The 69,404-nt window shown below is 45.6% G+C and overlaps 14 protein-coding genes across 14 annotated transcripts; 8 read left to right on the top strand and 6 right to left on the bottom strand.

The window, feature by feature from the left end:
* Window positions 1–4,731: 4,731 nt before the first annotated feature.
* On the top strand, window positions 4,732–5,830 carry F5891DRAFT_1282708 (cytochrome P450; the record flags this gene model as incomplete). The annotated part of the gene is made up of 7 exons (XM_041370550.1): window positions 4,732–4,948; window positions 5,002–5,031; window positions 5,171–5,195; window positions 5,244–5,366; window positions 5,413–5,438; window positions 5,495–5,627; window positions 5,677–5,830. Coding segments are annotated over 7 exons (708 nt in total), but the record flags the coding sequence as incomplete, so codon positions are not given.
* Window positions 5,831–6,471: 641 nt separating this feature from the next.
* F5891DRAFT_1198241 (cytochrome P450) lies at window positions 6,472–8,704 on the bottom strand (the record flags this gene model as incomplete). The annotated part of the gene is made up of 13 exons (XM_041368601.1): window positions 6,472–6,556; window positions 6,606–6,738; window positions 6,784–6,797; window positions 6,853–6,975; window positions 7,028–7,052; window positions 7,106–7,178; window positions 7,245–7,465; window positions 7,522–7,627; window positions 7,682–7,794; window positions 7,847–7,998; window positions 8,065–8,256; window positions 8,309–8,519; window positions 8,575–8,704. 13 exons carry the CDS (start codon window positions 8,702–8,704, stop codon window positions 6,472–6,474), a joined length of 1,578 nt encoding a protein of 525 aa, XP_041217698.1.
* A 703-nt stretch (window positions 8,705–9,407) lies between these two features.
* F5891DRAFT_126206 (uncharacterized protein) lies at window positions 9,408–10,788 on the top strand. The gene has a single exon (XM_041370113.1). The coding sequence runs from the start codon at window positions 9,669–9,671 to the stop codon at window positions 10,578–10,580; it is 912 nt and encodes a 303-aa protein (XP_041217697.1). The 5' UTR covers window positions 9,408–9,668; the 3' UTR covers window positions 10,581–10,788.
* On the bottom strand, window positions 10,700–11,638 carry F5891DRAFT_1072325 (uncharacterized protein). Its single transcript, XM_041363312.1, has 3 exons — window positions 11,055–11,638; window positions 10,967–10,997; window positions 10,700–10,909 (listed from the first exon to the last, which is right to left on the bottom strand). Exons 1-3 carry the CDS (start codon window positions 11,409–11,411, stop codon window positions 10,860–10,862), a joined length of 438 nt encoding a protein of 145 aa, XP_041217696.1. The 5' UTR covers window positions 11,412–11,638; the 3' UTR covers window positions 10,700–10,859.
* A 245-nt stretch (window positions 11,639–11,883) lies between these two features.
* F5891DRAFT_1072313 (uncharacterized protein) lies at window positions 11,884–13,314 on the top strand. The gene is made up of 6 exons (XM_041363311.1): window positions 11,884–12,106; window positions 12,159–12,176; window positions 12,230–12,357; window positions 12,411–12,525; window positions 12,581–12,877; window positions 12,939–13,314. The coding sequence occupies exons 1-6, from the start codon at window positions 11,948–11,950 to the stop codon at window positions 13,233–13,235; spliced, it is 1,014 nt and encodes a 337-aa protein (XP_041217695.1). The 5' UTR covers window positions 11,884–11,947; the 3' UTR covers window positions 13,236–13,314.
* Window positions 13,315–16,001: 2,687 nt separating this feature from the next.
* F5891DRAFT_1198237 (uncharacterized protein) lies at window positions 16,002–16,914 on the bottom strand (the record flags this gene model as incomplete). The annotated part of the gene is made up of 3 exons (XM_041368600.1): window positions 16,002–16,627; window positions 16,675–16,709; window positions 16,772–16,914. The coding sequence occupies 3 exons, from the start codon at window positions 16,912–16,914 to the stop codon at window positions 16,002–16,004; spliced, it is 804 nt and encodes a 267-aa protein (XP_041217694.1).
* A 12,427-nt stretch (window positions 16,915–29,341) lies between these two features.
* Window positions 29,342–31,779, top strand: F5891DRAFT_1198234 (uncharacterized protein; the record flags this gene model as incomplete). Its single annotated transcript, XM_041368599.1, has 13 exons — window positions 29,342–29,407; window positions 29,461–29,535; window positions 29,571–29,666; window positions 29,713–29,992; window positions 30,045–30,143; window positions 30,195–30,257; window positions 30,311–30,901; window positions 30,952–30,971; window positions 31,020–31,076; window positions 31,130–31,223; window positions 31,328–31,404; window positions 31,455–31,636; window positions 31,683–31,779. The coding sequence occupies 13 exons, from the start codon at window positions 29,342–29,344 to the stop codon at window positions 31,777–31,779; spliced, it is 1,797 nt and encodes a 598-aa protein (XP_041217693.1).
* A 918-nt stretch (window positions 31,780–32,697) lies between these two features.
* Window positions 32,698–33,713, top strand: F5891DRAFT_1198233 (uncharacterized protein; the record flags this gene model as incomplete). The annotated part of the gene is made up of 3 exons (XM_041368598.1): window positions 32,698–32,716; window positions 32,771–33,139; window positions 33,190–33,713. The coding sequence occupies 3 exons, from the start codon at window positions 32,698–32,700 to the stop codon at window positions 33,711–33,713; spliced, it is 912 nt and encodes a 303-aa protein (XP_041217692.1).
* A 7,514-nt stretch (window positions 33,714–41,227) lies between these two features.
* Window positions 41,228–42,365, top strand: F5891DRAFT_987120 (uncharacterized protein; the record flags this gene model as incomplete). The annotated part of the gene is made up of 7 exons (XM_041377862.1): window positions 41,228–41,251; window positions 41,300–41,386; window positions 41,433–41,495; window positions 41,553–41,627; window positions 41,685–41,759; window positions 41,817–41,891; window positions 42,282–42,365. 7 exons carry the CDS (start codon window positions 41,228–41,230, stop codon window positions 42,363–42,365), a joined length of 483 nt encoding a protein of 160 aa, XP_041217691.1.
* A 1,535-nt stretch (window positions 42,366–43,900) lies between these two features.
* On the top strand, window positions 43,901–44,227 carry F5891DRAFT_1198229 (uncharacterized protein; the record flags this gene model as incomplete). The annotated part of the gene is made up of 1 exon (XM_041368597.1): window positions 43,901–44,227. One exon carries the CDS (start codon window positions 43,901–43,903, stop codon window positions 44,225–44,227), a length of 327 nt encoding a protein of 108 aa, XP_041217690.1.
* Window positions 44,228–59,231: 15,004 nt separating this feature from the next.
* On the bottom strand, window positions 59,232–59,865 carry F5891DRAFT_965010 (uncharacterized protein; the record flags this gene model as incomplete). Its single annotated transcript, XM_041376131.1, has 3 exons — window positions 59,232–59,380; window positions 59,492–59,601; window positions 59,654–59,865. Coding segments are annotated over 3 exons (471 nt in total), but the record flags the coding sequence as incomplete, so codon positions are not given.
* A 264-nt stretch (window positions 59,866–60,129) lies between these two features.
* F5891DRAFT_965005 (uncharacterized protein) lies at window positions 60,130–61,643 on the bottom strand (the record flags this gene model as incomplete). Its single annotated transcript, XM_041376130.1, has 2 exons — window positions 60,130–61,186; window positions 61,264–61,643. The coding sequence occupies 2 exons, from the start codon at window positions 61,641–61,643 to the stop codon at window positions 60,130–60,132; spliced, it is 1,437 nt and encodes a 478-aa protein (XP_041217688.1).
* A 2,194-nt stretch (window positions 61,644–63,837) lies between these two features.
* On the top strand, window positions 63,838–64,487 carry F5891DRAFT_964987 (uncharacterized protein; the record flags this gene model as incomplete). The annotated part of the gene is made up of 3 exons (XM_041376129.1): window positions 63,838–63,969; window positions 64,022–64,235; window positions 64,297–64,487. The coding sequence occupies 3 exons, from the start codon at window positions 63,838–63,840 to the stop codon at window positions 64,485–64,487; spliced, it is 537 nt and encodes a 178-aa protein (XP_041217687.1).
* Window positions 64,488–67,155: 2,668 nt separating this feature from the next.
* On the bottom strand, window positions 67,156–67,923 carry F5891DRAFT_1198223 (uncharacterized protein; the record flags this gene model as incomplete). The annotated part of the gene is made up of 2 exons (XM_041368596.1): window positions 67,156–67,434; window positions 67,720–67,923. The coding sequence occupies 2 exons, from the start codon at window positions 67,921–67,923 to the stop codon at window positions 67,156–67,158; spliced, it is 483 nt and encodes a 160-aa protein (XP_041217686.1).
* Window positions 67,924–69,404: the final 1,481 nt, after the last annotated feature.

The raw sequence follows: 69,404 nt of genomic DNA, 5'->3' as shown, positions 1-69,404 counted from the left end.
ACAGCAAGGTACGAGCAAAAAGGTGAGGACCTCGTAAGTTCACCGCTCAGCTGCAAGCATGGACCTTACATAATAAGTCCATCAATATTTTCGCTCTTTTCTTGTAAATGAGATGCAATGCATTATAGCTAGTATGTACTCCCTCTGATATTGGTAGCACATATATAGTTCTACAGGGAGGAGCAGATGGACTTGGGTTGACCAGAAGATGTTAACATTGTGAAACTACCAAATCGGGATATTTTTTGGGCGGTAGTGGCCGCTTCGGGCAACTTCAAATAAAATTATGTAACACGTTCATCCCGCAATTGAAATCATTGTTCAGAACTATAGTAGAGCTACTTGGAGGATATGCGAGTTGAGTATCTTCCAGAGGTGATCTTATTTTCAGAGCTGATGAAGTTCCCAAGGTCTTTTTAATATTACACTAGTCTGGTACCTTGTTTTCGCCACGGCTTAGCTCCGGGAGTCCGGGTCACCACACTCCTCAAGTTGCTACTATTCGGTTGCTTATTCTCATTAGCATAGCATCTAGCTGCATTCGTTCCTTGTTCTCCCCCCACTGCTTTTGTTGGTGTGACGGCTATCTTGACATGTCTATCATTAACGGTTCTCAAAGTCGAACGTAGAAAAAAATTCACAGCAAGATTTTGCGTTGCCGGTACGGCATGTTCAAACTCCACCCTGCCCTGTCACTCGACATCGTCATTACTGGCGTCGATGGTGCCAAAGATTCAATCTGATCACCAATCATTGTCGTAATAAACGCCCTGAATCATGTCACGCTCTGGACAGAGAGGTCGAGGTGGTGGAGTTCGAGCTGGTGTGTCCGCCAGTACGGACACTGGGAAGAAATGCACTATTCATTGGGAGGGGGTTCGTAGCGCTCGTACGGAACGTCTCCTTGCCTGGTGCAAGGAAAACGAAGACGCACGGATCAAGCTGTTCTCCGATTCCGCAAAGGATGCGAAGGAGCAAGGTCGGAAGAAGAAACAGAGCGGAACTTTGAGAGATACCTTTTATTCACAGGTCGCACAAGCCGTATTTTCGAATGATGAGGATCCGGAGGTCCAACGACTTTTCAAGGAGGACCCAAAGGCATTTATCAAACCAGTTTCAACTCGTTTCGGCATGTATGTATCCCGTTCCTGCATTGTTTCTCCTCCCACTAGAATCACTGATCAGATGTTTTAGGCTCAAGAAAAAATATAACGAGTTCAACAAGGAGCTCAAGCAGTCAGGAGCCGGAAAGACATATGCAGAGCTGCAAGAGGATCCAACGATGAAGTCGTTGATTGGTAAGTTTTAGCTGCTGTTGAACTGCACATGTCTTAATCGTATCTCTGTTAGATACAAAGCTCGAAAAATTTCCCTGGTGGCCTGAGCTTCATGGCTGGTGGCACACAAACCCAGCTTTCAATTACGCCTTCTCTATGGCAGATACAGGGCAAGATTTTGCGTCCGCTGCATTAGAACATTTCGCTATCTCAAAGCAACCACAAGCACCGGCCGCAGGCGACGATGACACTCACACAGATGAGGATGCCGAGGACGGAGAAATAGTTGAGATCAGCGCTCATACTACAGGTGATGCTGGCATTATAGATGCGCCAGATGATATGATGGTTGACCAGCCCCCCTCCATGGAGTCATTCGAATCACCATTGTCAGCACCATCCCCGCTGTTATTTTCGGACCATGGTCCTAGTGACATGCCCAACTCATTCTCACTCGCTCCATTACCACACTGGTACCAATGACCCCAACCTCCTCCCATCACAACTTCCAACACACACGGCGTGATATCGCTGAACTCTCCTGAGCGCTCACCGGTACCCAATCAAAGCACCACCCACAATTCACCTTTCTTTTCTGATTTCAAGGAGTCATCAGCTAGCCCTCAATCCACACCCATTGACTCGGAAGATTCGGACATTGGTGCTAGCCGAGCGCTGCAGTCTCTTCGCGTCAGCTCACTCAAAGGAAGTCGCGCAAGTTCGCCCTCTCTTTCTACAAAGCAGTCTCGTGCACGTGCACCTACTCAGAGTGCTTCGCCTCAATCTAGTCGCCCCCCCTCTTCATCACGCAAACGCCCTGGTGGCAGCACTCTTGATCAGACCTCTGCCGCTGCAGATAGGATGTCTCAGATGGCAGATTCCATAATGACGCACCTTAACAGCAAACGTGAGGATCGTGTGGAGCACGAACGCTATAAACGCATGAAACTTGAGACCGAAATTTGGGCTCGTGATCTCAAGGCCCGCAGTGCTCGTGATGAGCGGGAGCATGCGATGCGTCTATCTGACCAAGATCATCAGCACCAGCAGGAGAGGATGACTCAACAGATGGAATTTGCAAGAATTGAGATTGAGCTATCTCGTGCACGTCGGGAGGAGGAGGCTCGAATTCATCGTATTGCTTTGGAGCGCGGTCTTGATCAAAACTAAGTAGGTTTGCACTATGTTGTCACGTAACAGGTTTTCAGGAAATGCATTCCATGTTGTACTTGATGGTGCCAACTCAGAGAGCTCACTAAAACACTCCTTTCTCGAGCAAATCTCAAGCGCAACTGACCCCTCCTAGAGCTCGCCAAAACGCTCCTTTCTCGAGCAAATCTCAAGCACAACTGACCCCTCCTAGAGCTCGCCAAAACGCTCCTTTCTCGAGAAAATCTCAAGCACAACTGACCCCTCCTAGATCTCGCCAAAACGCTCCTTTCTTGAGAAAATCTCAAGCGCTACTGACCCCTCCTAGAGCTCACTAAAACGCTCCTTTCTTGAGAAAATCTCAAGCGCTACTGACCCCTCCTAGAGCTTGCTAAAACGCTCCTTTCTCGAGAAAATCTCAAGCGTGACCTTGCGAGCCAAAAGGAATATGTATAGGTACAAGTACATTTAATATAATACTAACTACCTTCGCTCCAACGACAAAAGCAACCGTGTCTTTAACGTGTTACGAAAATCCTGCCCCACAGTTCCAATGTAAGTCTGATCACCTACTGCGCCACCCTGTTGCTGATCATCCTCTCCTCCGTCACCGTCAGCTCGCCTCAATCTCCGAGTTTGCTGATAGAAGCATATGTTTGAGTCTTCACGGTTTTCTGTTTCCTCAATTTCAACAATTAAGTTGTGCAGAATGAAGCACGAACGGATCCACATGTTCGCGTAGTCAAGGTCCTTCTGGCTTTGGATTGGGATGTGAAGCTCCCGCAGTGATTGGAACCGGCCCTTGATAGAGCCGAAGAAGTGCTCTGAACGAACGCGGACCTAGACACTGGGTGAGGACGACGAAAGTATATTAGTACTGATGCTCACTGTTGACAGGTTATAATTGAATGTCCTTTGCTCGGCCGTCAAAGACCCTCCCGCTGGCCGTTTGTACGGTGGCACACACCAAATTCGCGCAGCATATGCCGAGTCCGCCCACAACCACTCTCCTGCACCAAAAAACGACTTGGGATGCTGGGAGACCCTCGTTCATGCAAATATGTTCGAGTCGTGAAGACTCCCGGGTACGCCAATGACGTAGTCAATGATACGCAGATTATGAGGGAATATGACGACCTTTTGGATTGTAAGTCGCTGCACTGCACACTGAGCCGATAGTGGATACTTACCTGGGCTGTTAGAGAGTAGTCAGAGTTCTTGTCAAAGAACCCTTTGCCGTGCCAACCGGGCTTCTCATGTAGAGGGGACGGAGTCCCATCTACACAAAGGAAACCGCCGCACCACTCACGACATGTCTTCTGCTCCACGTACGCTTTTGCCCGCTCTCGCTCAATCTGGTCCTCACGATCGAGCAGATCAAAATGTATGGCGCGATCATGCAGTTGCAAGATCGCGATCATGACTCGCTTGTAGCAGTTGTAGATGGTCCCTACGGACACTCCAGCCCAATCGGATATGTCTTCGGTAGTCGCAGCATTGCCATAATGGCCGACACCATTGAGAAAGATCGCGAGCTGGACGGCGACAGGAAGTTGTGGATTATTCGAGTTATTATGGAAAATGGGGTGGGCTTGGATTAACGTTGTGAGTTTGTTGAATACCTCTGCATCAACGCGAAGCTTGCGGCGAAACTTTTCAGGTGAGAGCAGCGCCCATTCTTGCAGCAGGTGTAACTGCAGTGCGCGAGTCAGAGATGGACGCACGTCAAGTACCCGACACTTCTCCACTTCATCATGCAGTGCCCCGATCGCATCAATAAAGTGCGTAAACACTTGATCGCACATGTCCGGGATATCGAGTGATAGGACATCAGAATATGCTGTTGAAAGCGAGGTTACTAGAGAGCTGATGGACAACGTGGATATGACGGATGACGTCGGGGACTCCGGCCATGTTGGCGATGCGGTCCGTATGCTGACATCTGACCCACTATCACCATCCGATCCCTTATCAGAGCTATTGTCAGAGCCCTCCTCGAGGAGCTGATCCACCATAAATTCAATCAACTCCATGTATCGCGCAATTGTAAGGTCATTTGTCGTTTGCTTCAGACTACGAAGTAGTTTTTTGCGATCCGATTCTCGAGGCATCTTCTGATGTCGTTGCAGAACGTTATCAATATGATGGTCACGGTAAGGTACGATGATGATGGGCGGTGGTAAGATATGAGCTTGATTTGTCATCGTCGGAGTTCTAATTATCGGCAAGTCGCAAATTTCTTACCTCTTGAAATTTCTACGATTTTAACTTTGAGGACCGCTATTTATGTAATATCATTTTCACAATGCGTCACAATAAGATCGCTGTTCGTTTGCCAGCCCACACGGCAGCTCAATCCTTCAACGTCCAGCCCGAGCTAACGCTAGGACACAGCCAACATCACGATGCCTTCGCACTCGACCTTCTCGCCTTTACAGCAACAGAGAAATTCCTGCTGGCCATGGTGTTCTATCCTGACGTCCAAAGCAGGGCCCGTGCAGAAATTGACCAAGTTGTGAAGCGTGATAAAATGCCGTCCCGTCACTGCTCTACCTTGATGCCATTCTCCGCGAAGTCCTGAGATGGCATCCTCACGTCCCCCTAGGTAAGTCTGCAGTAATATAACTGTGTTTCAGTCGTCGACCCCTTGCACAGGAATTCCACATGTGGCCTCAAATGATGATATTTACGACGGGTACTTTATGCCCAAAGGGCTGTCGTCAACTTATCTGTAGTTTGATCAGGTGCGGGAGTGATGGTTTATCAGTGGTATGTCACATTGGAGTGTGACGGCTGCTTGAGCTGAACATGATCCAGGGCATTGTCCCGGGATGAAGACATGTTTCCCGACGCATCACGCTTCAAACCTAGTCGCCATCTAACAGTTGATGGGAAGCTGAAGGTCCCTTTTTTTAATCATATGGCCTTTGGTCATGGCAGGTGGATATTTCACACTTGCTATCATTTTCAATCATTTACTGACCAGGCTTGCTGCAAGGCGTATCTGTCCTGGTAGGTTGATTCATGGTTGATCTGGCAGTGTTGATGAAGATAAATGTTCTTGGCAGGTCGTTGGTTTGCAGAGGGCACTCTGTGGACTGCAGCTGCTACCATACGCACTGTCTTACGCGTCGATCATGCCAAAGACTCAAACGGAGACAGGATTGAGGTGAAGCTGGAGTTCACCACCGGCTTGGCGAGGTAAGTGACCTAGTATGTATTCGAGAGCGTGTGGCTGACTCCACAGAAGTCACCCTGAACCATTTCATTGCTCGTTTGAAAGCGTGAACACAGCGAGAGCAACACAGCGAGAGCAACACACCTCCGAGCAACGATGGATTCGAAGTAGTCTTGGTTTGTGCTGCCGTGTGATGAATATATATATGACATCAACCCCGTGGCCGAAAGCTCAAATGAGTGCTCATAGAAGAGTGAAAAAGTTACAGACGTGCTTCCACTTATGATCCGTTGTTTAGGATCAAAAGTTCTATCAAGCGCGACAGAGCGCCTTGCCCCGGTCTTCAATCTGCCAGTTGTACTTCCGATTTGGGGTTGTGCTTCTAGTGAAATTCAGCATATTCTGTACTACAGCATTGTTTATTGTGATCTCCCTCAATGCTCATTAATAGTCGCTTGGGCTGCCATAGTCATTCTTGCGATACGGCTCACTGGGTGCCCACATTAGCACCCTGAATAACTCAGACCATACATCTGAACCGGTCATCGTGGATCAGGTGATTGCATCTTACATCTAATAGTAACGTTCTATAGCACTTACAACTGCATTACCTAATCTCAAACGAGAGCATGGGTCGACCGATATTCAGGTAGGCCAATGTCGCCCGGGGAGGGACCTGTGAACCAATCAACGGTGTTCAGCCTAGTTGCGTCGTGTTACAAGATTTTGGAAACGGTTTTGAAAACTCAACGAATTCGAAAGCAATTATCTCGTTGACCAGAGACAGAAGTCGCAAGACCGTGCCATCCAGTGCACTCTGCGCCGTGGTGCTATTACATGACACACACCCTCAAGTACAAACGAAGTCTAATTCGAATTCGTCATCGCTCGGAGGTGTCTTTCTCGCGCTCCGTTCACAATCTCAAACGAACACTGAAATGGTTCAGGGTGACTTCGATAGAGTTAGCTGCAGGTTCTCGAGTACATACCAGGCCACTTACATCGCCAAGCCGGTGGTGAACTCCGGCTTCACCTCAATCTTGTTTCCGTTTGAGTCTTTGGCATGATCGATGCGCAAGACGGCGAGTATGGCAGCAGTTGCGGTCCACAGACTATTTTCTGCGAACCAACGACCTGCCAAGGAAATTTATCATCCTCAGCATTACCAGATAATCCTACCAGGACAAATACACCTTGCAATAAGGGTCGGTGAATGATCGAAAATGATAGCAAGTGCGGAATATTCACCTGCCATGACCGAAGGCAAAATGGTTGACGAAAGGGTCCTTCAGCTTCCCGTCGACTGTCAGATGGCGACTTGGATCGAAGCGCGATGCATCGGTAAATACATCTTCATCCCGAGAGAGTGCCCTGAGCCACGCTCAGCTCAAGCCGCCGTTACATGCACTCCACCATGACATACCACTGATTCACCATTACCATCGCACCTGATTGAACTGTGGATTAGTCAACGACAACCTCGACATATACGACTTCGAACCTTTGGGTATGAAGTACCCGTCGTAAACATCATCATTTGGTGACGCATGTGGAACTCCTGTGCAAGGGGTCGACTATTGAAACAGAGTTATATTACTGCGGACTGACCTAGGGGGGGCGATAGGATACCATCTCAGGACCTCGCGGAGGATGGCATCAAGGTAGGGCATTGACGCCCTATCATCAAGGCACGGCATTTTATCATGTTTTACAACTTGGTCGATTTCTGTACGAGCCCGAGCTTGGACATCAGGACAGAGCACCATGGCCAGCAGAAATGTCTGCAATGCGGCTGCACTCTGCTGGACATCAAAGTAAGAATCAGGACTGCTTGAGTAGCGACTCACAGTGTCCATGCCAACTAAGATGCCGGATTCCCGTCAATGAATGGATGTGGTCCTCTCAAAAAACTCTTACCCATGTACCCCGTCAACGCAACAGCCTTCATGGTGTCTTCATCAGCCTCGTCGTGAGCTTGACTGAGAAAGTCAGCGACCAATGAGTGTGAGGCAATACCATTTGCCTTGACGCAATCAGATCAGGCAAAATTTACATCCACAGCTCTGCGCAAACGCACCATCTGTGCCTTCACTTCATTGAAGGGCTCGTTCAAAAGCTGTTGAACTAATTCTCTACAGCGTCCCATCAGGGCAAATGCTCCACCGAAGCACCAGAACGGTAACTTTTCGACTGCAACCTCGTTTTGAATGTTCAAATTTATGTCGTCGATAAAGGCACTCACGGAAAGGAAATGCTGTAAACATGGTAGCCTTCTCGGGAGAAACAATGCGCTGGCCAATATCAAAAAGTTCGCGCGCACGGGAAAGAAATGGGTCTTCATGTCCGTGAGCATGGTATCCATATGTCACAGCCATGATTAGGGACGCCGCGTATCTGTCACAAGGATTGATCGTCAACTGGACCATACATCACAATAACACCACTGGACTAGGTACATACGCTTCAGTGTGATGCTGTAGTAGGTCGCTAGTGCCACCTAAGAGATTGATGACGAGTTCATTTGCGTGGCGAGAGTACAACTCGCGGTATGAGATCGAGACTTCGGCCCTGAGGACTTGATGGAAGATCTTGCGATATTGTCGTAAGGTTTCTCCATACGGAAGGAATGCAGTATTGAAAGACCCTCCAATTCTGCATTGTCAGTTGATAAAGAACAAAATGAATGAAAACCGGCAATATATACAATTCGTTGGTGCGAATGACAGGGCGAGTAGAGTAATTCCCAGAACGTCTGTCCAACAACTCCCGCGCGATCGTTTCAGAGTTTATGATAATCAAGTCGATCCCAAATATGTCGGAGTGAATGATTTTTCCTATGATCAAAGATGAAATTAAATCTGAGAGCTTGGCAATGAGGCCATTGGTCTGCCACCAACCATATGTCTTTCCCGAATCTCCATGCGGAGTATGTGAGCCAAGGTCGTTTAGTATGCAATTGCAGCGCATTACCGAAAAATGGTAACGGAGGAGGGCCAGGCGGTAAAGGTAAAGGGTAGACACGTCTGCGAGTCAGACGCGAAACGACAACCAAGGCAACAATGCACGATATCCCTGAAGCGAGAATATGAGTGGAGAGCATGACGAGGGATTATGGTCGAGCCCAAGACATGTTTGATGGCAGTTCGCCTCATAAAAGGCATATTTGACCCGCATAGCTTGAGTTGAAGACCGGTGTGATGGTACCTGTGACAAATGTCAAGTAGTAGTACTACTTACATAGGTAACCAGTACCACCATGCACAATCTGCAGAAGGCATCTGCTTTGTACTTTCTGCATGCATCCTCCCGGTTACATACTCGATTGCTCTTCCTCAAACAAAAAGCAAAGGTGCTATATTTAGACATCAAGCCGCAATGCATCTCGGCGAGATGGCGCATGCCGCAGTCAAAGCTTCCAACTTAATTAAGTACTTTCGGGCGATGTTCATAGTTTTATGTATTCCCGCAATGTTCGTTTATCGAAGAACTATAAGTAGGAGAGCTACTTGGAGGATATGCCAGTTGAGAGGTAATACTTACTAATTCTTGAGTCTTTACATTACGGTACCTTGCTTTCGCCACGGCTAGCGCTAAGTTGCTACTATTTGTTTGCTTATTCTCATTAACATACATAGCATCTACTTAGTTGCGTTCGTTCGTTCCCCTCTCCTACCGCTTTTGTTAGTGCGACGGCGTCTATTATTCAACATCATTTGCACATTAATGTGTCACACTAAAATCGCTGTTCGTTTGCCCGCCCACCGTCCAGCCCGAGCTAACTTTCGGACACAGCCCAACCTCATGACACCTTCGCACTTCTCGCCTTCCAAACAGCGACAGTCGAACTTGAAGTCGGCTCGTGATAACACGCCACTAGTAGAGTACAATGAACAAACGATGCACCCGAGTCCACAGCTGACCTTCCACACCGATCCACTCTGACACTGTGGACGATGGTCTAAGCCTTCTACCATACTCGGATATAAAGATGCACCTCATAGCGTACGTCGAGGCCACCACAAATCGTCCGCTCTTCCTTGACCCCAATCATACTCTGCATTATCATGGAAAAGATGTCCACCACCACAGCCATGACGTGCTGCAATAGCCCTACTTCGATGAGCATCACAAATGCTCAGGTCCTGTCCCCTAACAACATACTCACCCCCGCCGAACGAAAGGCCTTCGGTAGATCAGATCATAAAGCTGGCAAGGTCCTCGGCGTCACACTCACGCGTAACCACGTGGGACAGGATAAGAGACTTTCTTTGTGCCTATCACAAGATCAAGAGAATTTCCAAGGTGATAACGAGGAAGGTGCGGTTATAGGTACAAAGCGTTCATTCAGCCGCAATGCAAGCACCACCACCATCATTGGGCCACTCAAGGACAGGCTTGGCCGTATACTCGCTTCAGGTATGAAAATGGTAGAGAAGCAGAACAAGGGGCGCATGGCCGCTGGGGGATATCCGCCACGCATTGTCTTGGGCCTCTTACGGTCCAATGAATTACCTGGCAAGGAAGGTATGGAAGAACTACCGACTGGCGTTAGCGACGAACTTTGTGCCCATTCGCTTGCGGAGCTAGATGAGAATGAAAATACAGAGGCGCCTCTTGGAGCCGAGTTTCTAGAGCGAAATGAAGAGGAGCAAGACGATCTATTTGGCGGTTCCCCGATGGACCTTGTTCGGGACGTCGAAAACCCGTTGGCGAGTCCGGCCCTTGATCGACGTGTTTCACCGGTTGCATCTCCAATTCATTTCGAGGTATCATTCGAGGAAGAAAGTCTGGCACTCTCCTCTGACGACTCGTTTGACTACATGCTTCGTCCGGCGGAACGGGCTTACGTCGATTTTTTGATTGCACAGGACGAAGTCGAAGGGCAAACAGTGGAGAGGAGAGCATTGCGATCCAGGAACAAAGTGCTGGATGTGTTGGGAGTAGAGGCGCGACAAGCAGTCAATGAGCAATGCTAAACACTGCTAGTTGAAATCATATGCTTATGGGTCGTGTTAGTCAGACTCATAAGTGGCTTGGGCACAAGCTTTCGAAATCGCGGACGTTCCATTAGGCTTAGGTTCAACAACTATATGTCTTTGCCAAGCGCCTGTTTTAATGTGAATCTATATATGACGTAGTATCTACTCACAGTTGTACAATTATGTAAGAGCGATAATAAATTAGATCATATGATACGATCGAAGGGCCCTCCGAGTTCAAATGTACCGAACGACATCGATGCATGATGCAAAGCTCTATACTCTGAATCTCAGGTATGCCATTAGAAGCGCAGAACAACCGGTCACTGAACGCAAAACATCAGCGTCCCAGCCTAAAGCTAAGCATTTAAATCTGCACATACCGAATCCAACAAGATACTGCAGCGTCGTTGCCTAAACACCCAAGGGTTCAGTAATCCAAGCTTCGTCGAAAAAAATTAAGAAACACACCTTCGATTGCTGAATCGTCGTCCTCAAGTTCGCAATCTCCTGTTCGATTCTCGCATCCACCTCCTTGATCTTGAGCTCCTGCCCGCTGCTCTCATCCCGCATCCGTCCCTTCTCCAAATTAAGATCCAGTCGAACGCCAGCCTGCGTACGCGTGATCTCCTCACGCAGTCGCTGCTTCAGCTTCTCCATATCCGCAACCAAGCGGTCATTATCAGACTTCAAAGAAGCGAGGTCGTTCTTCTCAATAAGCTGCAGCTCGGATTTCAGCTGTGCGAAATCGACTTGTTGGGTGTATTGATGCTGGAATGGAAAGCGTATAATACGACGAATGAGAAATGCGCGGTCGAATTGCCCCATTTGTTGAGTCTCGCAGTACCGCGAAAGGCAGTGGTGCGCTCACCTTCTCCTGTTGAGCTTTCGTAACCATGTTGCTTGTCATGTTTCGAATGCTCTCGTCGATGACCTCTGCCATGGCACCCATTATGCCTTCTGCTTGCGCACGGTTGAGACCTTCGCGCTCGAGCCGCTGCACGAAGTGGTGGGTGTCGAAATGGAAGTCATGCACCGCGTGCGATGCATGGAAGGATCGGGCAAAGGCGGATGACCCGGAGCGAGAGAACCTGGACTTCGACGGACCAGATGCATTGATGTGAAAAAAGAGCGTAGATTTGTATGATGGAACCGAACGATTAGCAGGTCTGAATGTTCCTGCACGAAAAGAGTGGGCGAAGCGGATGGTGGTAGTGCTCATAGATATGTGGACCCGCGTGGGAAAACTAGCATTACAAGAGCCGAACCCAAACTTGTGCTCAAAGTTCAAATTGTTTGCCCTCTCCTGCTAGCATCCTAATTCGTGTTGCAACTGTTTGTTAAGAGAATTTGGAAAAGTGATCATGTCAACGAGCACAAGCCCCCATGCTCACCAACATCAGCATGCTCAAAGCACGAGTCATAATCCCTGGGGAAGCACAAGTGGCACAGGCACCCTCGGTACGTCTCTTACTGATACCTTCGGGCAGTCTAGGACGCATTACCAGCCAGGCTACATGATGGTACGCTTGTCCTACCTCCTACCACCTTAACTTCTCAATATGATTCATGCAGTCCGTGGCGCAACATAATGTAGGTCGCCGTTCACAGTGTTCAGCAACAGGACTGACGCATCAGGCGCATAGGTCATGTCCCCCAGCGCACAAAATACAGACGAAATTCCCGTCGTGCAGACCAAGGCAAAAATAAACAAGGGTCTGTCCCGTGGAGCCTCGCATTTTGGTGCCGAGTCGATGTTCGAGAGTTCGAGCACGTATGTTTACGTTTTATCCTTATTCTATTATTTTAAAGTCGATTTGTCGCAAGGCAAAGGCAAGCGTTCACGGACATGGACGCGCCACCGACCAGTTCAGTCAATGATATATTTCGTGAGGGATCTTCTTTTGGCGAGTCCCAACGGGCAGTTCTTCCCCCTTCGCGCGTACGCCCCGTCCTTATTTATGAGTCCCTTTAATTTATTGCTCTCGTATTCACAGCCCTTCTCCCTCTCAAACTCTTCCTCTATGTTGAACATCTCCCAGTCTAAAACACATACCCAATCAAGCACCCCAAACCAACCGACCTATATAATCGTTTTTGGCTATCCACCGGACAGATATTCCCTCACCGTAGAATATTTCCGCTCGCTTGGCGCAAGCACCGAACCAGAGCCCAATACGGAGATTGTGAACGCGTTCAGAATCGGATTCCGTGACCCTGGCGAAGCTATGCGTGCAGTCAGGAGAAATGGGGAGGTCTTGGGGGGAACTTGGATGGTTGGCGTTAAATGGGCTGTAAGATGTTTTTTTTCTTTCTCCATGTCGAGCGGCGTGCTGACTCTTACGATGCATGAAGGACTCTACTCAGGACCCCCGCGGACCTGATTTCTCGGCATCTACTTCCCCACCACGGGCGCAAATCCAGACTTCACAAGTACAAGCGCATACGGACGGAAATGCGATGGTGGTGGATAGCGCTGCTACTGTTGGGACGCCGATCAAGCTTGCGCCGTCTGTAGCTGCGTTCCGTAAAGCTCCTGCGCCGGCACCCCAAAAATCTGCGCACGCCATGCCTGTACCGGTTGTTAATGCGCAACAGAGTCCTGCGAAGGGCGTGCTTGGGCAGGTTGGGGATCTGTTATTTGGGTGGTAGTCATATTCTTACTCTGGTATGAGTGCCCTTTTGTTTTTGTGATGTCTGCAGATGCATATATATGGATGCGTCTTTGAATTTTGTGGATGTGTGATTAACTTGCGGGGTGTTCCACTGAGACACACTAACATAGGTGCTACTACTACTAAGTACAACCGAAATGTGCGCCCCACTATGCATGACCAGCGGCAGAAGGTGCAATCGGCATCAAGTTACATACACACTATTTACGATTCGCTTATTTGTATATAAAAGCTGCAAGCCTGCTGGACCCATCGTCCAACTGTGGGAAGATATGAGCAAAGGTCCAACACGCATGCGGCAAATCCGCATATTCCACAATCTCAGCGACTCCGCCCGCCTTCTGGATACCACGCACGACTCTCCGCCCGCACTAGGGTTCAGGGAATTTGGGGTGGGCTAATTTGCCTTGCTAATTTACCGTGAATGACAGGGTGAATTTCAGACCCTCGAAAACCGGGTGTCAATTTGGGTGAATTTGGGTCCAATGGTTCAGTTTGGCCGGTTCGGCTAGGAGGCCATACCGTAAGAATGATACATTAAATGCCTACAATTATAGATGAAATGGGATACAATAATTCCTCTACTATCCCTTCCACTGCAATCGGCACCCCACAGAGGTCGGCAGTCACGCTTTTTCGCAGGGTTTGGTGTGACGGAATGTGACTACTTGTAACAAAAGTGTAATGTTTTCCTGCCAAAATGTGTGACCTGCTGACTTCCCTGGGGTGCCGATTGCACCGGAAGGGATAGTAGTCCATAGATACCTATGATTGTAGGGCTGATATGTTGGAAATTCCTAATTTTGGTTGGCATATCTTAAAATAGCGTGCAAGGTCGCAATTTGTCAGTGGCATTGCGGTCCGGTTGCAAGGGATCCCGAAAATTATGGAAGCTGCTTGCAAGCGATACAGACATTCTTCCAAGACAGTCCCAAGACTATTCCAATGCAAGGTCATGATTTTGAAAACAACTGAAAACACCCCTCACTGGAAGGTCATTGCAAGTCACATGATATCATTCCAAGCATTTCGAGGACTTGTAAGGACGGTCTGATTCTTTTAAGGTAGTGATTTGAATTACAAATTGTACAAATTGCTAAATACCAATTTTCTGATATTTCGTACCTTCTACTGGGGCATTGCACCAGGTCAAAACCTTCAAAAGCGGCTCTAAATCCTGCAGAAGAATCACGTCAAGTACAATAAATATGAATAGATAGACAAGCTCACCTCTGATAGACCGACACGAGACACAGGGCATTCATGGCGAGAGTGATATGCACCGTTTCAGCGTCAAGTACATAAACAGAATCGATACCGGCTATTGATAGGACTCCCCAGTCATCCTGGTGCCATTTGTTCGAGGAAACAGGAGTGGCAGTGGTGGAGGATGCAGATGAGAGACATCTGACGATAAACAGTTGTTCCTTGCTTTGTCAATGGGTCAATTAGGCAAGCTATCAATATGCATAATGTCAGTACTAAGTTTGGCTGAAGAGTTCAACAATTCAAACACACCTCAATGTCAGGTTCAGACATTGTCATGCTGATTGTTGGGAGTTCAAAGAGCATTAGATTCACACTGGCCCGAGTGCTGCCACTGAGGAGTTCGAAGAGAAGGTTCAGCGTGTATGATAATTGATGGCCAGGGTGTCGCTACCACTGAGGAGTTTTATTAAATTGAAGAGAAGCTAGAGAGATTCTGAAGATGGAATTCTAAGACAAACGGGAGATGATTGTGGTTGAAGCGAAGTGTTGCAAGCCTAATGTTACAAGTAACATCGGCTACATGGCCCCCCTATCATTTTTCCCCTTCATCCTCGCCCTCATATGCCTCTGGCTCGCATTCCTCTACCGACTATCCGTTGACTGGATCCTCGGGACCGTTCCCGTCCCTCATCTCCCTCCTACCGCACCAACGTGCGCACGTGCCCTCGGGCTATGACTTGTTCTGACTCGTGCCACCAATGTGGCTTTCCTTATCTTGTCTTATCTTTCCTCTGACTCATGCGTGCTGCGCATTGTATCACTTACTGTTGGCTCGTTCTAACGTTTCTCGGTCTCATTCCGCATTCGACCTCACATCACTAATCAGGCTCTGCTTCCAGCGTACCTATACCCTTTCCGTTTCCCCTTTGCCCTTACCTACAGTACGGTAGCCTTGCCCTTAACCCTTTCCACTTAGTATAAGTAGTCGGTCACCCTGTACTAGATTCCCTAACTTGAATCTACTCAATCTTCCCTGGAACATACTTCCCTCTGAAGCCCCCTCAGCTTCAGTCTCTAGTATCTTTTCTTAGGTGCTCATCGTGCCTAAGTCTACCTCGATCAACTACTCATCATTTGGACAAGACTGTCCTTACCTTGAGAAACGTCAGTAACTTTGAAGACATCCGTCTTAGAAGTCACGTGACACGCGCGCCTCTGATATCTGCCAACTCGTCGTCGCCAGTCTCAGTCGCTATACCGGACCCTTCCGGTTATGTCACAAATGTTAGCGGACGACACCCCTCTTAGGGCTCCGCATAACAGATCTATTTGAGTGTGTAACACCTAAGCGAAGACAAACTTCAACATTTGTTTGGCCTTGTATTAATATATCCATTAATGGAAGCTCCTTTCATCATCAGACATGTCATTGAAATCACATTTGAAGTCCATACATAGTCGACAAAAGCATGTAGTTTGATAGAAAGTCTGTACAAATGCAAGCTAATTTCGATGATAGAGCAGTGAGGACACCTCATTTGCCCTTCCGGCCTGACTGCCTTACAACAACAGCTTCATCTTCACCCTCTGCAGTTGTCTTGCCTTTGCGCCATGCCTTTGGTTTTGTGCGTGCTTTAGTTGGAGCAGGAAGCTCAAATTCAGCAAGATCCTGATGCCTAAGATTGAGCTCTTCCACTGCAGTGGTGATAGATTCTGAACATCGAGCTATATTGATGACAGGAGGAGCTGTTACTGCAGGGGGAGCTGCAACAGGGGGAGCTGCAACAGCTTGAGGGGGAGCCGAAATTGAGGGAGCTGGAATTGCGGGAGCTGAAGTATGGTGAGACACAGGTAGTAGCTCATTGACTTGGACACTACCGCTATTAGTATTGTCATTAGTGTGCCGTAGTGGGATTGGTGGTGTGCCATCATCAACAACCGGTTCTTTTAGTTCATCTTCTATTGCGCGATCGAAGTCTTCTTCCCATGTGTGACCCAGTTCATCATCATTGAGAGAAGTAGAAGGGGGAACATAAGACAAAGTTCCTGAGAAAAGAGCATCATTGAAGAATGTGATGACCTGGTGCACCCAGGCACCTCCAGTCAGTAAACGCTGACGGTAGAAGTTGTGGTATTCGCGGTACAGTGGGACAGTGCACTCTGACCTATGAGCTGCACAAATGCCTCGTGTAGTGATGATGATGTACTGTACAGGTCTCTCCCAATGTTCTGCTCTTGCTTACTAAGTCTGACTCAGCTCTTCGCTACCCCTTGCCAACCCTTGCCAACCCTGGCCTGCCTCACCCCCTCCCTAGGGGGTGCCCCACTCCATGTGCCCTCCTTAAAAAAACCCCGGCGACGCCCTCGTCGCTCTGTGCTCTAGCTGTTTCATCTGCTCCCATCTCCAATCTCCTGCGTCGTATTCTCTTCTTCTGCATTTTCTTCATTATTTGACTCTTCTCTCCTCCTTTCTTCCTCTCATTGCTGCTCTAGCTGCTCCTGAAATTTTTTCTGGTCTTCTTCTAATCTGGTTCCTTCTCTCGGCATGAATGCCTGTAAAGGTCGTACATGGAACTCCCCCCCTAGTGCTTCTCCTCCCAATGTCTCTAGTTTGTACGAGTTCCTAATACGTGCGATGATACAGTGCGGAGGTGACCACTTTGGCAATAGCTTGCATTTGGCTTCGAACATTTGGTCCAGTTGGCTGCAATAAAATTGAATGAGTTGCCCTTGGGAGAAGACTACCTCACCTGGAGTGTGTTTCAAGACACGCTTGTCGAATGCTGCTTTCCACTTCATGGCATGTCAGACTGCTGCATCATATCCGTCGAGTTGTTGCTGTGCGACATATGCCACATGTACATTGATGTCCGCTGTTTGTATTGCAGATGCACTTTCACTTAGATCCATTTGAGGGGTGTTGATGACCTGTCCCAAGAGTAGTTCCTTTGGAGAAAATTTCAGTGCAGGAAGGATACGATGATTGAGGGCTACTATAGCGTTATCTATGTGGTCTGTCCAGTTGAGCGGTAATCTATCCCATCAGAGCACCTCATAGTCATCTTCGCCAAGATTCGGTGCACATAGTCATTTGAGGACATGTAGTAGAATCTTGTTGGTACCTTCGACTAAGCCATTGATCCAAGGTGAGTATGCAGCGACAACGTGTGTGTTACAGGTCCATTTAGCGCAAAAATTCTTGACATCTGCGTTGTTAAAGTGTCTTCCCCCGTCCGACATGAACGTTTCCACCACTGTGAAGTTCTGGAAGATCTGTGCTAAACTGTCAATTGTTGTCTTTGCGGTTCCCGAGGACTTGTACTTGAATGCCCATACATGCTGTGAGAAAGTGTCTAGGTATACACCTACAGTGGTGTATCCTTTAGCTTTGGGTAAGGTTAGATAATCTCCGACTAAGGATTCAAACAGATGACGACGTGTGACGGTTCCAGCAACGAGTGTAAGTGAGGCGTACTGAAATTTTTGCATCTGCTACAGTTGCTACTTGCGGTCATTATGGATGCGTCTAGTTTCAGACTGTAAATGCGATCTGTTAGTGCTATTTTGATGGCATCACTGTAGAAACAACAATACTGAGAGGAACAATTGAATGCTCCTGACTGTATCTATAAAATGTTGTAGGTCGTGCGTTGCCTAGTCTGCGTTACTTGAGGAGACAAGCGCGTTCGACCCTAAAGGGAAGCGAGTGCAGCAAAGATCTAGAGGTACGCGCTGAAGCGAGGCGCGAGAAAGCGCAGGTGCGGGAACGCGCGCGTATTAGCGCGAAGCGTGGGAAAGCGTGCGCACATGTGCGGAAATGAGAAAGAGTAAGCTTAAGTGAGGATATGATGTAAGACAAGTGAAGAGAGGTGCAAAGTGCAGACAAATAGATTTCTACTATGTTCAGCTAGGTAAATAGTGGGTGGTACTCAAGTCAAAAGTAAAGTTGGGTGAAAAGTAAGTGGAAAACTTCTCTTTCGTAGTATGTACTGCTGGCGCTTATATAGCGCGCCTAAGCGCGGTCATGCGGAGCCGAAGTGCTACCGAGTAGGTATGTAAGATATATATGGGTGAGAGTCCATGATAAAAATAAAGATGGAACAATATGCAGATGAGAGAAATAGAATATACGCACTAGAGAATATGGTGGACAGTGGATGGATGCATCTGGATGGCTGGCGCTATAGGGCGCTCAAGCACGGGAATGCGTGCGCGCGTATACATCGCGAAGCGCAGGAATGGTGCATGGGAAAGCTGCGCCTTGTATAGAGATAGCTGTGGGTAGTACACAGAGTGGTGCTGCGAGTTTGTGCTGTATACTCCCTAGTGGAAATTGCCATATCACGCCATGAGAGGCATGATTCTCTACATCGCGTCCCCAGTGGCCTCCTTCGCTGTGCTGTTTCATTGCGAGTTCCTTGGCTTCTTCCTGTGTCACACATTCAGTCTTACTTCGTGCCTGTACCGCTGTGCCTCCTCGGATTCTCCATAATTTTCCGTCCTGTATCAAGTACTGTGATGCCTGGTGTCATGCTTGCTTTCGATTCCAGATGTCCTTCCCTCGGTCCAACTGGAGTATGGCTTCAATCACTTCTGAGAATACTGGTTCATTTGTGAATCTTTGCAGGAGTTGGGCTGCTGTAGTTTCATCAATGTTAGTAGATATATGCAGCAGGTCATTAATCAAACCCGAATTTGATTCCCAATCTTCGCTAATGGTCCACTCACTTCCGTCCACTAGGTTCGTATTCCTCAGGTGACCTTCCCATTGTCGACTGAGGCCATCTGCGATGACATTAAGCTTCCCTGGTACATGTCTCACGTCTACAATGTTGTGCGCTAATATTCCATCTCTCCACCGAGCATGTGCCGTGTTCAATCGATTGCTGATTAGGATGTCTTTTAGGGCCTGACAGTCCGTCTCTCACATATTACAGTGACCTATCTCCATATAATACGAGGGAACGGACGTGCATAATATCACGTATGATACGGGCCAGCGGACCATGGGCCCATGATAAAAATATCCTCGACTATGACGGATGGGCTGGGAGGCAAATTATTCCCGATGGAGGCGGGTGGGCCCATGCAGGGGATATATAGAGTAGATGAGTGGGCTGATGTACATGAATATTAGGTAGACAGGTGGGCCGAGGTAGTTGGATATTATGCAGATGGGTGTATTAAGGTAGATGTGTATGAGATAGATGGGTAGGTACTTGTTATCACATTCACGGGTGGGCCCAGACACATATTAAATTAGACGGGTGGGCCGAGGGTATTATAAAATATTGTATTAGATGGGTGGGCTGAGGGTGTTGTATGGGATGTTGTATTAGACGGGTGGGCCGAGAGTGGTATAAAATATAGATGGGTGGGCCCATGTGTATCATAATTGTAGACATGATGGAGCTGAGGTAGTTGTACATCAACCAAATCAGAGGAGGTAATAAAATCAAAGTTACCAAGTTCCTGGAGCAGCAGGTGATCTCCTGACATGGCCTTTGATGGTGCACAGGATGTCTTGCAAAATTTGGAATCCAGGGTGCGAAGCTTGTGTTACCCTATGAGAAGCCAAGTTCTGATTACCAACCTTTGGGTCAACCGTACTCAGAGGGGGTAATAAATCAAAGTTCCCGAGTTCCTGGAGTAGCAGGTGATCTCCTGACATGGCCTTTGATGGTGCACAGGTTGTCTTGCAAAATTTGGAATCCGGGGTGTGAAGCTTGTGTTACCCTATGAGAAGCCAAGTTCCGATTACCAACCTTTGGGTCAATCGTACTCAGAGGAGGTAATAAATTAAAGTTCCCGAGTTCCCGGAGTAGCAGGTGATCTCCTGACATGGCCTTTGATGGTGCACAGGTTGTCTTGCAGAATTTGGAATCCAGGGTGTGAAGCTTGTGTTGCCCTATGAGACGCCAAGTTCCGACCACCCAAATTTGGGTCAACCGTACCAACTTCCGAGTTCCGGGACCCGGGAGTTGACAAATGAATATCTGATAACCAGCACACTTCCAATCAGGTAGTATTTCATTGAGCAATGAATTATCCAAGGGGTCTCTTATCAGACTCAGTAGTCAATATAGGCAAATGATAATGAAACATAAAAGTTGTTATTATGCTATTTTTCAAACCCGAGACCCTGAAACCCATTGTTCAACATGTCCATTTTTCACTCACTGCACAAATCACTGAGTTTCGAGTGCCAAAGTGTGAAACTTGAAACCCAGTGTGCAACATGTCCATTTTTCATGTACATTACACAATTCATTGAGTTATGAGTGCCAAGTGCGGAAACCCAAAGCCAGAGACCCGAAAATATGTATATAACATTTCCATTTTTCACTTGTTGCACAAATCACCGAGTTTTGAGTGCCAAAGCGTGAATCTTGAAACCCAGTGTGCAACATGTTGAGTTTTCATTTGTATCACACAAATCATCGAGTTACGAGTGCCGAGGGCTGAACCCCGAACCCCAAGACCCCAAAATATGTACACAACATGTCCATTTTTCACTCACTGCACAAATCACTGAGTTTCGAGTGCCAAAGCGTGAAACTGGAAACCCAGTGTGCGACATGTTGATTTTTCATTTATATCACACAAATAACCAAGTGCCAAGTGCCAAGTGCCGAAACTTGAAGCCCAAGACCCGAAAATATGTATGCAACATTTCCATTTTTCACTTGTTGCACAAATCACCGAGTTTCAAGTGCTGAAACCCAAAACTCAAAACCGGGTGTGCAACATGTCCATTGTTCAATTATATTACACAAGTCATTGAGTTCCGAGCTCTGAGGGCCGAACCCCGAACCCCGAGACCCGAAAATATGTACACGACATGTCCATTTTTCACTCATTGCACAAATCACCGAGTTTTGAGTGCCGAAACCCAAAACTTGAAACCCAGCGTGCAACATGTAAATTTTTCATGTACATTACACAAATCATTGAGTTATGAGTGCCAAGGTCCGAGACCCGAACCCCGAACCCCGAAAATATGTGCGCAACATGTCCATTTTTTACTTGTTGCACAAATCACTGAGTTTCAAGTGCCGAAACCCAAAACTCGAAACCCAGCATGCAACATGTCCATTGTTCAATTATATTACACAAGTCATTGAGTTCCGAGTTCCGAGTTCCGAGGGCCGAACCACGAACCCCGAAAATATGTACACAACATGTCCATTTTTTACTCATTGCACAAATCACCGAGTTTTGAGTGCCGAAACCCAAAACTCGAAACCTGGCATGCAACATGTTGATTTTTCATTTTCATTACACAAATCATCAAGTTCTGAGTGCCAAGGGCCAAGACCCGAAGCCCGAGACCCGAAAATATGTATGCAACATTTCCATTTTTCACTTGTTGCACAAATCACCGAGTTTCAAGTGCTGAAACCCCAAACTCAAAACCGGGTGTGCAACATGTCCATTGTTCAATTATATTACACAAGTCATCGAGTTCTGAGTTCCGAGGGCCGAACCCCGAAAATATGTGCACAACATGTCCATTTTTCACTCATTTCACAAATCACCAAGTGTCGAGTGTCAAAACCTGAAACCCGGTACTTCAAATGGACACAAATTGTATTTGTATGTATTATCCATTGGTGTAGGGCTCAACTAACCTGGGAATTGTATTTGTCAGTACTCAGCACTTGGGACTTGGGACTTGGTACTTGGCACTCAGTGATTGGTGGTCAGTGGTTGGTACTCGGAACTCGGGACTTGGGACTTGGGACTTGGGACTCGGTACTTGGTACTTGGTACTTGGCACTCGGCACTCGGTGATCGGTGATCAGTGGTCAGTGGTTGGTACTCGAGACTCGGTAGTTTTTCCCTGATACCCGTGGGTGTGGGTATATCATGGGGTATGGGTGGGGGTAGTGCTACTCATACCCCGGGGTTCACCCACACTATTCCCTATCGGTACTCGGTACTCGGCACTCGGTGATTGGTGGTCAGTGGTTGGTACTCGAGACTCGGTGGTCCATATAGGCAAATGATAATGAAAAATGACAGTTGTAGTCCACGTCAAGGTGAGTGACTTGGTAGTCTTTCCTTGTCATTCAGCAAAACATCAGCAATAATGAAAAAATGAAAGTTTTTATTATGCTTAACTTCCTTACCAAAGGTTGTAGTCCAAGTCCAGGTGAGTGTAGTGGTAGTCTTTTCTTGTCAATTGGTTATCTTGTTACTCATTACGCAGTACTCGGTACATGGTAATTGGTACTCAGTATTTGGTTTTGATACTTGGTATCTGGGATCAGTAGTCAGCTTAATCAAGGTTGTAGTCCGAGTCTAGGTGAGTTTATTTGTAGTCTTTTCCCGTCCATTTGTTACCATGTGACCAAGATATAAGCTAAAGAAATCCAAAACATCAATAATGACAAATGAAATACATGTGTGCAGTAAGTGAGTCTAAAGATAAAGAATGAATATTAATAGCGAGACTTGCACATTATGTCGAGATATCCAACATGACAAGCCTGTGATGTGATCAGAGACCTGGAATAACACCCATATACATCCATTATAATAGCTTAAAAGCTTAGAAATATTCATGAAGGATTGATGTAATGATAGGCAAAATGATGTGTGGAGAGTGACAGTAGACATCTTTTATACAAAGTCACATTTATATATGATTCAGGCCGAAAACATCATTACAAATATGTAGGATAGATTGTAAACTACCCAAGGAACCCATACTGCCTACTGCCCTGAGGGTAGGGGGTGGGTAGAAGGGATATAGTGAAAATATGAGTTGACCCAGCATTAAAGTCCTACCACTGCTCAACTAACCATTTTCGATGCTTTGGGTCTTTGAAGTTTCCCACACTCAATTTCTTACCCATTTCACTTCCTCAGTACTCAATTCTTGGTTGATTTGTCTGTAAATTTATGTCTATGATACTTGAGATATTTGAAATGTACCCCAGGTTTCTGATTATGAAGATTCAATGTTTTGAAGGCATGGGCCCCTTATCAGGTGAAATGGCAAGTATACACACTAGCTCACAAACTCCAGCATATTGTGAGCTGATCTTGGTCATAAGAAGCAAGAATATAAGCTATGCTCATTATATATTAAAAGATTGGATCATGGATGCAAGGGCAAGATACTGAAAATTGTGAAAAAATGTCACAAGTGCAATTGTCTATGCTTTGTTCCTGGAGAAGGATCCTGTGTGTCCTGGGCTGGTTATATGATATATCTACTCTGAATATGCTCAGGAATAGACTCCCTACAGTCCTTGAGGTCCAGCTTTACAGGGAAAAACCCCCAGCAGGTGAACCACCAGAAGAGGGGGAGGTACACTATACAATAAAGGATTACCCTATGATCCTGAGCTCCTGATACATTGTTTCTATTGTTGAATAGATGATTGAGATATAATTCCAAAGTCTATTCACCTAGAAATGAACACATAGGAACATATTTTGTATTTTTATGTATATATGCAATATCCATTTAAGCACCAAGTCTCAACTACCAATTACCAAGTCCCGACACTTGATAGTCAGTATTCGAGCTCCGAGTGCCAATATTGCCTACCAATATCTCAGTCAAATGATAACCAAACCAAGACCCAAGTTCCAAACCTGACTACTGAATACCAAGTATCAGTATTTGGGACTCGGGACTATTGGCTGGAGTACCCAACTATTGATTCCCAGGTGCTGAGAATTAGAACCAAGTACCAAGTACCTGACTACTGATTCTCGGGTATTGAGTATCAGAACCAAATACCGAGTACTGATTCCCTTGTACTGAGTACTGAGTAATGAGATAACCAATTGACAAGAAAAAACTACCAATACACTCACCTTGGCTCAGACTACAACTTTTGTTCAGGAACTTAAACATAATAATAACTTTCATTTTTCATTATCACCGATGTTTCAGATTTCTTTAGCTTATATCTTGGTTAAATGATAACTGATAGACAAGAAAAGACTACCAATACACTCCCCTAGACTCGGACTACAACCTTTGGTAAGGAAGTTAAGCATAATAACAACTTTCATTTTTTCATTATCATTTGCCTATATTGACTACCAACCACCAACTACCAACTACCGAGTACCGAGCATTGACAAATACAATTCCCAAGTTATTTCAACCCTACACCAATGGATAATACATACAAATATAGAGTCCATGTCCATTTGAAGTACCGGGTTTCGGGTTTCGGCACTTGACACTTGGTGATTTGTGCAATGAGTAGATGGGCATGTGGCATACATGTTTTTGGGCTTCGGGTTTTAGGATTTGGCCCTTGGCACTCAATGATATGTGTAATGTAAATGAACAATGAACATGTTGCACACCGGGTTTCGAGTTTCGGGTTTCGGCACTTGAAACTTGGTGATTTGTGCAACAAGTGAAAAATGAAAATGTTGCATACATATTTTCAGGTCTCGGGGTTCGGGTCTCAGCATTCGGCACTCGGAACTTAATGAATTGTGTAATGTACATGAAAAATGGACATGTTGCACACTGGGTTTCAAGTTTCACACTTTGGCACTTGAAACTCGGTGATTTGTGCAGTGAGTGAAAAATGGACATGTTGTGTACATATTTTCGGGTCTCGGGGTTCGGGGTTCAGCCCTCGGCACTCGGAACTCGATGATTTGTGTGATATAAATGAAAAATCAACATGTTGCACACTGGGTTTCAAGTTTCATGCTTTGGCACTCGAAACTCGGTGATTTGTGCAACAAGTGAAAAATGGAAATGTTGCATACATATTTTCGGGTCTTGGGCTTCGGGTTTCGGCACTTGGCACTTGGCACTTGGTTATTTGTGTGATATAAATGAAAAATCAACATGTCGCACACTGGGTTTCCAGTTTCACGCTTTGGCACTCGAAACTCAGTGATTTGTGCAGTGAGTGAAAAATGGACATGTTGTGTACATATTTTGGGGTCTTGGGGTTCGGGGTTCAGCCCTTGGCACTCGGAACTCAATGATTTGTGTGATACAAATGAAAAATCAACATGTTGCACACTGGGTTTCAAGTTTCACGCTTTGGCAGAACTCAAAGTTGTTGATTTAAATATCACCCAAAACCTGAACACCCGAATGTCAAATTTTCAGTGCCGAACCCCCAACCCTGACTGCCAGGTGCCGGGTGCCGAGTCCCGAAGCCCGGAACTCAGGATTTGACATTTGAGATGAACAAAAATTTTCAGACATGTTTGAATTAACCTACATATATCTATAAACATTTCACTAACCCCTGAACCCTGAAAGATATTTGTGTTGTCTTACATACCAAATTCCGAGTTCCGAGTTCTGGGACACCCGGACCCCTGAACCCCGAAACCTGGCAGTCCACAATTTCGGGGTTTGGGGGTTGGTAAAATGTGTATGGATAGATGAAGGGTTGGTTTAAACATTTTTAAAAGATGTCTCATATCAGATGTCAAGTCCCAAGTTTCGATTTCCGGGTTTCAAGAGTACTGAGTCCCGAAACCCAGAGTCCTGAAACCCGGAAATCAAAACTTGGGACTTGACATTTGATATGAGACATCTTTCAGAAATGTTTCAATCAACCTTTCATATATCCATACACATTTTACCAACCCCTGAACCCTGAAATTGTGGACTGCCGGGTCTCGGGTTTCGGGGTTCGGGGGTCCTGGAACTTGGAACTTGGGAAATTTGGGGAGATCAATAAAATTTGATTTACAATTAAGTTGATTGACAAACACATTGATTTACCTATGTTTAAAATATATTTTTGTTCTACATACTGAGTTCCGGACCCCCGAACCCCGAGACCCGGCAGTCTCAGGGTTTGGGGTTTGGGGGTCCTGGCACTCGGAACTTGGGGAGATTTGGAGAGATCAATAAAATTTGATTGACAAGTGAGTTGATTGACAAACACATTGACTTACCCATGTTTGAAATATATTTTTGTTTACACATACCGAGTTCTGAGTTCTGGACCTCCGAACCCCGAAACCCGAGACCCGGCAGTCCACAATTCCGGGGTTCAGGGGTTGGTAAAATGTGTATGAATATATGAAAGGTTGAATGAAACATTTTTGAAAGATGTCTCATATCAAATGTCAAGTCCCAAGTTTCAACTTCCAGGTTTCGGGAGTGCCTAGTCCTGAAACATGGAGTCCTGAAACCCGAAATTCGAAACTCAGGACTTAACATTTGATATGAGACATCTTTCAAAAATGTTTCATTCAAACCCGGCAGTCTCGGGTTTCGGGGTTCGGGGGTCCGGAACTCGGAACTCAGTATGTCTAAACAAAAATATATTGCAAACATAGGTAAGTCAATGTGTTTGTCAATCAACTTGATTGTAAATCAAATTGTTTTGATCTCCTCAAATTTTCCCAAGTTCCAAGTTCCGGACACCTGATACCTGAGACCCAGCAGTCTCGGGTTTTGGGGTTCGGAGGTCCGGAACTCGGAACTCGGTATGTCTAAACAAAAATATATTGCAAACATGGGTAAGTCAATGTGTTGTCAATCAACTCGATTGTAAATTAAATTGTATTGATCTCCCCAAATTTCCCCGAGTTCCGGGTTCTGGACACCCGATACCTGAGACCCGGCAGTCTCGAGGTTCGGGGGTTGGTACATCTCGGTTTGGGGTTTGGCACTGAAAATTTGACATATATATTTTTGTGAGTGTTGTGCTTCTGGTGTCCATGCTTAGAAATAGGATTTGTTGCCCACCAGGGTTCAGGTGTGGGGTTTTTCCACTTCAGTCCTGGATTATTGGTCAATGCCACACATGGTCGATTCATGTTTTTGTGCTTAGGGGTTTAGATTTGGTGGTCGATGGTAGGTATATGCACTCATAGTGTACATGTATACTATGTGTTTGATTTGCTGGTGACTACATCAGCTGTATGTCTTGATGGAACATATCTAGGCTCACCCATATATGTAATACACCCCTGTCGGCCCACCCATCTATGTATTATCCCCCACGTTGGCCCACCCGTCTATGTAATACATCCTATGTTGGCCCACCCGTCTATATAATACATCCTATGTTGGCCCACCCGTCTATATAATTATACCCCACCTCGGCCCACCTGTCTATGTAATAAATATTTTATAGCACCCTCGGCCCACCGGTCTATTTGATATCCCTTTCGTCGGCCCACCCATATATGTAATACATTCCATGTCGGCCCACCTGTATATGTAATACACCCTATGTCAGCCCACCCGTCTATGTAATATTCCCCTACCTCGGCCCACCCATATATGTAATACACCCACGTCAGCCCACCCATCTATATAACAATATTTGCCTTACATCTCTCTTCAGCCCAGCTGTCTATAATATCCTACTCTACATATTACCCAGATGGGCCCACCCATCTCCATGAATGATCATATTCCCCTGGCCCATCCATCAACATCAAGGATATATATATCATTGGCATACATGGGCCCACCCGTCTCCATCGGAAATAATATGTGTCCCGGCCCATCCGTCATCATCGAGAATATACACAACATGGGCCCATGATCAGCTGGCCCGTATAATACGGAATTTGTCACTGAAGGGGCTCCTCATATTTCAGATGTGCCAATCATTCACCTTTCACTTGTCAATCTCATTGGTGAGTTTTTGATATCTTTGATCTACAATGTCTCCTGACGCACATTGCACTTTACCCACTATAGCCCTCATCACTTTACACCACTTTCAAATCTCATCTCATGCATATATCTACGACATCGGTGAGTCGCATTTGCACTTCATTCATATAATGACATTCCATTCACACGTCAACAGAGGATATCATTTTCCTTCAACCACCCAGCTACACTACTCGACAATCTGTTAAGACTTTGCCAATTGGTGAGTGTATTTACTTTATTCATTTGCGACAAGCGCATAGACATGACTGTTTAGGATACCACTATCGTCCAACTGATTTGATCAATGTCACAAGTATTTGCACATGAATAGCCACCTCACACTTACTCGCCCATCTGTTCGCCAAACTGTACATATAACTTACCTTGTTACCATATTATAAAATCCTGATTTATTCTTAGGAAACAAGCACCCTTCGCATCTCTTGATGTTCATCTGCTAGTGGCTGGTGCTCAACAAGGTATATTTTACATGTTCCGCTGCACAATTAGCATCTGACTTGCTCTTAAGCAACCGACAGGGTTGGGTGTGCCTCTGACTGCTGACTGACCAGCAATTTGTCTTCTCAAAATATAAGTTCTCAAAACAGTTAGGTTTAGCCAATCAGTCAGATCCGTCCTGCTCATTTTTGTATTAGTCAGGGTCAGCTGAGTCTTTCATTGGCCAATCTTGCCATCAGGGTTGTATATCAGTGGGCCTTGACCTCTCCTGTCTTGGATGCAAATCTGGAATGAGATCCGAGTGTTGCTCTGTATGTGCTCACTACCACTGATCTGTCCGCTAACTTTCCTCGGCTGCCAGATACAGTTCTCATTGGCTCATCTCCCAGCCAGTGATACACTCGTTCCATTTTAGTCAGTCTCAGACTAAAGGATTGGGCACTGTATGTAGCCACCACCTCTGATCCACCATTAAATTCCAGTAGGGCCAAGGTCGATCTTTTTTCTATTATTTAGCGCTAACCAGGTTTAGCTTCAGTGATGTACCCTAGCATTTATGGCAACAACGTCCACACTTCAAACTATAAAGGTAATAAGTCTCTCAAGTCCGAGTGCGTCAAATTCCGCTTTCTCAATCCACTATTGTTTGCAGTTCACCATCTTCTACTATCCATACATTGTCTGACTTCATGTCGACTAGATATTGTTGAGCAAACTTTGAGTTCTCAACTTGTATTCCACATATCTCCGTGATCATAGGAACACTATCATTTCTCTTGAAAATGCCTACTGTTACTACCCGCTCAGGTCATTATGTCAAGCATCCCCCTCTGCCTGATGAACCCAAGGTATTCTTTTTATCTTCTTGACGTCTGTAGTAGCTGACTCCTGTCATGTCAAGACTTGCAGCAAGGCAGTGGACATTCATACTGAGTCTGATGCAGACACCATCCAGGCAAGTATTTTTTTTTTCAAAGTTTGTCAACCATGATTGATTTTTCATTACTTCAGTCCATCCAGCCTCGAAAACACCCCCACCCTCGTCGTCGCCCTGGGCCTAAGAGTGTTATGGTCGACAACAACAACAATGACAACAATCCACAAGAGGTAAGCTATATCTGTGAATATGATGGTGTCCCCACTTACTTCTTAGTCATCTATAACTCGTCGTCATCCCCCACCCAAGCCTTGTCCGCTTGCATGGTCCAAATGTTCTGGCCCCATGACCTCATCTGCTGAGGAGGGGATTTTTGAGGCCAGTTTCTCAAGGCACTCATCAGTGATTCCAAAGACCCCTGATGTTGCTACAGATCAACAATCCTGCCTGTCTCATGTTCAACTTGCTGATGGCACTTCATTGACATGTGCCGAATTCGCCTCCCTTGCAGATGAAGAAATATGCACCGACACCCAAGATGGCAATATAGAAACAAGTACAGTTTTTATTGTGGTGTGAATGCCCTGTATTGACTTGTTGCCTAGCAGCTCCTGCATTGGTTACTGAAGCACACAGCACTACTGTGAGCAAGGATCCAAATCCTGCCTCTGAAGTTCAATCAAATGACCCCAATGGTGGGACTTCAGGTGAGATAGTCACTCTTTCGTATTTCATAGCTTCACTAATTGTGAATACAGCTACTCCTACTGAGTCATACAACACAGGGCATGGAAGCAAGGATCATGGCAAGGATACTTCAGGTGAGCCATAGACATTCGTCTATATCCAATACCTTAACTAATCATGCATACAGCTGCCCATGCTGAGTCACACAGCGCAGAGGATGGTGGAAATAATTCTGCTATTCCTGCTACTGGCCGCCCATGTAGGTCATGTGGTGTCACATCATATGCACCTGATCGTAATGATGGTGAAGAGAGCTCTCCATCTGACAGTGACTGGGCTGCCGACCAAGAGCTGTGCAAGAAAGCACAACGAGCTGCTGTTGATGCTGCTGCGAACGATGGTGACAATGACGATGGTTCCCCTGCAAGCAACCCCCCATCTCCATCTCAGTTGACAGCCAGACAAAAGCAAAAGTCCAAGGTGATGGTGGACGTCAATGAACACAATGACAGCAAAGATGAGGATGATAAAGACTTTGTGAAGATCAAAGGGAGAATACCTCAAGCAGGTATCTCGAAGGCACAGGAGCTTGGAAAGAATATGATGGAAGCCGCCAGAGCAATCGGAAAAGAATATGGGAAAAGTGCAAGGACAATCCTCATCGAAGCTGGGTTGATGATGAAGGCAACCTGGAAGGAGTCTCCGTGGAACCAACATCAGATGTGGTTTGCAGTCACCTGCCCCCCGCCTAAAGGAGTATTGGGAGCTGTGTCGCCAGGTGTGTTGCAGTCTTTGTTATTGATTTCTTAATGCAAACGATTTTTGCAGCAGATCTTAAGGCTTGGAAGGTGAAGCAATGAGCTCATTACAAGGCCCACCCACATGGTGACCCTCAGCACTCATCAGTGTGGAAGGAGATCCTGGAGAACTGGGATCGTGCTGTCATGGTGAAGGTACAACAATTCAGATGGTGAGTCTGAACAATGTTGGGTCTTGCAGAACCTAGCTGCTATTCGACCCTAAAGGGTTTCTGGACCAGGCTCAAGGCTCAGAGGAGAGGAAATATCATGAAAACTTGCTGATCTCTCAGACTTATACTGGTAACTAGTGAAAAGATAACTTGCTTATGTAAGCTACAAAAATGCCAACATAAGGTAAGGTAAAAACAGTCTCTACCAGCCCAGCCAGAAATGAATCCCTACAGCGGGTTCAACCGAGGACCTTACATCACGATCTGCTGCAGGTCTGATGATGGCTGTTCGTGATGCTTTCACAAAATCGGTAAGTGTTGTATTCATGCAATCTTGATCCAGAGACTAACTATGATCAAGGCTGCATACTGGCATCGCACCCATGGCATTCACATTGCTGGTGTGGCAATATTCCCTGGTGACAAAGAGGCAGGCTGCCAAGCATCAGGACTGTTCGCCAGCTCTGACATGGTCAAGGCCCTCATCAACTCACACCAACTGGATATCAAGTGTTGGCTAGATGAGCTCACCACAATCCTTAAGTGCGTCTTGTATGATTTATAGGTGTCAGTGCTAAATTACTTCCAGGTACAAAGACTTGGAGGCCACTGTAGAGACTAATATCTCTGTGGCCTTGCAGCCATCTAAATTCCCATCATCCCAATCAATTCCTAATATAGCATGACTCATATCTCACCTAGCGCACTCAAGCGCTTCATTGGCCACTCACGCGCACTAGCACTTTGGTCACGCATTGGTCGCGTGTCGGCGTGTGCATCTTCGGTTCCGTCGCCCGTCCTCCGTCCATCTATTCCATGTTTGTTTGGTTCATTGGTGCGTATTCCGATTCTATTTTCATTGATTCTGACATATCTCCGGCGCTTATGGACATATTTCGTATATTTTCCATTATGGACCCTTTTATTACATATTATCTCATGTCTGCTTCACTTCTCAGTTCGCTTTAGTGCTTGACAGCACTTAACATTACTTAGTATATATACATGTGCCTAAATTGTATAATGGGATCTTTCTGCCCGCACGTCATTGGACTATAAGTCTAAGTTCTCCCTCTAAATCTAAAGTATCTAAGTACAATACAAGCACCGCCGCCGTACATTACTAGAGACTCTGCCAATTAGTTTTCTGACTCATTAAAAGTCACTGCACTCCACCACCCACATGCACGCACTGCTACTGCTTAGCGCACACCTCCGTTATAAGTCGCGCGCCGTCGCTTATCATTGGCCACTGTCGCTCATCAGCACTTCACGTCACCTTCACCCACTCGCACTTCACTCATCGTTGTGTGCCTTACCAGGCTTGACTAAGGCACCCGGTTCAGTGTTTCCGTCCATATTATACACTTAGAGGAACCTTCTCAGTAGCAATCCCCTTGGGCCAACATATATCTCACTCATCGAGGACTACTTGAGTTATCTCATACTACTCATATTACCCCCACTTCCCATTTCTCTTCTACACCACACATGCCAAAGGCAAGACTTTCAGTTTGCTTCCCCCTTCTTCCACCACTCCGAACAGTACCCTCTTGTGTAACAGCAAGCCAGCCAGGGATAGGAACAGAAAGGTGGCACCCATAATGATCAGTGAGAAATTTGGTACGTTCGTTTAATTGCAGTGTATTTCTACTGTACTGACTATATGTTGTATAGCTGAGGCCGGCCACCCTCTCAAAACCTTGAACAGTAGGTGGCTGACCATGTTGGACATCCTGTATGCCGAGAAGCTTTGCATACATGATTGGCCTGCCGGTGTTCCCCCGCCTGGCCCCGATTTTGATCTCAAGGCTCTATCTGCAAGTCAACTACATGCGTTGGTTGCTCCATATCTCAGGATTCATCTTGGAGCCATGTATGAGGCCAAGTTAGGCCTTGATGATGATGATGACAACAGCGAGGCAGAGGCAGCGAAGGTGAAGAAGCGCAAAGGCGAGTCCAAGAAGTCAGGTGACAAGGGAAGGAAGAAGGAGCCGATTGCAAAGGAGCCAAGCGTAGTATTGCATATCAGCAGATGGCCTGAAAGTACGTATTGGATACTGCAAATCATACACAAGCTGATATCACAACCACAGGTGATATTCTTGCTCTTGAGATGCAGGCCTCAAACGTGTGTCTCATCCCGCTCGTCATCGACACTGACGGTAGGGTCGTTCACACCCTCCAAGACTCGGAGAAGTTCATCAAGGACCTTCCACAAGACGACACTCCTAGACACTGCACCAATGAGGTAATCCAAAAACCCGCAATCTCTAATTCAGCAGCTTCGCGCTCAACTATTGGAGCTTCATGCTCAACTATGGGAGCTTCACACCCCAATCAGGAAGCTTTGTGCTCCAATCAGACAGCTTTGTGCTTCAACAATGCAGCTCCGAGCTCTCATCAATATACCAACCAATTTATCCATGAGGATCTCCTGCCTTCATCGCCACCCCAGGAAGCCCCACACTTGCGTCGACCTACTAACCGAGTCTTTGATGACCTCCTGCCTTCGTCACTGTCAATGCCATCTTCACAATTCTCATCTCCCCCTCCTATTTCACACTCATCAACTCCTGTGACAACCTCAGATTATTCGCATGTCCAGTCCCGCTCTTGATACAAGCCGTCCCACAATGGAGCACTGTGACATCAACATGCATATAACAATGTTATGCCAATGTACAATCCAGATATTCGAAAATGGACTCGGCCCCATTATGAATCTGTGTCACGAGTTCCAAATACAAACCATTATTCATTCCTAAATTCTAAGTCCTTTAAGCGCCCAGTCACAGCGCCTGTTCCTAAGAATGTGTTTACTGTTGAAGAAGTTCCTATTATTGCGTCTATTGTAGAATTACCAGAGTCACGTGATCTATCGGACAATGCCGAAGATGTTGACGTCATGCCTCGCGACACTCTTGGAATGTTCCAGAGTCTTACTGCGGCTGCGGCACATGTTATGACATCATAGTTATATATAGAATCGTACAATACCTTTAATTATTCTGATTGGTTAATTAGTTCATACTCAGTTTCGATCTCAGTTTCAATATGTGTATATAGGTAGCTCATCGTAGTCAGTAGTTCTTTAGTTCAAACCTCTTGTATCTCCAAGTGAGCAATACCAAGACGTACCTGCTGCCTATCTTCTCTTTGTGATTATTCTGTTGTTTGAGTCCTAGTCTCTGCCCAGCGTTAATTCGTTATTGGGTTGTGACATTAGGTTTGAACTATAGGAGACTCCGACTCTCGCGTTACACTCTCGCATCTCTTTCTCTTTCGCCTGGTCATGTTGGAAGTCATCTTCACACCATCAGCCAAAACAGAACCGTTATACTTTTGCCCGGCTTAACCGCCGCGACCTTTTTGATTTCATCCCTTTGCTCATTTGAGCGCATTTTCTCTACCTATCATCTTTTTTAGTTAGTAGTCCTATACCAGGCCCTGTCTTACCGCAGCCGCCAGTATATGGAGGTGTTCACGACATTAGGCGTGTCACTGCAACTTTGAGTGCTGGCCCAAAACCCTGCCTGCTCAATGTTACTATAGTTTCATTTTACCTATCCCTTTCTTCATACGCACGTAGGCATTCGTTTCAAGTCAATAGCGGAACTGTCTAGATGACAAACCGTGCTTTCGACCTACGAGGATTTAGAGACATACCCTAGTGAGACTTGCACTTGTAAGCTTCGGCTGGAAGAGTGATAACTTGTCCTAGGCTTGTACCCTCAGAATGGAGATTGCATTGTCCCTAGTTTTTCCCACTCGATCGAGTATAGTTACGTATTCTTTTTAGCATTAGGGAAGCATCGGTTGGGTTGATTAAAGAACCCTTTGATCCTGAAGTATGTGGTAGATCCGATCAGATATCGGGGACCGCTTCAGTTTTTCATTACATAACTTTCTCTTTTCACCATCATTCCCTTTCGGAAGAGCCCTTACGAGCAGCTCTTCAACAGACATCAGTGAATTGGGTTCCAGAACACAACTGGCACTATGTCTGAATTACCAAACACTCCTGCACCGGTGGTACTACCATCTACTCCACAAGAAATTGTCGAGTACATCCACATGTCACTTGCAAACCAAGCAGACAGCTTTAGGGTCAGGATTGCGGAACTAGAAGCCAAGAATGCGGCTCTAGAAGAAGCAAACAGACTTCTGGGCGTACGCCTAGAAATGCAAGAAAACGAGACTGTGAAAATACAGTCTCAACAACCATCATTCGGCTCTGCAGGAGCTAGCTTACTTTCATCGAACTCTTCCCCCTCCATCAAGTACTCCAAACCCCAGGACTTCACAGGAGAAAAAGACTCCATAGAACTCATGGTCTGGATATCCCAAGTAGCGCTATACACTGCGCAATGGCCCAACATCCAAGAAGGCCAAAGGATCGGGGTGATGCTTTCATTCATGAAAGGAACTGCAGCCAAATGGGCGCAACCCTACATCACTAAACTTGGAAAGACCAGAGATGAAAAGTTGACCGTGGAGAAATTCCTGGAAGACTTAGAAGCCATGTGGGGGCAAGAAGATCGTGAAGGAAAAGTGATCAGAGAACTGGAATCCCTTAGACAAGGATCTTCCTCAGTTCCAGAGTACGCAGCCGCTTTCAGACAAAAGGCTGCACACACTTCATTTTCCGACTATGACCAGCGACAGAAGTTCAGATTGGGACTTCAAGACCGTGTCAAAATACAGCTCGCTCATGTCCGTTACGAGGACAAAAACACCATGAAGAAACTGGTGGAACATGCGATCCAAATCGGACGCAACTTCGAAGAGCTAGACGCGGACAAGAAGAAGATGACCTGGTGGACCCCTAAACAAGGCCCCAGGACCCCTGAATACAAACCTGGTCCAAGCAGGGAAAGCGACGCCATGGACGTCGACGCCAACAAACAGCGAGGTGCTCCAAAACCTCAAGGAAGGACTGGATCCTTCAAATGTTACCGCTGTGGAGGCGAAGGCCATATGGCTAGAAACTGCAAAGACGCAGTTGCACCAAAAGTGCAGGTGAAGGCTACTACAGTGCCAAAAGAAGAAGACCCTATTCTGAGTTGGTTCAAAGCTTGGGTCAGCTCCAAAGAAGGCAAGGGTTTTTAGAAGGGTCGAAGTCAAAGTCTGTGAACTTAGACCCGAACAATCGTTTCTCCATCCTATCTACGTTCTCGGATGTATCAGAAGTATATATTAAATCCAAATCTGAACATTTTTACATTCCGATCATGTTGAAGGGAAAGAACCGACAAGCAGATGTGAAAGCACTGGTAGATTGCGGTGCATCGACATTATTTATTAGCGAGAAGTTTGTGAAAAAGAACGAAGTCCGGTGCCATAAATTATTAAGGCCCATTCCGGTTAAAAATATTGATGGCTCGTTAAATGCCGCTGGATCGATGACTCATTACGCTGAACTAGGTCTAAAGATCGGTGACCATGTTGAGGATCAAGCAGCCTTCATGGTTACGGACTTAGGAAGCGATGATGTTATTATTGGCATAGATTGGCTAAGATATCACAACCCGGAAATAGATTGGAACGCTGGACGTTTTGCACTTTCTCATTGCCCGGTTAAATGTATTACTAAAAAAGAACAAAGACAAAAAAAATAAAGAAAAAAGAAAAGAACAAAAAAAGATAGAAGAAGTGCCAGATCTGATTCCCACAGAAGAGGATGACGAAGAAGACATGGCGATGAAGAGGGCGACAGTTGAGGAAATAGAAGACGAAGAGTATCCTGGAGAATGGATCAAGTATAAAGCCTCGGTTGCCACGGAGCAGAAGGTTGCAGAAGAAGCAATGAAGGTGAAGAAATCAGTCGAAGAGATGGTTCCCGATTGGCTTCACGAGTACCTGGGAGTTTTCTCAGAAGAAGAATCTAAGCGCTTCCCTGAAAGAAAGGAATGGGATCATGCGATAGATCTTAAAGATGATGGCGATCTTCCGCCGAATGCGAAACCCTATCCTTTGTCACCCAAGGAGATGGACACTTTGAAAGATTGGTTAAAAGCCGAGACTGCACTGGGACGTATAAGAAATTCACAATCTCCAGTGGCAGCACCTTTCTTCTTTGTGGCCAAGAAAGATGGCAAGTTAAGACCGGTGATGGACTATAGAAAGCTCAATGAGAAGACGGTTAAAAATGCATATCCGCTACCGAGATCTCAAGATTTAATTGATGCTTTAACCGGTGCCACGATGTACTCCAAAATGGATGTAAGATGAGGGTACAATAATATTCGCATGAAAGAAGGAGATGAGTGGAAGGCGGCCTTCAAAATGCCGTTTGGTCACCATGAACCAACCGTAATGTACTTCGGCCTAACAAACTCCCCTGCCACGTTTCAAACTATGATGAACAAGATATTCAGAGATCTAATTGATGGAAAGACCGTAGTTGTCTATATCGATGATATCCTCATATTCACGAATGGCAATAGAGAACAACACTGAAAAGTTGTACAAGAGGTACTGAAACGACTAAAATAAAATGATCTGTATCTGAAGCCTGAAAAGTGTAACTTCGAACAGACAGAAGTCGAGTTCCTCGGGTTGATAGTGGAGAAGGGTGGTGTTCGAATGGACCCTGTGAAGGTAGAAGGAGTAATGAAATGGCCTGTACCCAAATGCGTTAAAGATATCCAAGCATTTATGGGCTTTGCCAACTTCTACAGAAGATTTATCTTCGGGTTTTCGGACATTGCTAGACCAATGAATGATTTATTATGAAAGGATGTCAAATGGGACTGGACGGAGAAACAGCAAGATGCTTTTGATGAACTGAAGTCAAGGTTTACATCAGCTCCGATCCTAGTAATGCCTGACGTTGAGAAAAAGATGAAAATAGAAACCGATGCTTCTGATTATGCAACTGGAGCGGTTCTATCTCAACTGATGGAAGATGACCTATGGCACCCCGTGGCGTATTACTCCAAGTCAATGAACGATGCAGAAAGAAATTATGACATCCATGACAAAGAGTTACTCGCAATCATTCGAGTGTTGGAGGAGTGGAGGCACTATGTGCAGGGAAAGCCTCACCATGTGGAGATCTGGACGGATCATAAAAATCTCGAGTACTTTATGACGAGCCAAAAGTTGACAAGAAGGCAAGCCAGATGGAGTCTGTTCCTGGCGGAGTATGAATTTACGCTCCAACATAAGCCTGGTGTAGTCAACGATAAGGCCGATAAGCTTTCTCAGAGAGAAGACCACAGAGGGGGGGTAGAAAACGACAATTCTGATCGTATTTTGTTAAAACCGGAGTTTTTTACTGTAAAAGCTGCTAAAAGAGGTCAAGTTCTAGTGCAAGGAGAAAAACAATTGCTGAGAAAGATAAGGCAATGCACAGAATGAGAGCCTGAAGTCGCTAAAGCGCTACAAATGCTAAAAGCAGCACCGGTACAATTACGTAGAGGAGTCGAAGAGTGGAATGTGGAGGATGGATTGGTGTTATTCCGAGGACTGGTTTACGTTCCAAATGATAAAGAGATCCGCCGAGAGATATTGGAGTTGTTTCACGACTCTCCACCGGCTGGACACCCTGGACATGCCAAAACCTTAGAATTGATTTCCAGAAATTATTGGTGGCCTTCAATGACGAAGTATGTCCACGATTACGTAGATGGCTGTGATAGATGCAGAGCAACGAAGATTCACCCAACGCAACCACATGGCCCGCTTAAACCAAATGAAATACCAGCGGGACCTTGGCAATCAATCACTTGTGATTTGATAGTAGATTTGCCTAAAAGCGAAGGGTTCGATTCTATTTTTGTTGTCGTTGATCGATATATGAAACAAACGCACATCATGCCTACGAAAAAGGAAGTTGACGCTCGAGGAATCGCGAAACTTTTCTTAGATAACGTATGGAAACACCATGGAACTCCGAAACAGGTGATATCGGACAGAGGAACACAATTTGTCTCCAAGTTTATGGGACAAGTGTCGAAACACCTAGGCATAAAATGGAACATGTCGATGGCTTATCATCCTCAGACAGACGGACAAACAGAGAGAATCAATCAAGAAGTAGAGCAATATCTGAGAATGTCCACGTCTTACCACCAAAATGATTGGGTAGACTGGCTTCCAATAGCAGAATTTGCTCACAATAACTCTGTCACTGTAACGGGTCATAGTCCATTCAAAGTACTCTACGGATACGATCCAGAGTTTACTTTTTCACCAATTTCCAATTCTAAAGTACCTGCAGCTGATGAACGAGTGGATGTAATGAAAGAGGCAAAGGAAGACGCAGAAAGTATGCTGCGAATGGCGAATGAGCGGATGAAAAGATTCTATGATAGAGGAGTAAAAGACGCACCACAATTCAAGAAAGGAGATCTGGTCTGGCTCAATGCCAAAAATATCTGTCAGAAAAGACCAAATAAGAAACTCTCCAATCGACGACTTGGTCCGTTTGAAGTGCTAGAGAAGATGGGTGATGTAAATTACCGCCTGAACCTTCCAGCAAAATATCAGATTCATCCGGTATTCCACGTAGAATTACTCACTCCGCATTTCCCCTCGACCTTAGTCCAAAGACTTCCACATCATCGTCCGCCGCCAGAGATCTTATCAGAAGGTGATTCCGAATGGATAGTACGAAAAGTCCTAGACTCGAGACTGCACAGATCAAAACTCCAATACCTAGTAGAGTGGGAAGGATATCCGATAGAAGAAGCGACATGGGAACCTGAGGAAAACCTTGAGAATGCACGGATGAAAGTTCAAGAATTTCACCGGCAAAATCCGAAGGCATTGAATCCCCGCAAAATTAACAAATCGGTGTTCGAAACCCAAGAGTTTTTGGAATGGCGCAAAAAGTTTATTCGTCCTAGTTTCATTCGCGATGACGCTCATCCTAGAGAGGGGGTAATGTCACGAGTTCCAAATACAAACCATTATTCATTCCTAAATTCTAAGTCCTTTAAGCGCCCAGTCACAGCGCCTGTTCCTAAGAATGTGTTTACTGTTGAAGAAGTTCCTATTATTGCGTCTATTGTAGAATTACCAGAGTCACGTGATCTATCGGACAATGCCGAAGATGTTGACGTCATGCCTCGCGACACTCTTGGAATGTTCCAGAGTCTTACTGCGGCTGCGGCACATGTTATGACATCATAGTTATATATAGAATCGTACAATACCTTTAATTATTCTGATTGGTTAATTAGTTCATACTCAGTTTCGATCTCAGTTTCAATATGTGTATATAGGTAGCTCATCGTAGTCAGTAGTTCTTTAGTTCAAACCTCTTGTATCTCCAAGTGAGCAATACCAAGACGTACCTGCTGCCTATCTTCTCTTTGTGATTATTCTGTTGTTTGAGTCCTAGTCTCTGCCCAGCGTTAATTCGTTATTGGGTTGTGACAATCTGCTCTGCAGACTGAAGACTTGGAGCATGAAATGGTAGAGGGGAGGCACCGTGTCAGGGTGCATGACAAGTGTGTTGCTATACCCTGACTTCTACATATGTTTGCTAACTGTCATATTATTGTATCAGTTCCCATATACATTCAGGGTGGGCCCAGTCACAAATTGTCAGCACCTCCCATTCTCATTTGCCATTGTGTTCCTCTGCTGTGCAGACCTCCCGTGCCAGTTCCTCTGTTGTACCAATCTCCCTTGCCAGTTCCTTGCAGCGCCGCCATCATCATCCAACTGTCAGATCTCCTGATCGCCGTCTAATCATCGAGGAAGATGAGTATTACTAACTTTGCAGCCCTTGTTACTGTCCACTTCTGGCAATGTCTACTCATTATGCTTATTCCTTTTGTATGTTTTTTCATATGTTTCCTTATGCCTATGTTTTCGTTATGTTTTTCTTATGCATTCTCATGTTTGTCTCATCACATATGCTTCGAGTTAGTTATGGTACACGTAGGCCTCATCTTATGTTCGAAATGTGTATTTTAACAATTGATGTTGTGCGAGGACCCAATAATTTTAATAAATGCTCAAAATTGCTCAGTCCTTGCACAATCTTACCGTGATCCAAATCTAGCTTTGTTTGCTTACCGACTTATGCTTTAGACTTCGATATCAACTTCCAGAATACATCCCATTTCGCTACCTTCAACAATTATCTTCATCTCTTGTCTACACTAACTATAAGAAATGATTGAAAGCGCAACATATGTGGTTCATACAATGTTATTGTGAATTTACATTTGACATCTTTCGCTGCAGGGAACGCAGAAGCCTGAAGAGAAATCAGTCGGGAGTATGGTCGTCATAACCAATTTCTTGTTCGATGTTGATGGAGACGTCATAATGGTATGTCCCACCTTTACTCTTGCAATCTCACTTAATATTGCTACAGGAAATCCATCAGCCAGATGACGAATTGGAGGCGCATATGGATGTTGATGCGGACTTTGTCACGGTGAGCATGTCTTACTATATTTCACTTCGTTTGATTGACAGATATTTTAATTCTTAGCTTGAAAGCATGGATATTGTGCATGCGGCTGGCGAATTGGAGTGGTGTATGGATGTTGACGCAGACATTGTTGTGGTGTGCATGTCTTACTATATTTTACTTCATTTGATTGACAAATATTTTAATTCTTAGCTTGAAAGCATGGATATTGCACAGGTGGCTGGTGAATTGGAGTGGTGTATGGATGTTGATGCAGACATTGTCGTGGTGAGCATGTCTTACTATATTCCACTTCGTTTGATTGATGAATATTTTAATTCTTAGCATGAAAGCATGGTTATTTCGCAGGTGGCTGATGAATTGGAGTGGTGTATGGATGTTGATGCGGACATTGTCATGGTGAGCACGTCATACTATACTTCACTTCCATTGATTGACCAATATTTCAATTTTTAGCACGACAGCATGGTCATTCCATAGGTGGCAGATCTATATACTTCTTCTCACGTCTAAGTGGATATCACACACCCCACTCTTGTAATGGCCCAGTAAGCTTCTGCTACAGAAATTTCACCCCTCCCCCCCATCATTATATCTTTGATATCAACATTTCATCGAGTCATGCTAATCCACACTTGTATACACCATATTATACCCCATACCATTGAGATCGTGTTATGACAATGTCACTGTAATTACATGCTGAATCAGACAAGTTCTCCACAATTCCACCATGTAATACACTTAAAATCATGCTGCATATAACATGCTGCCTTGCACTCCAATCAGCACACCACAGAAGTCGGCAGTGACACATATGTCATCATGAGTCACCTCGTAGATCTACCTAAGGACAAGGGTGACAATAATTGATTACAAAGATATCCCATCCCCTGTGTTCCTTCCTGTAATTGATTGTGGGCCTATCCCATCCCTCATGGTCCTTCTCATAATTGATTATGGGCCTTTCCCATCCACTGTGGTCCTGCCCTGAATTAATTGTGGGGCTATCCCATCCCTCATGGTCCTTCCCATAATTGATTATGAGCCTTTCCCATCCACTGTGGTCCTTCCTGAATTGATTACGGGCCTTTCTCATCCACTGTGGTCCATCCCATAATTGATTGCGGGGCTATCCCATCCTCCATGGTCCTTCCCTTAATTGAGTATGGGCCTTTCCCTTCCTCCATGGTCTGTCCCATAATTGATTATGGGCCTTTCCCATCCACTGTGGTCCTTCCCAAAAGTGATTACGGGCCTGTCCCATCCACTGTGGTCCATCCCATAATTGATTGCGGGGCTATCCCATCCTCCATGGTCCTTCCCTTAATTGATTACGGGCTTTTCCCTTCCTCCATGGTCTGTCCCATAATTGATTACAGACCTTTCCCATCTACTGTTGTCCTTCCCTCTCCCCGAGTGATGACTCTGTAGGCATAGGCAAGTAGCTGAGACCAGGCATCAGTAGGTCAATATCTGAATAGTGCAATCCCTGAGTGATGATTCTGTAGGTGTAGGTGATTTTATAGATATATTGATGTGAGGTAGATGTGTGATCATTTTCAGAGGGGAGAGATCCCGGGCTGAGGGGGGGCATGAATAAATCATCATTTTTAGAAGGGAGAGATCCTGGGCTGAGGGGGGGGGCAGTGAATGAATGATCATTTTGTGTTTTCTAATCCTATTTCATAGACATATCTAATAGTAATTACAGTCATTATGTGACCCATTAGCTTGCATATTAGGTGCCAAGAATGCACCCAAAACTTTCATTTTTTGGCACAGAAAATTGGGTGGTAAGAGGACCCCTAACACCCCTCCACCATGGGAAAATCCCATGTATGTATGGTCCAATGTTGGCTGGTGGTCTTTCCCACACAAAAATTATTTTGATCGTTGGACCATCCCCAACATATTTTATTTTAGACCCTATGCACTTGTGGAAAGACCAACAAACATCAGCCAGACCATCTAAAAGCACCCCTTAGGTGAAAACCCTTATAGGTATAATATAACCTAAGAGGTACTTGAAATGGGGCGACCAAAGTGATGATACTCTACCTGTGAAATATGGCACTTGGGTTAGGCTATTTTATGGAGGCTATCATTAATAAATGATTGGATGATATCATGTAATAAATATGTAGGAACGGACATGAGTTGGGCGTAAAGACAAGCAAAGGCACTATCATGATGTACCCCAGACTCCAAACCAATTGGCGGTATGTAGTGAGTCTTCATCCCAGTACTTAGTGCCAAATATGTACATACAAAACCTATTTCAAACACTGCAACTTTGAGGACGTTCCTGAAATGGCCAGTCTTGGTATAAGTCTATGTCTGGGCACAAGTCTTGGTACAAGTGGCGATGCTCTGACAGAGTTTGAAGATGCCAGCACCCCCCAAGCATGGCTGATATCACATACCTGCCTCTCCCACTAGTCACACCACACTTCACCCACTGCCACTGCCGCCAGGGGCAGCATACTAACACATGGGCCATGGACATCACGTCCCTCTTTGCTGCCATGCAGCAACATGATCAGCTTGCCACCATGTCATTTCTCAATCTTACCACCTTTCTCCGGTGTACCAGCCTTCTCAAGGATGATATTCTACAACCACAGCCACACACTGTCTCTGTCCTTGTTGCACCCAACATACTGCCACCATCTATCAATAAATTTCTGGCTGAAAGGGTTAATATCTCCGAGGATGCTGTTGATGTCCTATGAGATATTGTCAAGGATCTCATTTGGATGTTGCCCACAGCTGAGGAGGCTGCCACTGAGGAGGAGGAAGCATTCAGATCATATGGCCACAAGCAAGGGATCAGCAAGTATATCATTCATTCTATGTTAGCTTGACACATATTACAGTGACCTATTTCCGTATAATATGAGGGAACGGACGTGCATAATATCCCATATGATACGGGCCAGCGGACCATGGGCCCATGATAAAAATATCCTCGACTATGACGGATGGGCCGGGAGGCAAATTATTCCCGATGGAGGCGGGTGGGCCCATGCAGGAGATATATAGAGTAGATGAGTGGGCTGATGTACATGAATATTAGGTAGACAGGTGGGCCGAGGTAGCTGGATATTATGCAGATGGGTGTATTAAGGTAGATGTGTATGAGATAGATGGGTAGGTACTTTGTTATCACATTCACGGGTGGGCCCAGACACATATTAAATTAGACGGGTGGGCCGAGGGTATTATACAATATTGTATTATATGGGTGGGCCCAGACGGATATTAATTAGACCGGTGGGCCGAGGGTGTTGTATGGGATGTTGTATTAGACGGGTGGGCCAAGGGTGGTATAAAATATAGATGGGTGGGCCCATGTGTATCATAATTGTAAACACGATGGAGCTGAGGTAGTTGTACATCAACCAAATCAGAGGAGGTAATAAAATCAAAGTTACCAAGTTCCTGGAGCAGCAGGTGATCTCCTGACATGGCCTTTGATGGTGCACAGGTTGTCTTGCAAAATTTGGAATCCGGGGTGCGAAGCTTGTGTTACCCTATGAGAAGCCAAGTTCTGATTACCAACCTTTGGGTCAACCGTACTCAGAGGAGGTAATAAATCAAAGTTCCCGAGTTCCCGGAGCAGCAGGTGATCTCCTGACATGGCCTTTGATGGTGCACAGGTTGTCTTACAGAATTTGGAATCCAGGGTGTGAAGCTTGTGTTGCCCTATGAGATGCCAAGTTCCGACCACCCAAATTTGGGTCAACCATACCGACTTCCAAGTTCCAGGACCCGGGAGTCGACAAATGAATATCTGATAACCAGCACACTTCCAATCAGGTAGTATTTCATTGAGCAATGAATCATCCAAGGGGTCTCTTATCAGACTCGGTAGTCAATATAGGCAAATGATAATGAAAACATGAAAGTTGTTATTATGCTATTTTTCAAACCCGAGACCCTGAAACCCATTGTTCAACATGTCCATTTTTCACTCACGGCACAAATCACCAAGTTTCGAGTGCCAAAGCGTGAAACTTGAAACCCAGTGTGCAACATGTCCATTTTTCATGTACATTACACAATTCATTGAGTTCCGAGTGCCAAGTGCCGAAACCCGAACCCCGAGACCCGAAAATATGTATGCAACATTTCCATTTTTCACTTGTTGCACAAATCACCGAGTTTTGAGTGCCAAAGCGTGAAACTTGAAACCCAGTGTGCAACATGTTGATTTTTCATTTATATAACCCAAATCATAGAGTTACGAGGGCCGAACCCCGAGACCCGAAAATATGTACACAACATGTCCATTTTTTACTCACTGCACAAATCACTGAGTTTCGAGTGCCAAAGTGTGAAACTGGAAACCCAGTGTGCGACATGTTGATTTTTCATTTATATCACACAAATAACCAAGTGCCAAGTGCCAAGTGCCGAAACCCGAACCCCGAGACCTGAAAATATGTATGCAACATTTCCATTTTTCACTTGTTGCACAAATCACCGAGTTTCAAGTGCCGAAACCCGAAACTCGAAACCCGGTGTGCAACATGTTCATTGTTCAATTATATTACACAAGTCATTGAGTTCCGAGCTCCGAGGGCCGAAACCCGAACCCCGAGACCCGAAAATATGTACACAACATGTCCATTTTTCACTCATTGCACAAATCACCGAGTTTTGAGTGCTGAAACCCAAAACTTGAAACCTGGCGTGCAACATGTTGATTTTTCATTTACATCACACAAATCATTGAGTTCTGAGGTCCGAGGTCCAAGACCCGAACCCCGAACCCCAAAAATATGTGCACAACATGTCCATTTTTTACTTGTTGCACAAATCACCGAGTTTCAAGTGCCGAAACCCAAAACTCGAAACCCGGTGTAGAGACTCGTGCATCTCATAGTGTGATATGGCGCTTTACACTAGGGAGTATACAGCACCAACTCGCAGCATCACTCTGTGTACCATCCACAGTGATTCCTATATGACGCGCAGCTTTCCCGCGCAACGCGCGCCATGCGCGCACCATTCCCGCGCTTCACGATGTATATGCGCGCGCGCGTTCCCGCGCTTGCGCGCCCTATAGCGCCAGCCATCCAGATGCATCCATCCACTGTCCACCAAGCTCCCTAGTGCGTATATTTCCATTTCCTTTATTAGCATAGTTCCACCTTTATTTTTATCATAGTTTCTCACTCATATATATTTTTACATACCTACTCGGTAGCGCTTCGGCTCCGCATGAGTGCGCTTAGGCGCGCTATATAAGTGCCAGCAGTACATACTATTATTTACCTTACTTTTTCCCTTTAACTTACTAGTTATCACCCACTATTTACTTAGCAGTACATAGTAGAACTCCATTTTGTCTACACTTTGCATCTCTCTTTTCTTATATTGCATCATATTATCACTTAAGCTTAGTCTCTCTTATTACCGCTTATGCGCGCGCGCTTTCCCGCGCCTTCGTACCTTGCGCGCACCTGCGCTTTCTCGCGCTTCACGTTGCCGCGCATACCTCTAGATCTTTGCTGTACTCACCTCCCCTTTAGGGTCGAACGCACTTGTCTCCTCAAGCAACGCAGACTAGGCAACGCGCGACCTATCAACATTTATAGATACTGCCAGGAGCATCATTTGTTCCTAGTAGTATTGTTGTTTCTACACCGGCATGCAACATGTCCATTGTTCAATTATATTACACAAGTCATTGAGTTCCGAGCTCCGAGGGCCAAACCCCGAACCCCGAAAATATGTACACAACATGTCCATTTTTCACTCATTGCACAAATCACCGAGTTTTGAGTGCTGAAACCCGAAACTTGAAACCTGGCATGCAACATGTTAATTTTTCATTTACATTACACAAATCATCGAGTTCCAAGTGCCAAGGGCCGAGACCCGAAGCCCAAGACCCGAAAATATGTATGCAACATTTCCATTTTTCACTTGTTGCACAAATCACCGAGTTTCAAGTGCTGAAACCTGAAACTCAAAACCTGGTGTGCAACATGTCCATTGTTCAATTATATTACACAAGTCATTGAGTTCCGAGTTCCAAGGGCCGAAACCCGAACCCCGAGACCCGAAAATATGTGCACAACATGTCCATTTTTCACTCACTGTACAAATCACTGAGTTTTGAGTGCTGAAACCCGAAACTCGAAACCCGGCATGCAACATGTTGATTTTTCATTTACATTACTCAAATCATCGAGTTCCGAGTGCCGAGGGCCAAGACCCAAAGCCCGAAACCCAAAATCATGTACACAATATGTCCATTTTTCACTCATTTCACAAATCACCAAGTGTCGAGTGTCAAAACCTGAAACCCGGTACTTCAAATGGACACAAATTGTATTTGTATGTATTATCCATTGGTGTAGGGCTCAAATAACCTGGGAATTGTATTTGTCAGTACTCGGTACTTGGGACTTGGGACTTGGGACTTGGTACTTGGTACTTGGCACTCAGTGATCGGTGGTCAGTGGTTGGTACTTGGGACTCGGTACTCGGTACTTGGTACTTGGGACTCGAGACTTGAGACTCGGGACTCGGGACTCGGGACTCGGGACTCGGGACTCGGGACTCGGGACTCGGGACTCGGGACTCGGGACTCGGGACTCGGGACTCGGGACTCGGTACTTGGTACTCGGTCCTCGGCACTCAGTGATTGGTGGTCAGTGGTTGGTACTCAAGACTCAGTAGTTTCTCCCTGATACCCACCAAAAAACCCACACCCACAAGGTGGGTGTGGGTATATCATGGGGTATGGGTGGGGGTAGTGCTACTCATACCCCGGGGTTCACCCACACTATTCCCTATTGGTACTCGGTACTTGGCACTCGGTGATTGGTGGTCAGTGGTTGGTACTCGAGACTAGGTAGTCAATATAGGCAAATGATCATGAAAAATGACAGTTGTAGTCCATGTCAAGGTGAGTGATTTGGTAGTCTTTCCTTGTCATTCAGCAAAACATCAGCAATAATGAAAAAATGAAAGTTGTTATTATGCTTAACTTCCTTACCAAAGGTTGTAGTCCAAGTCCAGGTGAGTGTAGTGGTAGTCTTTTCTTGTCAATTGGTTATCTTGTTACTCATTACGCAGTACTTGGTACATGGTAATTGGTACTCAGTATTTGGTTTTGATACTCGGTATCTGGGAATCAGTAGTCAGCTTAATCAAGGTTGTAGTCCGAGTCTAGGTGAGTTTATTTGTAGTCTTTTCTCGTCCATTGGTGACCATGTGACCAAGATATAAGCTAAAGAAATCCAAAACATCAATAATGACAAATGAAATACATGTGTGCAGTAAGTGAGTCTAAAGATAAAGAATGAATATTAATAGCGAGATTTGCACATTATGTCGAGATATCCAACATGACAAGCCTGTGATGTGATCAGAGACCTGGAATAACACCCATATACATCCATTATAATAGCTTAAAAGCTTAGAAATATTCATGAAGGATTGATGTAATGATAGGCAAAATGATGTGTGGAGAGTGACAGTAGACATCTTTTATACAAAGTCACATTTATATATGATTCAGGCCGAAAACATCATTACAAATATGTAGGATAGATTGTAAACTACCCAAGGAACCCATACTGCCTACTGCCCTGAGGGTAGGGGGTGGGTAGAAGGGATATAGTGAAAATATGAGTTGACCCAGCATTAAAGTCCTACCACTGCTCAACTAACCATTTTCGATGCTTTGGGTCTTTGAAGTTTCCCACACTCAATTTCTTACCCATTTCACTTCCTCAGTACTCAATTCTTGGTTGATTTGTCTGTAAATTTATGTCTATGATACTTGAGATATTTGAAATGTACCCCAGGTTTCTGATTATGAAGATTCAATGTTTTGAAGGCATGGGCCCCTTATCAGGTGAAATGGCAAGTATACACACTAGCTCACAAACTCCAGCATATTGTGAGCTGATCTTGGTCATAAGAAGCAAGAATATAAGCTATGCTCATTATATATTAAAAGATTGGATCATGGATGCAAGGGCAAGATACTGAAAATTGTGAAAAAATGTCACAAGTGCAATTGTCTATGCTTTGTTCCTGGAGAAGGATCCTGTGTGTCCTGGGCTGGTTATATGATATATCTACTCCGAATATGCTCAGGAATAGACTCCCTACAGTCCTTGAGGTCCAGCTTTACAGGGAAAAACCCCCAGCGGGTGAACCACCAGAAGAGGGGGAGGTACACTATACAATAAAGGATTACCCTATGGTCCTGAGCTCCTGATACATTGTTTCTATTGTTGAATAGATGATTGAGATATAATTCCAAAGTCTGTTCACCTAGAAATGAACACATAGGAACATATTTTGTATTTTTATGTATATATGCAATATCCATTTAAGCACCAAGTCTCAACTACCGATTACCAAGTCCCGACACTTGATAGTTGATAGTCAGTATTTGAGCTCCGAGTGCCAATATTGCCTACCAATATCTCAGTCAAATGATAACCAAACCAAGACCCAAGTTCCAAACCTGACTACCGAATATCAAATATCAGTACTCGGGACTTGGGACTATTGGCTGGAGTACCCAACTATTGATTCCCAGGTACCGAGAATTAGAACCAAGTACCAAGTACCTGACTACTGATTCTCGGGTACCAAGTATCAGAACCAAGTACCAAGTACCCGACTACTGATTTGAAGTACCAGGTTTCGGGTTTCGGCACTCAACACTTGGTGATTTGTGCAATGAGTAGATGGGCATGTGGCATACATGTTTTTGGGCTTCGGGTTTTAGGATTCTGCCCTTGGCACTCAATGATCTGTGTAATGTAAATGAACAATGAACATGTTGCACACCAGGTTTCGAGTTTCGGGTTTCGGCACTTGAAACTCGGTGATTTGTGCAACAAGTGAAAAATGGAAATGTTGCATACATATTTTCAGGTCTCGGGGTTCGGGTTTCGGCCCTCGGCACTCGGAACTCAATGAATTGTGTAATGTACATGAAAAATGGACATGTTGCACACTGGGTTTCAAGTTTCACGCTTTGGCACTCGAAACTCGGTGATTTGTGCAGTGAGTGAAAAATGAACATGTTGTGTACATATTTTCAGGTCTCAGGCTTTGGGTCTCAGCCCTCGGCACTCGGAACTCGATGATTTGTGTGATATAAATGAAAAATCAACATGTTGCACACTGGGTTTCAAGTTTCATGCTTTGGCAGAACTCGAAGTTGTTGATTTAGATATCACCTGAAACCTGAACACCCGAATGTCAAATTTTCAGTGCCAAACCCCCAACCCTGACTGCCGGGTGCCGGGTGCCGAGTCCCGAAGTCCGGAACTCAGGATTTGACATTTGAGATGAACAAAATTTTTCAGACATGTTTGAATTAATCTACGTATATCTATAAACATTTCACTAACCCCTGAACCCTGAAAGATATTTTTGTTGTCTTACATACCAAATTCCGAGTTCCGAGTTCCGGGACCCCCGGACCCCCGAAACCTGGCAGTCCACAATTTCAGAGTTCGGGGGTTGGTAAAATGTGTATGGATATATGAAGGGTTGGTTTAAACATTTTAAAAGATGTCTCATATCAAATGTCAAGTCCCAAGTTTCGATTTCCGGGTTTCAAGAGTGCTGAGTCCCGAAGCCCGGAGTCCCGAAACCCGGAGTCCTGAAACCCGGAAATCAAAACTCGGGACTTGACATTTGATATGAGACATCTTTCAGAAATGTTTCAATCAACCTTTCATATATCCATACACATTTTACCAACCCCTGAACCCCAAAATTGTGGACTGCCAGGTCTCGGGGTTCAGGGGTCCCGGAACTCGGAACTCGGGAAATTTGGGGAGATTAATAAAATTTGATTTACCCATGTTTAAAATATATTTTTGTTCTACATACCGAGTTCTGAGTTCCGGACCCCCGAACCCCGAGACCCAGCAGTCTCGGGTTTCGGGGTTCGGGGGTCCCGGCACTCGGAACTTGGGGAGATTTGGGGAGATCAATAAAATTTGATTTACAATTGAGTTGATTGGCAAACACATTGACTTACCCATGTTTGAAATATATTTTTGTTTACACATACTGAGTTCCGAGTTCCGGGTTCCGGACCTCCGAACCCTGAAACCCGAGACCCGGCAGTCCACAATTCTGGGGTTGGTAAAATGTGTATGAATATATGAAAGTTTGAATGAAACATTTTTGAAAGATGTCTCATATCAAATGTCAAATCCCGAGTTTCAACTTCCGGATTTCGGGAGTGCCGAGTCCCGAAACCTGGAGTCTTGAAACCCGAAATTCGAAACTTGGGACTTAACATTTGATATGAGACATCTTTCAAAAATGTTTCATTCAACCTTTCATATATTCATACACATTTTACCAACCCCTGAACCCCAGAATTGTGGACTGCTGGGTCTCGGGTTTTGGGGTTGGGGGGTCCAGAACTCAGAACTCGGTATGTGTAAACAAAAATATATTTCAAACATGGGTAAGTCAATGTGTTTGTCAATCAACTCAATTGTGAATCAAATTGTATTGATCTCCCCAAATTTTCCCAAGTTCCGAGTTCCGGACACCCGACACCCGAAACCCGGCAGTCTCGGGTATTGGGTGTCCGGAACTCGGAACTCGGGGAAAATTTGGGGAGATCAATACAATTTAATTTACAATCGAGTTAATTGACAACACATTGACTTAATCATGTTTGCAATATATTTTTGTTTAGACATACCGAGTTCCGAGTTCCGGACACCCGAGACCCGAGACTGCCGGGTTTCGGGTGTCGGGTGTCCGGAACTCGGAACTTGGGAAAATTTGGGGAGATCAATACAATTTGATTCACAATCAAGTTGATTGACAAACACATTGACTTAACTATGTTTGCAATATATTTTTGTTTAGACATACCGAGTTCCGGACACCCGATACCCGAGATCCGGCAGTCTCGGGTTTCGGGGTTCGGGGGTCCGGAACTCGGAACTCAGTATGTCTAAACAAAAATATATTGCAAACATAGTTAAGTCAATGTGTTTGTCAATCAACTTGATTGTGAATCAAATTGTATTGATCTCCCCAAATTTTCCCAAGTTCCGAGTTCTGGACACCCGACACCCGAAACCTGGCAGTCTCGGGTTTCGGGGTTCGGGTGTCTGGAACTCGGAACTCGGTATGTCTAAACAAAAATATATTGCAAACATGGGTAAGTCAATGTGTTGTCAATCAACTCGATTGTAAATTAAATTGTATTGATCTCCCCAAATTCTCCCAAGTTCCGAGTTCCGGACACCCGATACCTGAGACCCGGCAGTCTTGGGTTTCGGGGTTCGGGGGTTGGTACATCTCGGTTTGGGGTTTGGCACTGAAAATTTGACATATATATTTTTGTGAGTGTTGTGCTTCTGGTGTCCATGCTTAGAAATAGGATTTGTTGCACACCAGGGTTCAGGTGTGGGGTTTTTCCACTTCAGTCCTGGATGATTGGTCAATGCCACACATGATCGATTCATGTTTTTGTGCTTAGGGGTTTAGATTTGGTGGTTGATGGTAGGTATATGCACTCATAGTGTACATGTATCCTATGTGTTTGATTCGCTGGTGGCTACATCAGCTGTATGTCTTGATGGAACATATCTAGGCTCACCCATATATGTAATACACCCCCGTTGGCCCGCCCGTCTATGTATTATCCCCCACGTCAGCCAACCCATCTATGTAATACATCCTATGTTGGCCCACCCGTCTATAGATTACATCCTACATTGGCCCACCCGTCTATATAATTATACCCCACCTCGGCCCACCTGTCTATGTAATAAATATTTTATAGCACCCTCGGCCCACCGGTCTATTTGATATCCCTTTCGTCGGCCCACCCGTATATGTAATACATTCCACGTCGGCCCACCTGTATATGTAATACACCCTACGTCAGCCCACCTGTCTATGTAATATTTCCCTACCTCGGCCCACCCATATATGTAATACACCCACGTCGGCCCGCCGGTCTATATAACAATATTTGCCTTACATCTCTCTTCAGCCCAGCTGTCTATAATATCCTACTCTACATATTACCCAGATGGGCCCACCCATCTCCATGAATGATCATATTCCCCTGGCCCATCCGTCAACATTAAGGATATATATATCATTGGCATACATGGGCCCACCCGTCTCCATCGGAAATAATATGTGTCCCGGCCCATCCATCATCATCGAGAATATACACAACATGGGCCCATGATCAGCTGGCCCATCTCATATGGGATATTATGGAGGTCGGGTGGCCCGTATAATATGGAATTTGTCACTGAAGGGGCTCTGTCAGCCTCAAGAATTTGGGCTACTGTAGGGGCAGGAAGATTTCCATGATGCTGTTGATAATCTCCCAGGCGATCTACAATTGATTGAACTTGCAGGATATTAGCAGAGATAAATAATCAACTGTTGCATACTTACTTTCAGCTTGATCATAAGATCCGATTGGCATGAACTCCTGAACCATGGCATGCAGCGCTTCATTGTTGAGTTCCGGCTCGGGCGATTGACGTTCGGGAGCTTCTGACATAGCTTAGAAGATAGCATGAGTAAAGCACATGAAATGATATGAATATACGTACAAGGTATGGGTGTCCCTGGTACACCCGGAGTGGCCGGATGAGGCTCCGGAGTTGATTCATTCACTGGGGAAATGCCATGAAAGGTGGCCATGGGATGGACAGAGTAATCTCACCAGCCATAGGAAAATCGGGTACAACCGGAGCATCATCAGACGAAATCAAGGTATCCTCCAGACCAAGATACAAGTCCGGGTCATCGTACAGGGCCAGTCCATCCGCCAGAGCCGGAGATGATGGATCTGGAAGTATGTGATGAATTTGCACATGTAAAATATGTACATTTGAATTGGAAAACATACTGGGAATCACATTCAACACATCCAAACCACCGGACGACCCAGAATCAGAGTCTAACTCATCATCCGGCCCAAGGTATATATCATCTAATGGATCTGAATCATGTCAGATCAATTGACTGAAATCAGAAAAATCAAAACATACCAAGGGACATCCGGGACTGGGAGGACTCATCCACATCCATTGAAGTAAATTCAGTGACCGGAGGGTCATGAAATCTGACCCCAGGTTGAGAGCTCATGATATCTGATGAGCTGATGCACTGATGAACTGATTGATAACTGATAACGTCGAAGTTCAACACATGGCCGGCGATTGCCGAAAGTTGAATGATGACCAAACAAACACAATCAATCAATGAATTTTCAACATTGTCCTTCAATTGTATTGTTTCTTTGAAACTTCATTCTATTGATAACAGATTTCACCCTGCTTTCAACATTCTCACATCTGTCAACTCCATCCAAATGTCTACTCAAGTTCAATCTTCATTGGCCAACCTCAAGGCATCCACTGCTCAACTTGTGGGCATCATTGCCAGCGCATGGCACATCCCGGCCAGCTCAGTGGACGTCCACCTTGTTCTAACAAAGCAGGTCACCACTCTTTTGGTATGTTGAACTTATTAAATTAGTGTAACATTAATGTTTGTAATGTCCGGGTAGGCTGACATCATCCGGGCCCATGAGAAAGGGGAGTACATCCCTGGAATTGTGGCGTCCTGCTCTAAGGAGCTGATGAAGGTGCGTTCCATGACTCCCCGGGCATTGCCCAACTGGCACAGCATTGGCTACGATGACCCCCGGGTGGCTAGACACGCCTGGCGCAAGCAAGTCCGTGCCTGGGAGGCGTTGGGTGACAATTCCTGTGATCTCCCTGTTGTCCCTAACATTTCCACTGGCCCACTCACTCTCAACCTTCCATCTCCACCTGTCCCTTCATCTGCACCTGTCCCTTCCCCCACCCCCGTCATTGCCTCACCTCCGGTTGTTGCCGGACCTTCCGGCAAGATGACCCCCGAGGTCCGGGACAAAGGAAAAGGTAAGGCCACCTCCGTCGACCTGGAGCCGGAAGTTGGGGGGAGCAACAAGAGGAAGTCTCCAATGATTTCTGGACACTCCTCCCAACCTCCAAAGTCAGCGCTGAAGGCTCGCAAGCGTGTCAAGTCAACTCAAATCCCCAAGTCGAAGCCATTTGTGGAGTCGGAAGATGATGAAGACCCAATTGTTCAGGTATGTGTTCTGGCTGATTTGTGACATGCTCTCAATTTGTTGCAGCCGATTTTGCGTGGAGTGCCGGAGGTCGTCCTTCCCCAGCGCACCATTGTGGTAAGGAAGCCCCAGTCGCCTCGGTCACCCGGTTCCCCCAAGAAGCAATCATTTGGGCCTGCTTTGGTAAGTTTGCATTTTTCGTTTGGACCTTAAATATATGCTCATGTGTCCACAGCTGACTGCCGGCAGTCGTCCGGAGGTTACGGTGAGTTGTTTGGACTTGTCCGGACCTCCCATGTATAGTTCCCACTCATTCCCATTACATTAGAAATCTCCCATCAGTCGTCCAGAGGCTCGGGTAAGTCTTAGAAGTTGTCCAGAAACTCATATGTGTATTAACAATCGGTCAGGCAACCTCCGGCAGTCGTCCGGAAGTTGAGGAGGAGTCCTCTGATGATACTTCCGGTGCTTCGGATGGTGACCCGCCGGCCAATACCACATTTGATATCACCATTCCTGGCCCAGTGAGTACTCAAATAAATTCCCCTTCATCCATCTACTAACGGATACCACAGAACAACCCCTGTCATTATTGTGTCAAGGAAAAATGGCCCTGTGCGACTCGATTGGACAAGAGGTCCAGCCTCCCCTGCTTGTCTTGCATCCGCTGCTCCACCAAGAAGATCAAATGCAACCCTGCATCTCTGGGATCGCTGCCCAAACGTACCCGAGGGAAGTCTACCACCGGCCGGACGCGTTCCAAGACACCTGCCCCTGCTCCATCCAATGCTCCGTCTCCCTCCCGGTCAAGGGCCCGAACTCGTAGTCAATCTCGTGGCCCTTCCCGAACTCCGGCCATCCCTGCTGCAACTACACCCCAGGTGCAGTCACGTGGTCGCAGCAAGACCATCACTACCAAGAAGACACCTGCACCTGCATCTGCAGCTGCAGCTGCACCTGTCCCTGCACCTGTCCCTGCACCTGCACCAGCTGGTAAGTCACCCATACTTTTGATGACCGGCTGACCTAATTTTTTACTTAGCAGTCAGGTCTTCCAGCGTCGCAGTGCCTCGTGCAGCACTCGATGTTCCCATGCCGGATCTTCATTCCATGGCAATCGTGATTCGGGATGGTGCAGCTCGCATCACTATTCTTGAGGCTCGGGTGCAGGAGCAGGACGCTAAGATTGATACCCTGCAATGCCTCCATGAGAGCCTCCAGCGCACAGTGGTCGACCAGCACCCTTCATTTTCACTTCCGGACACACCGGCCGATGGATCAATGTTGCTTGATCAAGGAGGTCCCCCCCGTCCATGTCACCCCTCCCCTCTGCACTTTCCAACCTCATTGATTTGGACTTTTCCGGCATGGAACCTACACCCTTGACGCCTGAGCATGGATCTGCTATGGTAGGTCCCATGGTTGAGCCCACCCAAGTTCAGCCTGAGGGTCCACAATCCTCCGGCAAAATTGTTCTCCCTGATGAACCAGGCAACCTCCTGCCAGAATTCCCCGGTGATATTGTGGTCCCTAATGAACCAGGTAACCTCTTGCCAGAATATGATTCTTCTGATGATGAGATGGATGTTGAGGGAAAGGTTGATCTTCCTGGTGAGAAGGTTGACATGGCTACATAATTGCTCAGTGATAGATGTACATAAATGTTTTTCCATGCATGTTACCTATGCCACAATTGAATCATTCAATGATCACTCCCGATATCCAGAACTCGAAACTGCAGATTGAGATAGATATCACCCGAAACCCGAACACCCGAATGTCAAATTATCAGTGCCGAACCCCGAGTCCCAGGTGCCGGGTACCAAGTCCTGACACCCAGAACTCAGGATTTGACATTTGAGACGAACGACATCTTCCAGACATGTTTAAATCAACCTATGTATATCTGTAAACATTTTACTAACCCCCAAACCCCAAACCAAGATGTACCAACCCCCGAAACCCCAAACCCAAGACTGCCGGGTCTTGGGTCTCGGGTGTCCGGAACTCGGCACTCAGGGAAATTTGGGGAGATCAATACAATTTAATTTACAATCGAGTTGACAACACATTGACTTACCCATGTTTGCAATATATTTTTGTTTAGACATACCGAGTTCTGAGTTCCGGACACCCGAAACCCGAAACCTGAGACTGCCGGGTTTCGGGGTTCGGGTGTCTGGAACTCGGAACTCAGTATGTCTAAACAAAAATATATTGCAAACATGGGTAAGTCAATGTGGGTTTTGGGGTTTGGGGGTTGGTACATCTCGGTTTGGGGCTTGGCACTGAAAACTTGACATATATATTTTTGTGAGTGTTGTGCTTCTGGTGTCCATGCTTAGAAATAGGATTTGTTGCACACCAGGGTTCAGGTGTGGGGTTTTTCCACTTCAGTCCTCGATTATTGGTCAATGCCACACATGGTCGATTCATGTTTTTGTGCTTAGGGGTTTAGATTTGGTGGTCGATGGTAGGTATATGCACTCATAGTGTACATGTATCCTACGTGTTTGATTCGCTGGTGGCTACATCAGCTGCATGTCTTGATGGAACATATCTAGGCTCACCCATATATGTAATACACCCCCATCGGCCCGCCTGTCTATGTATTATCCCCCACCTCGGCCCACCCGTCTATGTAATACATCCCATGTTGGCCCACCCGTCTATATAATTATACCCCACCTCGGCCCACCTGTCTATGTAATAAATATTTTATCGCACCCTCGGCCCACCGGTCTATTTGATATCCCTTTCGTCGGCCCACCCGTATATGTAATACATTCCATGTCGGCCCACCTTTATATGTAATACACCCTATGTCAGCCCACCCATCTATGTAATATTCCCCTACCTCGGCCCACCCGTCTATATAACAATATTTGCCTTACATCTCTCTTCAGCCCAGCTGTCTATAATATCCTACTCTACATATCACCCAGATGGGCCCACCCATCTCCATGAATGATCATATTCCCCTGGCCCATCCGTCAACATTAAGGATATATATATCATTGGCATACATGGGCCCACCTGTCTCCATCGGAAATAATATGTGTCCCGGCCCATCCGTCATCATCGAGAATATACACAACATGGGCCCATGATCAGCTGGCCCGTCTCATATGGGATATTATGGAGGTCAGGTGGCCCATATAATATGGAATTTGTCACTGAAGGGGCTCCCACCACCACCACCACTGCCATCAGTGCATCCACCACTTCCTGCGCCATTGGCAGTCCTTGGATCCTCGATAGTGATAAACCAGCCTCACCCTGCAGCTGGTAGCAGCACTAAGCAGCGAGCAGCATGGAAATGCAGAGCATGTGGGAGTAATCTTCACATAGGTACATGCTCTTGACACTACTTGCCAACCTTAATTGACACACCAATAGCTTCAAATAGACTCTGTCCGAAGTACATCCTGAAACCAAAATCATCTCGCACAAAGAACGCGAATGCAGAGAACAAGCCAGTGGCAGGACCTAGTACTGTAAGGTCAGTCAATAAAATCATCTGCATCTAGTTCAAATGTCCCTGCATCTTCTTCGCTGACTACCTTTTGCTCTTGTATTAAAGCCATACCCACAGCAATTTGATCTGGGATTGAATGTAGCACACTTCAGCCTTCCTTCTTGGTATGTGGATTCTTTTGTTTGATTCGCGCTGCCAATTTCTGAATTGTCTTCGTCATGTCAGGTGCAGCATGTTGGATTGTGCAATGCTGAAGATGGAATGCATTTTCCATCATTACATGGCAGTTTCGGTATACTTCAATGAGAGGCGATTCTTTGATGATGTGATCCAGTGTGCTGTTTGGACTGCCCCCATGAAATATGACCTGTCAATTATTACTTTTAGTTTCTTGACATCAACTGTTACATTCGCTAACCTTTGTATACAAATTGTTGCACTCGACAACCCAGTCAACTGCACAAAAAGCAAATGGCTTGCCGGTTAAGTTACATAGTAAGTTCATCCGCACTATATTACTGTGTCAAATATATTGATAACATCTATTTTCAGCAAGACAGAATTCCTCACCTCAAAGCCACTGGATAATTGAATTGAAGGTTCATCAGGAACCTTGACATCTGTGATGCATATTTATGCTTTCCAGTAGCTTTGAACATATGAATCCAAGGGAGAAACAATGCTTCAACACAACCAATATCTCCGGTGTTCATGGCTTGACAAAGGTCAATGTACAAAAGTTCATCATGATTATGCAGTGTCTGGTTCTCGAAACACTTGTCTCATTGTAGTGGCGGCTTTTCCCATGCTGTGTCCAGATCTTGGGTCATCACAATGAACTTTTTTATGATGACATGGGACATATTTATTATATCTTCCCAGACTGGCTTTGACGCGGCGAATATTTCTAACGTCGACCATTCAGTATTTCGGCTCTCTGCTTCAAGATGCCAGCAGTCGACCATTGATGCCCAGATGTCATGGTGAACAATATCATGGACACATCGAAATCCAGGTTTACTGACCATTTTCCCTGTTTCATCAGGTCAAAGGATCCCAATGTGCTGATAGAGGCTATTATCATCCTCGCACCCTTCCTTTGGATGAATGTATGTGCACCACAATGCATCTGCACATGCCATCTTATAGTGAAAGAGTCCTGGGAGGAACACAACATACTGGAGACGATTTTTCGGTGTGTGCTCAATTTTTTGGCTGTTCCGCACACTGTCAACCCACTCCTTTGTTAATAGGTCTCCATGAACCAGAATTACATGTTCTGTCATGTCAACATCGTGTTCTGCATCAAAGTTGACCTCACTTTTGTCCCTGATACCTCCCTGGTGAAACAAGTTGTCCAAGACTTCAATGTTTCGATCTGTGGTAGACTGCTTGATATTCATTGAGCAGCAGGGTATCTGATTGGTCTTGTGTATAGGTATCCTCTGGATGGTTTCAGGCTCGTCAAGTTTGTCTGCAAAGTGCTTGAAGTTTTGATTGTGTTGGATAAGGATGGCATAAATATGCCATGCAAAAGCCTCCTCTTGTCCACTCAGCTGTGTTGGATTCATTTGCTGATTGTAGGTGTCCTTTTTGTGAAGCATTAAAAAGCTTCTGCTTTCGTTCATCAGTGGGAATAATGACGGCGATGGATTCTTTGGATCAGAGGCCCACAACTTTGCCGAGCTCCGCAACACCTCCTCGTTACTTTCATCAACACCATACAGTGAAATCACAGTGGCGGATGTTGTGCTGACAAAGAAGGAGTGGTTTTCGAGTGTTGGCTGGGCAACATTGAAGGCAATATCAAAATTGTCATATGCAAATGCTGCACAGAGCGTGTGGACTTCCCTTTTGATGTCACGGCTGATCTCCTTCAAAATAGATGTCACCATGTTATATATGGTGGACAGGTTGACGGACAGCCCTGCGTGTGCCATGACCTTGATGACCTTCTCAGGGACACCTGTTGACTTCATGAAAAAGCCCATCCAGCCCTGTAAGCAGTTGCATCTTTTGTTTGTGTTTTGCATGCATATGCTGATTATCACTACCGTTTTCTGGTTACAGTTAGCGGCTGCACTTAGGTACCAAAGATCAAAACTTCACTCATGATGTGTTGTAGCACTACATTCCTTTCACCCACACAACACTGCCATTTCCTTGGTCATTTGTCAAACACCCCATCATCCTCTTCATCCCCATCATTATTGTCTTCAAAATATGGCTCATCTCCACCCAATTCACCCAAGTCCATCTCATTCTGTGAAGGGGTATCTTCAGGTGCTGGAATGTGGCCAGCAGGGTGCAGCATTTTTCGATGGCGGTATTCTCTGCTGTCAAGTAAAGCTGAGACAAGGTTCCAAAGGTTTGGAGCAACTCCTTGCATTGTTACGGCGAGCTGACTCATAAAAGTCATTTCCAGTTGCTCCACAGTCGCGGAGGTGGCCTTGAAGTGGAGGCTGTGGTGCTCGAGCAATAGCTCAGCAACCTCCTTACACAGCTCTCTGCGTAGTGTTCCCGCTGCCCAGGAAAAAAGCCAATGTATGTGAGTCCTCATTATTGGATAACTGCACACAAATGTGAGCTGCATTCATTTTCAGTGAGTCTTTGCTGGCAGCGTGAGTCGTATGTCTGCTGTCCAATATTGCACTGATGAATCCCGCTGCTAGGCATATGCATGGGTTTTGAAAACCTGTGTGGGTGGTGGGTGGGGGTACCCCTCGGGTGTGGGTGTGGGTCTGATCTTGCGCCACCTGTACCCTTACCCATACCCTTGGCTCGGGTTGACACAACCAAACAAAACATAAACTCCGTGAAGCACAACTGTACAGTCTGTCAAACTAAACCTTGACACACTACAACTACCACATGCATCTAAATATGTTCTCACAAACTGCCCGCCAAGTTTCCAGCCTGATGCAGATCAGATGGCACCCGGTCAATCAAAAAGGGTAAAACCTACCCGATTGAATGGCGCTGCCGAGGAGCCTCCATCCCCTGCCATACCGAAGCCTCTGTTGCAGGCACATTACACTGTTGTTCAAACCAAAGAAGCAGAAGTACATCAGAATGCAACCATGGTTGAGGACACAAGTGAAGACGAAGACAACATACCAGTGCGGGAATCAAGTCCAGATGTCGAGACTCCTGAAGACGTGCTAAGTAAGATGAATCATTAATTTAAATCATATTGTTAATGAAAGCATAGATCAACTAATGAAAGAATGGACCTCACCAGTATATGCCTTCTTTAACCCTACTCCTCGCATTGTTGAAATTAATGGGTGCCGCACACATGAATTTAAATGTGATGCAGATGGATGCAAAACAACCATTTGAAGGTTCCTCGATAAAAACGATGCACGGTCAACAGGCAACATGCGGAAGCATGTCAAGTCCTGCTGGGGGGATGCTGCACTGACTGCTGCTAACAATGCAAAGGATGCAAAGGAGGTCCAGACAAAAATCGTTACCGGTATCCTATGAGATGGGTCAATCACAGAGTCTTTTGAATGTAAGGGGAAGGGGAAGGTTACATACACTCACCATCAGCATACACGCACTGAGACAAGGTGTGTAATTGAGCTTGCAATAGAAACTGAGAGGGAACTGACAATGTTGCAGTGCTGAAATAGTCTGCTGGGTGTCAGAAAGCCTGCGGCCATTCGAGATCGTGAAAGACAGAGCTTTTCAGTTGTTGATGAAGACTGGAAGGCCAGAATATTACATACCTTCCCCCACAACTGTTGCACAAGATGTCAAACTCGTGTTTGCTCGTACACACCAACAAATTGCTAAAATGTTGCAGGTTAGTTTCTTCGCAATTGATCATACTAAGGCTAACCCAACTCACAAAGAATATGATGGTAAAATGAACTTTACCACTGATGGATGGACATCGATGAACCACCGTGCATTTGTGGCATTCTCAGTCCACCTGGAGCACCAAGGTGTCCCACTAAGCTTCCCATTAGATATTATCGAGGTCGCGACAGTACGGAAATGACTTACTCAGACTGTGCATATATTGACATGTTAATGCACACAGTCACATACTGGCGAGGAGCTCGCAACTGTTTTTGCAGGCATGCTAGAGGAATTTGGGGTGTCAGAAAAGGTATCAATCTAAAAATAACAAAAGGACTTACTAGCTAATGTCGCGAGCCATAGATCCTGAGTGTTACGTGCGACAATGCATCTAACAACAATGTAATGATCACAGATCTTGCCACATTGGTGCCCAAGTTTGCAGGGAGCGTGAGTCATACATGGTGCTTTCTGCACACCATCAATCTTGTAGCGAAGTCCCTCATTCATGAGTTTGACGTGGCAAAAAATGAAGCCAATGGAGGCTTGGATGGCAAGGATGCGGAGGTAGCAAATGAAATCGATGAGCTGAGGAATGATGATGAGAATGAATACAGAATTATTTCGCAAGACTCAGATGATGAATTGACAGACAACAATGATGGCTGGGTGGATGATGTTGGATTGTTGCCAGCAGACGAGCACAACAAACTGCAAAAAAAAGATACAACTGGTCAAATTGGTACTCCTGAAGGTAAGTATACAAAAACATATATGCGCACCTTTGAACTAAAGAATCCATCAAGCTGCACAAGCTTGGATATAAGCTTATAAATTCCACAACAATCCTGCTCCCAGCCTGGCATGAGATCCTTGGCGACTTGCGGATGACAAAGACTAATATGCCACAAGATGCGTCCACCCGGTGGAACTCGACTTTTGACATGCTCGAGTATTCTCTTGGACATCAGAAGGCTATCGACATGGTGACACAGCGCCGAAAGGTAGATTTGCGCAAGTTGGAGCTCACAGACTGTGACTGGGAGATATCTGAGCAACTGTGGGATGTACTGAAGGTGTGTCTTTGTCTTTGTTTGAGTTGATTTGCTAAGCAGGTACCACTGGCAGATTCTGAAAGACACAACTTTATTTTTCTCACGCTCGACCCCCAACCTTGCTACAGTCATTCCTGCCATGGACTTAATCAACGAACGACTTACAATGTATTCCCGCAGCAAGAAGTACCTACCATCCATTTGTGCAGCTGTACGACTAGCCAAGCTGACCCTCAATCGCTACTATCAAATGACGGACAAATCCGACGTATATTGTATTGCTATGGGTGAGTGGTGTTTTATTTTTCTCTTGTTTGAAACCACTGATCATTCTGTTTTTCTACATAGTGCTACACCTGCGTCACAAATTATCCTACTTCAAGATGGCTCATTGGGAGGAGGAGTGGATTGAGACAGCGGAAACCCTGGTGCGCACAGAATTCAACTGTTCCTATCTGGAGTTGGAGATCATCGACAACAACACATTGATGGATGCTGGACCAACTGTCGACAACTCACAGACGGTTCGTTCAGTTTAAGAATCTCTACCTTTCATTTGCTGACCTGATTCTAGAACATTTTCGATAATATTCCAGCACTTGCAGCACCCAAGACCAACTCAACTAATGAGCTGGACCGCTATCTCGGCACAGACATTGAACATGTTATCGACCCCATCACCTGGTGGTATGAGCACCGTGATACTTATCCATGTCTGTCACGGATGGCACTGGATTACCTTACAATTCCTGGTGAGTCCAATGTTTTTCTCATTGCCAATTGTTCAGAGCGTCTGACGTTGTTTTGTAGCTACCTCAGTCGATGTCGAGCAGTTGTTCAGTTGCGGTCACCTCTTACTATCTCACATTCGTTCTCGCCTCACTGCAGAGTCGACTCGCGCACTATTGTGCCTTAACTACTGGAGTCAGCTCAACCTCATCAAGACTGAAGACATTGTTAAAGTTAGCTCCTTACCTGATGCTGAAGGTGACGAGGAAGAGCTTGAGGCCAGGTGAGATAGAATTCAGTTGTCTTAAGTATTAGTTTGTAGTTTTTTTTGTACCCTGCCATATGTCATTGTACCCGCAGGTACACCCACGACGGGTTGTACCTGTGGTGCTTTTCCCTCTTACCCATGATAAAACCCATACCTGCGCTGAGGGTATGGGTATACCTTGGGGTATGGGTGTGGGTGAGGGGCGCCGCTACCCTGGGGTTTACCCGCTGCTGACAGGTTGTTTTGCTGCAGGCACCACAGGACACTTGTCAGTCGAAGTTCGAGGCTCATTCTTGTGTGGTGGACAGTGGAGTGGTACTGTATTCATTTTGTACTCCTCACCTCATGTTTTGCATGATTCTACTCCCATTCTCGTGCATTCATCATGCTCTACTGGTTATTTAGAAATATAATTATATAATATGAATATATATAATATAAATATTACCTTGTCACACCTGCCGTTGTACTAATAAGCTTCCCGGTGTACCTGATGGCTTGATCCATCATTCGGAAGGAATGCAAACAGTGGTAAACTTGACGCCACAACAAGTTGTGCCAGTTGGCTAGGTGTGTAGAGTCCAAAAGTTGCGGTGTTTGAATTAAGGTGCGGGGTTCAAAAAATGTATTGTATTCAGAATGTACTAACATGAGACTCTACACACCGCCGATGGTAGACTCGTGACCAGTCTGTCTATGAGGCAAGCTGTTGATAGACAGACTGGTAAATCTGGGTTTGAATTTGGATGTCGAGCGGATTTTCACAATAATGTGATGTCTGGCCAATGAGAAAACGAGTGCTTTTCGATGAATGTGAACTAAATGATATAATTATCTTGTTATTAACGCAACACGACGCAAACTATAGTATTTGCAAATTCAATGGACCAATCTTCCATCATCCAAGCCATTCACAATGCTCTTGATGCGCTGGATCATTTTGCGCATGATTTAATCAAAGAACGACACCCCATCGATTATATTCAGACCCTCAGATATGTTCATGTGGTGAAAGTCTAGGAGAAGTTGGAACAGCCTTGGAGGTGCATGGTGCCATGATATCAACGAAGCCAGAGTCCACCGAATGATTGAAGTCACTATCCAGGATGATCAAAGAGTCTCGCATAATGGTCAAGTTGAAGGCAGTGATAGACCGAAGACAGTAATAGAAATAGCGATAGTTAGTAGAAATAAGTTACATGGGCGATGAAACAACCATCGAACGGTGCTGCCCGGCAGCTAACACACTCGAATGATCCGTTGTCGAAGTCGATCACAGACAAGGACTTAGTGACTCTTTGCAAGGGCTTAGCAAAAAGCTCACGTGGTTTTGTTATGCCTGAAAAGGCTTATACGTCACGTTACTGTGAGAATCGGCCCGACATCCAAATTCAAACCCAGATTTACCAGTCCGTCTATCAACGGCTTGCCTCATAGACAGGCTGGTCACCAGTCTACGCTGATGGTTTGGAGTCTGGATGTACCCTGCGTAATGACAAGTTTAATCTAATCATACCGATGTGACAATGAGTCATCACATCATGTTACCCACAATCATGCCATGGCTTATGTTGGAACTTTTTTTACGGCATTTTAATCCATTAAAATGGCCTAACGACACGGACCTATTATAATACATTATGATCAAACAGTCAGTATTTTGACCCATTTAAATGCACATCGACATGATGACATAATAGGCATTTTAATGTACCCACCAAGTATCAATGCCCATTTTAATGGTACCCACCGAGTATTAATGCCCATTTTAATGGTACCCACTGAGTTTTAATATGCATATCAACCGAGTCTTAATGCCATCCTAACGAGGTGGTGATGAGCATGCATTGCATATCAATTGTTATTGCGAGATGTCAATACAAATACTAATCTACATTATGATATCGGTAAAAATGACCCTCTCCCCCATCCTTCTTGCTCTGTTTGCTGCTGACCATCAGTTGTGTTGGGACAATGATAGTCGTGATGAAGGAATATTGAATGATAATGCATGTCACCGGACTTACGAAGTTTCATACTCATCACCATCCAAGCCTGCTGCCGCTAGCTACTCCCTTGTCTTGCATGAATGGCCAGTAACTTAGCTAAGAGACGCCCGCTCGCCCGCTTCCCATCGCTCTGGGCATGATTCAGAGTCTAGAACCCGGAAATGTTATCAACAACATTGAACATGGCACATATTACACTACTTACCCATTTATTGTTGCCGAGAATGAGGTGTCCCAACCAGGTCGGCGCAGCAGCAGCAGGGAAGGTGGCGTGGCCAGCAACCGCCACTCCAGTGTTTCCCCATTGTGATCATCCGATTTGCGTGTGCGGCGCAGGAAGTGCATCGGGTTTGGATAGCTCAAGTTCCAATCAATTGTTTTCAGGATGTACCGCTCTGCGAGAAGGATATCGGATTCAGTGTAGGATGAGTCCGCGCAGTGAAGGAAGTGCGAGATGGATGGTGCAACAATTTCTTCAACCTTTGGAAGCAATGGAGACACGACGTAATGCCCATGAGTTGAAGTTTAGCGAGGGAGACGACGCATGCTGACAAGAACCTTTCGACAATGTTCATGCAGAGGAACACAGTCGCATGAAGTAATCAGAACTGTGCATGTACTTACACCAGCCAATTGAGAAGGATTCCACGCATCGACCAGGCCAGCTCTTTTTGCGATGCCATGTATTTCGGATGAGGAAGTGTTATAAGCTTAAGGTGTTTCATTAATTACAACGGAATGATAAAAATATACAGAGACTCGTACCTCGGTCTGCTTCATGTACTTGAAGATCTCGACAACATATTCGCTGACCATCAATGGATCATCGAAATCCTCAGCATCGAGATCGCCCCACTCGTCACCATCGAGGTCAGCTTCAGGTGCCACATCGACATCCAGAACAGCCGCCACTTCTGCCTCATGTTGCGTTTGCTCGTCTATGTCAGTCTTGGGAGCATCAGAAGACATTACGATCGTCTTGAACTTCCTCCTGTGTCTCGGTCTTTATTAAGACGAGATGGAAAGAAGTTCGTTGAGCAGCCTGAACACGTTGTACCTCCTGGGTGATCACCTGTTGAGTGTTCGCCCCCGACCTGCAGGTCGAAACACATCGTGAGGGTTCAGGAGCTGGTGGGTGATCATTCCGTCCTTAGCAGATTCCAGCGGCCTTGTTCTTGTTGATGTTCTTAGTCGTAACTTCGAATAAAATGAGTCAGCGTGTTTTATTGTAGGTTGAAAAATTAATAGACGGACATTTGGGTAGCGCCAGAAGAATGCAGGTCGATTCAGACCATAAATGTTGGCCAAGAAGGAGAAGGAGACAGAGCAACAGTGGAAAGTAAAGCAGACCGTGGAGGATGTTGAGAGTTACTGGTTCTAGTTACAGTGATACAAGGTAACAATATCGTAAATTTATCGACCATTGCTTCCCACGGCCGCATAACTTTATCTTTCCGGCTGTGAGTGTCAACCTTGTAGACAAGGTAATTAGGAACTAGCTGAAAGGTTATCAATATGGCGCATCTGAATTTGCAAACTGGGTATGTGGTAGCGTCTGGTGTGAAGATCAACACCAAACTTCGAGGTGTCGCGCTCATCAGCGCTCCGTTCATGATTATGGGTATGTGGGGGCGTCCAGCGTGAAGATCAATGCCAAACTTCGAGGTGTCGTGCTCGTCAGCGCTCCGTTCATGATTATGGGTATGTGGGGGCGTCTGGCATGAAGATCAATGCCAAACTTCAAGGTGTTGCGCTCGTCAGCGCTCCGTTCATGATTATGGGTATGTGGGGGCGTCCAGCGTGAAGATCAACGCCAAACTTCGAGGTGTCGCACTCGTCAGTGCTCCGTTCACGATTATGGGTATGTGGGGGCATTTGGCTAGTATATGCATGCATTCCGAGTCGAAGGACACCTAAACATTCTCAGATTACAATGGAGCTAAAATCTCGTGTCTGTAGGAATTGTGTGATCAGATCTTGATAGTAAGACTAGGAACACAACTACAAGGTAGAGGACTCTAATTTCATGTTGTTGTGTGACGTGAGGAGCGGCGAATAGTTGTGATATCATTGGCCAACGACTTAGGTTTCTTCTTGCCCCTGGATGTCTTTGCCTGAGATTTGGCAACACCAATAAGCCCGGCGGCTGGTAATGCATCCTCACTCTGATCCTGGGGATTGGCCGAAGTCTCTGCATGCGGTGCCATGGGTGTCGGAATAGGTGGAGTTGAGATAGAAGGTTGTGGAATGACAGCAGGCCCTGGGGCTGCAACTTCAAGTCGAGGAGTGTCGACAGTGAACATAGTAGGTTGCAAGGTTGCGATGGTTGGCGCTGCGGCTACAGTGGCAAGGTGTACATCTTTATTAGCCTGCTCTTGCAAGTTGACATATTCCAATGACTCATCATTCGAGTCTGAATCGCTGGCGTCTAGCGCAGCCATAATGCGATC

Source organism: Suillus fuscotomentosus (genome assembly GCF_016647785.1).
Source record: "Suillus fuscotomentosus strain FC203 chromosome Unknown F5891scaffold_145, whole genome shotgun sequence".
NCBI classification, from domain to species: domain Eukaryota; kingdom Fungi; phylum Basidiomycota; class Agaricomycetes; order Boletales; family Suillaceae; genus Suillus; species Suillus fuscotomentosus.
The sequence above is the reverse complement of the archived record's forward strand: the minus strand, read 5'-3'. Positions and strand labels throughout refer to the sequence as shown.

Coding starts and splice junctions, on each gene's coding strand:
- F5891DRAFT_126206 (XM_041370113.1), top strand. CDS start 9,669: ATGGAAAAGATGTCCACCACCACAGCCATGACGTGCTGCAATAGCCCT.
- F5891DRAFT_1072325 (XM_041363312.1), bottom strand. CDS start 11,411: ATGGGGCAATTCGACCGCGCATTTCTCATTCGTCGTATTATACGCTTT. Junction 10,998..11,054: donor CGACGATTCAGCAATCGAAG/GTGTGTTTCTTA, acceptor TTGGGTGTTTAG/GCAACGACGCTGCAGTATCT. Junction 10,910..10,966: donor GCAGTATCTTGTTGGATTCG/GTATGTGCAGAT, acceptor TTTTGCGTTCAG/TGACCGGTTGTTCTGCGCTT.
- F5891DRAFT_1072313 (XM_041363311.1), top strand. CDS start 11,948: ATGTCAACGAGCACAAGCCCCCATGCTCACCAACATCAGCATGCTCAA. Junction 12,358..12,410: donor ATGTTCGAGAGTTCGAGCAC/GTATGTTTACGT, acceptor ATTTGTCGCAAG/GCAAAGGCAAGCGTTCACGG. Junction 12,878..12,938: donor TGGTTGGCGTTAAATGGGCT/GTAAGATGTTTT, acceptor CGATGCATGAAG/GACTCTACTCAGGACCCCCG.